Below are 72,089 nucleotides of genomic sequence, written 5' to 3' on the forward strand. Positions count from 1 at the left end.
GAGATACTTTGTTTCAGTTCACACACATAGGATTTCTGCTGACATAGTAGAGATGTATACAGGTTTTTGCAAGAAATGCAAATATTAGCATGAGAACTGAAACTGGAAAAATATCACTGAAGTGTTAAAATGGGAGCACTTCCCAGCTTTTGTTTCACTTGTGTAGCCATAGTGCCCTCTAGCAGCTGAAAGAGAAAATACAAGGCTTTACCTCGAGAAAAAAATCCAAAAAACCAAAAAACCCACACACGAAATCAGAAGTGATTTTGATTTTTTGGGGTTTTTATCTTTTTGGTTTTTTTTTTTAAGCAGAAAAAGGACAGTTTGCAAATGAGAGGAAGAACATTGCTTCATGTAAAACCAGGTACTTTAATGGAAAGGACATTTATCTTGGCTTCTATATAGCAGAGCTCTGCAGAACTCAGAAGCTCTATAAAAACGAAGCTCTATAAAAATGAAGGGTTTTACCCTAAAGGCATTTCTGTGCCTCAGTAGATCTCAGCTACACTACACAAGCACTAGCAACATGCAACTGACTTTAGCAAAAGGATAGAGATTCTTACCTGCATAGATCAACACACATTTTTGTGAAGTCTTTTTTTCTCTTTTGGCTCAAATATCTTTATTACACAAAATTTTGTGCAAGACAAAGAATAAATTATGACCTTTAAAAGCTAAAAAACTTTTGTCATTTCCCTAGAGAGCAAATTATTGCTTAGAGAAGAGCTCATAGGTCTTGGAGCTGGGACATATCCTGGCTGTAGACTATCACAAAAACATTTTTGAGAAGCTAGTGTTTCTGTTCCTTTTAAACTAGGTTTAAGAAACAGAAGCCATTCTTCAGCAACTAGGAAAAGAACATCTGCACTGTTGAAGTTTTCAGGCCTGTAAACAACATTTCTGATTTCTAGTAATCTTCTGAGCTTGTCAGATTACTTTCTCCTGGGAGAGAAAGTACTTTTCTCCCTTTTCTTTGCAGATAAAGAGTGTACATTAGATGGTATCAGAAGATCTGACTTTTTAAAGAAAATTTTTACCCATCAAATTACTACCAAAAAATTTATGTACATCTGCAACACAGAAAAAATAAAATCGTGTAAAAGAGTAAAAAGGCTATTCTACCCTCTCTGTTTCCCAGAGGTCAAAATTAAACAAATGGGTCTACTGTAGATGTTTTTCAGAAAAATGAATTTTGAAGAGTATATGTCTCAAACTTTTTTATTTGCTGATAAGAAAATACTAAAACCCAGTTCATCAACTAGACCAGACAGATTTGCTAAATGTGGTATTCCAGTCTTTGGCAGAGAGAGGTGAGAAACTGAATTAATCTGTTCTGCTAACAAAGCAAGAATAATATTGGAATTCAAGAATTAAAACTATAATATCAAAATTACTACACTATACCACAGGGTCAGATGAGATGATTTTCAAAGACATCAAGTGGTCTCAGGATTGATTACAAGCTTACTGCAAGAAGAAGAAAAAGATGTTAATCTTCACTCAAACCAAGAACAAAGAACAATCATTAAGTTTTAGCATTAACACATATAGAAGGATTTTAAAAATAATTATGTTAGGAAAAATAGATTGTATGGGTGGTATAGGTGGTATGTTCTTGAAATCCTTCTCATTAGAGTTCCTACTAGATCTCAACAGAATTCAAATAAAGATTGAAATCACAGAAGTCTATTTTTGTTGTATTTTTGATGTCCTCAGAGTAAAAATATGCGGAGGCATATTTAAATAAAAAAAACTTATAAGACTGCAGTATTTAGAAACCTGTGTAACAAGCACACTAGTGCATTTAAAAAGGTTTACATTGACCTCTTTACAGAGTCCACAAAAACTAAAGGTTCATCTTCCCCAAGGATAAGTTTACAGCTATATTGGCTCATTAGAGAAAGATGAAGCTTTCTTCTTTTATCTTGATCAAGAACTTTGTCTGACTTAACAAGTTCATTTGAAAGTAATCAAGTGTTGTAACACCAATACAGTAAGATACAGCTCCAGTCAGAACACTGTGATGAATAATAAAATTTTTTTCAAATTTCACTTGTTTTCCTAGAAACCCCTCAAATTTCTGTTATTTGTTCCGGTTGCTCTAAATTTAAATTTTTTCATTGTAACTTACTGTCTTTGTTGTAATAAAAGATAAGTAATACAGGATTAAATCTATTTCTTCATTAGTTGCAACATAAAATTAAAAACAAATTTGACTTAGTCAATGAAGTGTTTCATTGAAGGTCTCTACCCCTTTATATTACTTCGTGTGTTTGTATAACTGTAGTGTATGACTGGTCTTAAGAGAAGGAAAAATATGAACAGTTCTGGCCATAAACATTGTTTCAAAGATTTATTCTTGTTAATCTACTGTTTTGTAGAGATTGTAATATAGTCTGAATTACTAATTCTCTTTACTTCAAATGTTTTGTAGTTCAACCAAATCTAGTTTTAAACAATATTGCCACTAAACTGCATGTCAGCTCACATCTTACTCCAAGTCCTTTAGCATCCAAGTGGAAAATAACATACCTTCTTAAATGTTACCTTTTATTCCATGGAAATTTTGAAAAGCTGTATTGAGGAAAACCAAGCCAGCAGGATGTTTGGTTTGTTGACTGAAACAAGGATGCTGCTCCAGGTGACAAAAGATTTCACTGTAAGCTATGTTAATAAGGATCTGACTGAACTGAAGTGACAAGCATTGGCTAAGGTAGCAGCAAAAAGATGGAGAGAAGAGCAGGAAGACAGAGCAAGCCAACAAGAAATCAAATGAAGAAAATAATTTGACAATGACAGAAATCTGTATAGAATCCATTCAGACTGTAACTGGGACACTGTTTTCTTATACTGAATGACACACAGCCACAGATTGGTTTTTGACTGGAGTTGGTTTTAAAATGAGAATAAACCAAGCCATTCTGATCTAGGTGTTTTTCAACCATTCAGAATGTCACAAGGTAACAACAGGGAACAAAATACACACCAGTAGAAAGTTTGCAGAAGGAAGGTGATAAAAAGAATTTTAAAAGGTTTCCTCCTTTGCAGGGTGCAAAGTTTCAATGAAATGAATCTTGGATGGATATGCATTACCAGGTTGAATTCAAAACAAGCAGGCAAACTTGGAACCCAAGTTTTCGAATTATATAATACAGCAATTTCAGATGATTTGTAAGAAGCACCTGTATAATAAATACACTTATAGTTGGCGGTAGCTTGTGTTGAGTGACTGTAGTGAAAAGGGAGGTTTGAACAGCAAAGCATGCCACACAAACACTTTATGGAGCGTGGACAGTGTTTTACAGTGCTGTACCTGTTCTGTAAGACAACACACAAAAAAATCTCCACATCATGGATTGTCAATTTGGCACCCTTCAAATATACTAAATTAATTAAATAAGTAGGAAAACTTGCACTTAATTCAGTGAATTAGAACAGCTCATTGAGCACTGGATAAAAAGGTTCTTAAAATATTTTATTTTGCCTGAAATTCAGTGTAAAAGGAAATCAATATCCCAAATACAATTCCTTATGGCAAAATTTAGAACTTAGTGTAACAAGCACGGCAGTCAATTGTGACATTTCAATGTGAAACTAGGACTGTACAAAAATTTAAGTGCATGTTTTTTGCAACAAGATATGCATACACATCAGGACAGAGGGGAAAATCAAACAAAAAGCTCAAAAAAAAAAAAACAAAAAAACAAAACAGGATCCAGTTCTTGAAATCCCTTCAAATAACTGAAAAGCACAAACAAAAATTCTACAGCTGGAGCTCTTCTCTCTAGAATGCTACTACTTCTACTTTCCTCCATTCCTACTTTGGAATTGAAAAAAAAACAAAACAGGGACATGACTTATACCCGTTCTCCCCCTCTTTCCAGCAAAAGACAAAAACATGGACTAAAGAAAACACTTAACTGAAGTACTACCACAAAATCACAGAATATTCCAAGTTGGAAGGGATTCACAAGTATCATCGAGTCCAACACTTAAGTGAATGGTGGTACAGGTTCATATCCATCTATTTGATAAGTAAGACAGTGGTTTTATGATGCACTCGTTAATGAATTAATGGGGGGAAAATACTAAATCAAAACAACACCGCACCCACTCCCTTCAGAAAAAAACAAAACCCAGGAATTTAATACTTAACATGGATTTTCTTTTGAAACCAGTCCAGTAAAATGCCACTAAGTAGAAATAAAACCAAGTCCTTCTGAGAAGTCCTTCACTGCAAAAGAGCAGGCAGTTTCCCTTCCTAAGAAGCAATTTCAGACCTCATATACCAGAAAGACCAGCTAGAAAAAGCCAATGAAGACTTTCTGTAGAGTACACTAACATTTCACCTATTTTTGAATGGTGAATATGTGCTATAGTGTGAACACAGGATTTTCCAAGTGTTTCATTTGAAATGAAAAAAAGTAATCATAAAAACACAAGAATATAAAAAAATGCATTAGTTGTGTACTCAAATGTTTAGACTATTACCTACTAAGTAATTCTCCTCACATATTTTTTCTAAATTATATTTCAGTACTGCATGTAATTTTTGTGGCATCAAACTTTCTTCTAGAGTTGCCCAGAGCAAGATATATAAAAAAAATTCCTTATTGTTGAGAGTATTATTCTATTTAAGGTTTGACTTGCATCACTTCAAATTCAGAACATCCAGAAGTTTTTATGAAGAGTACACCATGTGTTAATGTAGATAAAACACGATTGAGATTGGTTTCATATATTCAGTATTATTTTAGTTTAAGTGATAGTGATTCAAGCTCCTTTTGTGAACATGGGGGTGGGGGTTGCCATCTGGAATGGTCTTTTCTCTTTTTTTTCTTTTTTTTTTTTTTTTTTTTTCATCATGAAGGACCATTGCCTTAGCTTTTTTGGTTATTGCTTTTTTTTTTTCTTTTTCTTTTTTTTTTAAGACCATTCCATTTCTTTATTTTTTTAACATCTTAAAGTCATAAGGACTTATATGCAAAGCAGTCATACACTTTATCATTAAAACCCATAGGTAAAATACGTACACAAATCCAACAAAAGGCTAGTACATAGTAAAGCCTAAGCATACTACTATGCAATATTATGAATACATAACTTTAGAGACTTCAGTTTAGTACTGTTATCTATTCATTTCTGAAAACATTCACAAAGATTTTAAATGCAAATTTTCATTCCGTATCTGGAATAGAACAAAAATTATCTATGTTATAACAACTTTTGGTCATTTGTGTTTGACCAATTCAGTAAATTACAAAGAACCCAAAGAATTCTGTAACTTTCTGTAGAACTATGTAATAAAAACATTGCATATGTTCCTAGTATGATGTCTTTAGCAATCATTTACTGAAATGTAACTCAAACATCAATCTCTCAAAATGTATAACCGACCAGCTGCTTTTTAATCTATATCTGAATCCAACTTCATCACAAAACCCCTTTTAATACAAAGATGCAGAAGTACATTAGGTAATACTAATGCAACACAGGTGCAGCTCTAGCATTGTCGTTGATCAGTTGAATCATCTTCTCCATGAACGAGATTCATTCTCCTCTTCCTCTTCATCATCATCTTGAAGCAGTGAGTCATCCACCAAAGATTCTTCCTGAAACTTCAAGAGAAAAATGTGATAATCTTAACATTATATCAAAAAACGTTAAAAATCAAAAGGCAAAATACAAATCTCTGGCACTTGCAGAGTGCTTTAATACAGAAGAAAATTTGGTTGTGAATAGGTAAACATTAATGCTTTCAATAAAGTACACTGGATATATATGTCTTATATAGATATATTACTAAATGGCAAATGAAACTTTTTTTCAATAGACTTCCAAATCACCATGACACATGAACCTCATCCTTAAACAGCTCTTCTGATTCTTCAGCATATCATTCATGCCCAAGCTGCTATATTCCCATGAAACTTAATATGCTATACTGAAAACTAATGTTTTTTTGCATGTTCACAGTATCTACATCTGTTTTCATCCTAGAGCTTAAATCCACATGTTCCACAATATCAAAAAGGCTGAATCTGGGATTTTTTGACTTTGACAGCTTAATCAAGATTGAAATCAATATAAAAATTTAAACTAGGCAGGGAGACAGGTATTTAGAGAAATTCAGACAAACTGTATTAGTATATTCTCAATTCTGTTCTGTAACATAGTAACTTGACAGAATTCAAAGCCATTGAATGTAAGTTGATTTAATTTCTATCTACATATAGACACAGAGGTGCATATAAACTAACCTATCTTGGAAATTTTTTGATGATCCCCCCTAACACAGCACTCTGCTATTGCTAAAGAAAGGAATAAAACACAAGGCTGTTTTTCCCTAGCAAAACTGCCCAGCTGTTAGATAGCTGCTGCGTTCTTATTTATTCTTTGTGTCTAAGGAATGGTAGGTTTTTTGCTACAGTATTTCCAAATTCAGCAAGAGGTGTGAAGGTTGATTTGCAAAATTATGAAGTCTTCTGAGAGAGAAACTACTATCTTCATTACTCTTGCATATGGAAAACACTGTTTCAAAAGGAGCTCTGTTGACATCTTACCTGTCTATCAATGTATGCCTGCATAGTCTGACCCTGACTAAAACACAGAAGCTTTCTGAGGACTTAAGATTCTTTCCCGGTATTCTCGGATGTTCAGTGCGCTAAAATACAACACTGCAACAGTCAAAGAGAAGTAGTCCTGGGCAGTGCACAGCGCAGAACTCTACAGAGCACAAGACTGAGTGGTAGTACAGATGATCAAAAAGCCAGGCTTCCATAGAGGGGAACAACTACAGGGAGATAAATAACTGAGGGGAACTATGACAGTGTCCCTGCACATTAAGTATCTTAAAGAAAGTGAAGAGAGAACATGGGGGTACACATAGTTGAACACTAGCATTCCTTGATATAGGACATTACAGATGATACTCAGATTCTAAAGAAACCAGCTAAATTAATACAATAAACACATGTCAAGGCCTTTTAACTAAAGACATCATATCTCTGACTCAAGAGGTCCCTCAACTGCAAACCCCTGATGATTAAAAGCTTATCTCTACTTACACTTTATACTCTTAGGGATCAACTGTTGACTCAGCAGAGTCAACTTTTGTGTTAGGCATCCAGGTGTAGAACATAAGGCATCTAGGAATACCAGACGCTTTTATAATTAGCTGCCTACTCACCAGGGATTTTCTAAAGTGCTCAAGTCCAAAAGACTTTCCTCTTATTCACATAATGGAATGGGAAACCTATTTCGTTATTAAGAATCTCACTCAGTTGAACTATATAGCTTTTTTCTTTTTTTGATACAAAGTATTCACTTTTATTCAAGTCTTAAGCCTGCTACCTTCTCTAGCATAGTACTCAGCTGAACTAACATGGCATTATAGATATGGAATATTGAAGAGAAACTTTTTATGTACTTACAACTGCTGCTATAAAACAAATTAAGTAAGGAGCAGAGCAGACAAAACCCATGAAGAGCTAAGGGTTTTGATCCAAGTTCAACTCCTAGGTATTTTCCACAAGAATAATTAGCTAAGGCAGTTAAAAGACAGATCTCTCTGTAGTTCACATACCAATGAATCTGTACATTCCTTGCTTTACTCTGCTGAAATGATTGCCTATCCCATCATGCCCTTCCTTCACTACACAAAAAGTCTCAGTGAAGTGGTTACTAAAAGAGACCTCTCAAAAATGGAGACTCCTTGCATCAACACACTGCTGTTGATCTTCCATGGCAGTACTTCCCTGAAGGAGATGTGACAAAATACCTACAATGCTCTGAAGATTCCATAATATAGTCTCTTGTTCACTCACAGCTCATGACCATCTGACAATGCTTGAGGTTTGTGTACATGAGGAAAGTAGCACTCAGTAAACTGGAATGCACAAATGTCTAATGTGAGAGGTACCTATCTTCAACTGGCACACAAAAAACAAATTGGCATTTTTGGAGACAGGAAGTCAGCAGACAAAGTGGCTTTCTTCGGGAAAAAAACAGAAAATGAACACCACCAATGTAAGAAAACTAACCAAATTTGGTTGCATCAAAGCAAACCTGTGAAGCTGCTTCTATGGTAGATCCACCAGAAGGCCACAGTAAAAAGATGCGGACAAAATATTGTCATCAAGTAAGTCAAGGTGTGCTTCTACTTCAACTTTTCTATGCCAATTATGTGGATACAGTTAACTGACAGTAAATAAATTTGGAAAAAGATTGCTTGACTTTATACCCAGGTGACATTTACTTTTCCGAATTCACAAACATAGGTATTTTGAGTGTAATGAGTTAGATTGCATCAATACATATTGCCCCACTATTCCTACATTACTCAATTAGGATTATTTGGAAAAGGCTTTATTGTCTCTTATGGACCATGATGAAGATGAACATTCAGCAAAGGTACTTAAGATCACTTTCAGTGAAGTCAGAAAATGCTCTGAATTACTCCTTCACCTGTATCCTCTGAGCCATATCCATAAAGTAAAATTCAAGTCCAAAATATGATCCTCTAAGAAATTAGTGCCAAAAGCAGATGGCACAAACCCATGTTTTGGACAAAATAATCAATCTCATATAAGTTCAAACCCGCGCCTTCCAATTTCTAGCTATATCCTCTAAAGTTTTTTGTTATGTAAGAAATGAAATATTTCTGCAAGCAAAAGCAAAGTATCTAGACTTCCAACACCCTAAACCCCAAGAAATATACAGAAATCTATTTTCAGATATCAAAATGTGAGTTAGATTAAAAAATACAATTATGAATCCACAGATAAATTTTCTTTTTGAAAAAGTTGTATTATTTCATCTTAAAAAAGAAAAATTAAAATTGAAAATAAAGAAAAAGCAAGCTTACTTCTTCTTCATCAGGTTCAGCTTCTTCTGTTTCAACAGCTGACATACTAGCAACAGGCTTGTTCCATGCCAACTTCAGCTCTTGTCCTTTGAAACGAGATCCATGAATTGCAGCCTAAAACAAGTTCAACTATCTTAGTTACAGGTGACTACAAAAGAAAGTCTAAGTTGCAATATGTTCATACTGAAGTACTGTTACTAGGTTAAATGAAACAACTTGATTCACTGCACATGCAATTCATACATCCTTTGAGGAAAATGATGAAAATACATTCAGAAGAAAATAAGCTTTGAAAACCATAAATCATTCCATAATGTGGGTAACATACTGAACCAACACCTTCCTGGTTTTCAAGTATTATTTTGCTGGGTTCCTCACCTTTCAAAGACAGACACAAAACTGTTAATGCATAATTTACTGGAAGAAGTAAGACATCCCTACAAATGATTTAACATATTTTTAAAAACCCAACAACCAAACAACTGAAAAAAAGCCCCTTTGTGATTACAATTTAATCTACTGGAAAACGTTCCACTTCCTGTAAAGCTGTTGTAATTTAAATGTAAAAATTTTTAACTTATGGGATATTCATGTCTTTCTAAGTACCAGCTGCATTAAGTGTCTGCTTTAGAAATAGTATGTTCAAATTAAAGTAACATGAATGAGCATAAATCAGTGTTAGCAACATTCCGAAATAACCGTCATGGTCACAAAAGATTTATAGTACAATCTGAAAGTACAGCATAATGTGAAATGTAGAAACAATTACATGTTCAATGACATCTGAACATGAATTGTGTGATATTAAAGTCCCCAGGTATAAATTTTAAATCTGTACATATAAATTTATGATAAATTTAAAAGATTCTATGCTTATTAAAATGCAGCTCAGGAGTTTTTTGTCCATGGTCTCATCACAATGTCACACAACTGGAATTTTTAGAAGTACTTATAAGTGACATTTAGGTCCAGAAATAACTTGTAATCTTTGCAAGAAATTACTACTACATAAAAATGCAATGTTTTACAACAGAGAATCTTCTTCTTCCTTCTAGGCTAGAACATACATGATCATAAAGTCTAGGTCTATTTTCATTTAAGAAGGTAAAACATTAGGTGCATTTACTTCACAATTTGCCTCAGCAGATGTTTTTAATGATTACCTTCTACAACTTCCCAAATTACCAGCCTAGATTTGATTGAATCCAGTTTTCATAAAATCTTCCTTTAAAAATGAAGGTGAAATTAGACACAAAGTCTAATCAAACACAAAGTTGACAGTTAAATGTTTTAATGCTCACTAAAACATGGAGATCTCAAACACTGATCATGAATCCTGATCCTGATCCTTGCACTGAATCATATTCCATCAGGGAGAAGTAAAGACTTTATTTGGATAGTCCACAAAAACAGATTATTGTTCTAGGTGACCTATTTTTATTTTCAGGGAAGCAGAACTTTCTCTCCACACTTAAAAGTATTTCTTATGTAAACTACAATGCCAAAGAATATGAAACTGCAAAAGGAAGTACCCAATACCAGGAAGCACCAGAACTAAAATCCCAAGTTTATTTCCATTAATTTATGAATATACTAATTACAGCAGCTTTTATCTTTGAACAGAACTTTTGTTCACTGTTGAACTGTGTTCCTACAATACAGCTGTGCAATACTAGCTTTCCACTATCAGTTAGTATCCACCATGTACCATTAATTTTACCTGCTTTTTTACAGAATAAATACTATCTCCATACAGTTAGTGCTCATCATTCCTATAGCTAAGAGTTTCACAAACAAAACTAACTCTGTGTTTTCTAAAACATCTTTGGCACATGGATATCAAAATTTCTAACCATAAATGATACTCTGAGTGTTCAAAGCTATTGTCCCCCGTGGTTAATGTGCATTGTAAATAGCAGTTTTTTCTGTCAATCACCTCACTGGTGTCTCAAGATGAAAAGAGAATAGTCTGGCCAGGTATGAAAACTGTGTTCAGGTAAACTCCACAAGATAAAATTTGTGCAAAATATAAAAATATACTGAAATCTTTTCATACAGCAATACTGCAAATATGAATCCACTCTTTCTGTAGTCCCTACTATTTTCAGGATTACTCCATCCCAACAGTGACACAAGGATTTTGAAGGAAAAAAAGCTTTTGTAGAACAACTAAGTTCATTAATTTGTTCAGGATCACATAATATGCCTATATTATATGCCTACACCATGGACCAAGTAAGGCAGGAGGCCTGCTGAGCCAAATGTATTAAGTTCTAATGATCCATATGTAATGATAGCAAATTATAATCTAAGTCAACTCTAGATTTTAGCTTCTAAAAGTTACTTCTGCAACTCTATGCTTCTGTAAGTCCATATATTTCTAAAAATACGCTAAAAGGGGGGAAAAAATATCAGTTCAAATCCCATTTACAGCACCAGAGGTTTTCAGACAAAGGTAAACCAAACTGATCCCCAAATAAATATATAGGTTGACTCTGCAGGATGTCAGTGAAAATTACAGGTAGACTATGAGGGTACCAAGTCTTCAGGTGAAAAAACCTGGCAATTAAATGAAGATAAACCAAGACATCTAAATATAAATTTCTAAGTGTTTCTCTTAATTTTCCTCTTACATCCTGCACCTCGCTTTGCTATAAATTAAATTTCTTAAGTACTTCAGTTCCATACAGTTCAGACATTTGTGTTTAATTTACATTTTTGTGTCAATAGTTTTAAAATAGTTAACAGCATTACATTTAATCAAATACAGAAATGTAACATAAACAGAAAGTATCTGAATGCTGCAGTGTATTATCAAGAAAGACTATACTCACAGCTTCAGCTTCTGCTCTTGTTTTAAAAGTAATCACCGCATGGAGAGAAGAGTCATCTATCTGGCAATCTTCAATTTCACCATATTGCTTTTGATAAATAAACAACAACAAAAAAAGTTTAGTAAAATAGTTCTCCCACCCCTAAAAATGCAGTCCTAAATAAAACATCATTAAAAAAAAAAGTAGAAAACTAGAACAGTGTATACTTCAGTCTAAATGCCAGAGTACTAGTCCTAGCCAGGAATACAGTTACTCATGCTTGCACTTCTAAACCATCAAATTGCTCTCGTCTCTGGATTTCCCAATTCCTATAGGTACGAGGTAAAAATATTATAGAAACAGGCTGCTCTCTGCTTCAGTATTTCTCTTCTGATTAGAAAGATGGGATCTTGAAAAGATTACATTAGTCTATTATGAAACTCTTCCACAGAAATATTTCTACAGGAGCCGCAGAAAAAGTTTGAAAACTTTACTGTATTTCAGCATCTTAATAACATGAGTTAGCTATTAAAGCAAAAAACCACATCTGTGCAGATGGACTGCACTGCTGATGTGCAGAGGACTGTGGTATCACATCACAAAACCAGCAATACAGCTCAGAGCATTTCCAATGGAATTTGAAGCAAGTTTAAAACATCAAACTTGCAACCTGCAAAATTGAATAATAATTTTTTTTCTCAGTTATCCTACTAACACTGTGAATGGATTTGTCTTTGTTCATGTTACTAAGATTCTTTTTGATTAACATTTTTGCTTGTTAAAGATAGTCAGTTTCCTATACAAAGAGAGACAGGTCCTTGTTTGATTTTTTTTTTAAAGCTTCTTGCATGACTGCCTGACAAGAAATATTAAGTACACTGACTGGAGTAGAATTTAGTGGACGAACTGGCTCCTAGACTTCTCCCTTCAGAAAGGACCACTGCAACTGAATGCTGGGGAAAAAACCCCAAACAAATAAAGAGGGTTGCACAGATGGAGATTCACATTATATTCTTAGCATTTATTCCACAAAATAAACAAATTTGCTTTTATTGTACTCTTTTTTTTTTTAATTGGAGGATAAGTGGTTTTATAAATTTATGTTGATTGTTCACTATTACATTTGCAAACAAAAATTTGCTAAAAATTATGTATGTCATTTTATCATTTTTTAGACTGAAAATAGAAAAAAAAAAGTAGGAAAATATCTGAATTCTTAAGCTCAAGTATATGATTAGACAGAAATGTTTGGATGCCTTTTCAAGATGTACACAATTTTTACTCTGACTCTTAAATTCAGAAAGTTGGGCAAAAGCATGGAAAATGTTTGAAGAAAATTTCCATTAAGCACCCATTAAGGTACTTCAACAAAGACAGACTGACTTCAGGTACTGAAAGTTTGGCAATAAATCTTTGTTCTCACCATCCCTTCAATTATTTTATCTTTTTGTACCTAAAAAAATATAAAAAATTTGTCTTGAGCAAATAAATATTACAAGCCGTTTGTCTTTGTAGGAAAAAAAAAAGCCTTGTAAATGCTATGTGATTAGAGCTATAACTAGTTGAAGCAATAGTCTATTACCTGTTTTACCTTCTCCTACTGCTTCCTCTGCATATCATGCTAAAGATTCATTCCTAGACAATATTTCCAGATGAACTGAATTCGGTGAAAATAAGTGATTCAATGGAAAGATGTTATCCAAAGGAAAAAAAAAAGAGCGCAATTATGACATACCGCAAAATGCGGCAGAAGATCTTCTCTGTCGCTCTCAGTGAAGGCGGAGATCTCCAGCGCCCTGGGCCGATGATCCACCACGGCGTGCACAGGAACTCCTCTGCCTCTGCCCCGGCCCCGGATCCCTCTGCCTCTGCTGCGCGCTGCGCCCCGGCCCCTGGCGTGAACACCTCTGCCGCGCACCGAAGAGAGAATCCCCCGCTTGGCAGCCTACGATGTTTACACGTAACAATTGATAGGTTAAAATTCACAGTCTACACGTTTAGATAGAATTAACAAACACATATACTGATGTTTTCTGAAAACACATCCCTAAGAAAGCCCCAGAAAGAACAGTTTGCAGGTCTTAAAATAACAGAAGGTGAACATTTAACTAACATTCAAAAGCTAATTATCTAAAGGTCAATTATTACCAGACCAATAATAGGATAGAAATAGGAAACAAGAACCAAGTATCAAAAGAGCCCTTATCTGTGAAGATTAACTCCTCACAGGAAAAAACACCTGCTGTATAACTGAAATTTCATTATCAAAATTTCTTGATATGGTGTCTAACTACTAAATTAGTCTCTTTACTTATGCATTTGTCTCTGAAGTTTAGGCAGGACCTTTATTCTGACCAGAATTATTTTGCCCACAGAATTTTGAGATACAAAACAAAGGCTTCTAAAGGAGCACCTCCAAGGACAAAGTATCCAATGAACACTTGGCTCTAGGTACTCAAAAATTTCCATTTCCACAGTACCTGTGTACCCCTTCTAAAGAACTAGCATATGCTCTTCAAGAACTATAAAAAAGGCCAATGACAGGGACAGTCATTAAAAAATAATTTCAAAAAGTTACTTTAAGCTTTGAAAGACCACTTTCAGGTATCTAATTTCAATGTTTACAGGAAGAAAATACACCTTTTTGAACCCAAATACATCTGCCATAGGACTCAAATGTTAAATGAAATCATCACACTTTTAATAAATCCTACAGTGTTTACAAACTCAAGCAGTGATGGCACTACTTTAATCCATGTCAGTGATGCCACCCATGAGGAGATAATTTTCTTATGGCTTTATTCATTAAATTATTCAGATAATTTTATAATAGTATATAGTTTGCTTTTTAGTTTTTTATAAACATAATCCTGAGGCGTTTGGGTTTTTTCAGTTTTGTTCTTTGTTTGGGGTTTTTTAAGCACTTTAAAATGTTTAAGTGAGTAATTCAGGGCATGCTGACTCAACAAACAAGCTGTAAACTACTTGGATTTTCTTTCAGTAAAGTCAGGGTCACCTGGAACAGAAAAACAGGTTATGAGTCAAAGAAAAAACACATTAAATATTGTGGGAGTCAAAGCCACAAGCACAATGTGTAAATAAAAGTTTTTAGAAGAATTTTTAAGAATACTGAAGAATCAAACAAACATCAAGGGAAAAAAACCTCATATGCCTCTTGTAATCTGGGCAAGGGATATATTTCATGCTGTTCCCTGAAACATAAGTGTGCATTACTGATGACCCTGTTTTTCTCCATCTACTTCTGCTGGTATTTGCTAAAGGCTTCAGAAAATTCATTTAAATATTACTTTCCTGAAAGAGCTCTTTTTTACCTAAATTAAAATACAAACAGACTTAGAGATGGAGTAGGAATAGTGCACTCAGCTATGATGCAACTTTATCTTAAATGTGCACCTACTTTTCCTATTTTACATGTCACTTATACATGTCACATTTTACAATTCACTTGTTTTATGAGATGCAGAATTTATATACAAGCTTTCAGTACACTTAGACAGTACTACTCACCATCAGAAAATATACTGTTAACATAAGCTTTTGTATCATCTCTATTCAATTGGCTTGATCTATTAGCAAAACTATTTTCACAATTACCAAAGCTGCACAACTTAGTTTTAAAGTAAGGATTTAATGCAACTTGGCCACATGTATGTGCACTGTATTTGTGTGCAGTTATACATAAGACATGACTAAACTTCACTAAGGCAAGAGCGATTTAAGTGACACAGCAGCCCTGCTTAACAGTAAAAAAAATAAGATTATCAAGTGATTCAAGAATATATTGCAAGAAAGTGCAATGTAACACAGAATAACATTCACAGTATTCATAGTTTCTCAAAACTAGACACACATATGAAGAATTTTGTACAGCCATCTCAATTTTTTTTCAAATTAAATACTTGAAGAAAAAATTGTGTGTTTACACATGGAATGCTTCTGTTAAGTTCTCCTCTTGAAACCAACACTGTAATAACATTACTTTTGGCATCTCAGGCTTTTTGGTAATCTCATTAAAAGGATGTTAACACTTAGGAACAAAAGATTAGGCACTATTTCTTAACTTGTCTGGGTCAAACACAAAAAAACCTTCAGGCAACAAGGTCATTTGTTAAACGTCAATTTAAAAACACTCCACATTCTCAAGAAAGCATTAATACCCACAAATCTATAAAATATCATGTCATCTAAATAGTTACAGAATTTAAACAGATCAGCAATTGCAATTAGAGACAATACTATTTCTCAATTCCACTGCAATAAAGTGTTTTTTTAAAACATTATTGCTAAATGTCTCCATCTACAGGCAACTTAATAGTGCACTCTGGATAAAAGAGTTCATAATACGATATGCAAGCTAATAAACATCAAGGAAAATATTTGATTAAAAGTTAATTGCTACAAAAGAAACACAAACGTACTTCCAGCTGCAGCTCTGTATATTTTCGTCGTAATTCAGTAACTTCCTCCCCAGCTTGCATCTTCTTGTATAAATCCAGTTCAGTATCTAGTAACTCCTTCTGCATCTAAGAAATTGTTATGGTAAATTATTAGCTCACAGTTCACATTCTGTACTAAGGTAACAATTGTTCAGTAAAAAGCTGTAACTTTGCAGGTATACTGCTTATTACACTGAGTTGCCACCTCCAAAAACAAACAAAGCACAAGCTTAGGAGCCTTCATGGCAAGGTAAAACTTCATCTGAGCTTTGTGATGTCAAACCTTTTAGACTACCAAGCAAAGTCAAAGCTAATGGAATTTTTTCTAAAGATACATACAATAAAAATTCAAGATGTTATGGTGATGAGATGAACTAAAAAAAGCTGAGGGAAAAGTACTTCTCACAGGTAAAATCTAAATATGGGCATCTAGATCAAAGGAAAATTGAGCAGTATAATCTTTAATCTTAAAATATTACCATATTAACGAATTTCCGTGACACAAAGAGTCACAGGAAATTACATACCAGTAGTTTGTTTTGTGTATAAAGCCTGACCAGAGGATATTTGTGCTGCCTAACTATACTATGCTCCTTTGATAAGAAGGCATAATAAACCTCACTTCAAAGAGGACCTAAAAACTAAACCAGTTTGGGTTTTAAAAACTGCTGATGGGACTACTTAGTTTTATTCTTCTGAAACAAACATGTGAATTCGTCTATTGAAAAGCTGACCAAAACTTGAGTACCTGAGTTTTAGTTTTCATGCTTTTTAAAGGAGTCCCTCCTCCTGGTGATACACCTTTTAATTCATCCTTTAACTTGGTAATGCTATTAGTCAAAATTTCCAGTGTTTTCATTATTTCTGCCTTGTCTTCTGACTTCATGGCTTTATTCTTCTCCAGCTTTGAAATCAGCATCTGTCCAGTTCAGAAAAAAAAAAAAGTCTTTTTACGCAGCAACTACTAATACAGACTTGTTTTCCAGTGGTAATTATAACTAATGGAAAAAACAAATACTGCATTTCTTTTGCTTTGACCTACAAATCAACACATAGTACCTTTAACAGTTTGTATAAATGAAAATCTTTGTCTGAATCTCTGATTCATTTCCAAATGAACATCTGATATTTCCAATTCACTTGGACAGATTTGCTTCACTTAACACTTGAATTATTTCAAAATTTTATTCAACTTAAATGACACTTTGGCTTTTTTTCTCTTCCTAAGCCTAAGTGCAGTCATGCATCATTTTCTACGTCATTCTCTCCCGCTCTTGTTGAACAGAACTTAGGCTTTCCCTTCTCCCAAACATATACATGTTGCTCCCAAATTAGGCAATATCAATTAAATTTGACATAAAATTGAATGAGCTTATAGGGTTTTATTTCAGTGAACTAATAGGACAAGTTAGATTAAAACTATAAACTTGAAATATTACGATAATGCCATTCTAAGAGAATGCTTATTTTATAGACTTTTTTTTTGTTCATTCTTACAAATCCTGAAATATTTTAAACTGAAATGAGATTTTGTAACTGAATTGGTGACTGTGTTTAATACCAGTATTTTACCTTCTGTGTTTCAATGTGCTTCTCCAAGATTTCTTGCTTCTTTTTCCTCACATCTTGTTGAAGTCGCAGTGCTTCCTAGAAGCATAAAAAGATTACAGAAAGTTTCTAGACTTTGAAGCATTAATGCCAGAATAATATACTATGACTGACAACTATACAGTAGTAACTTACAATAACAGGGGAAAAAATAGTAACAGGAAATGCAAGGTACTGATAATTCCAACTATGTTTTAGAATATAACACATCACCAAATTAAAGAAAGATCTAATTATCTTTTTTAGTTAGATCTGTGCTGGGAAGACTTTTATTATTGCTCACATATAAAGTAACACTTTACATAACTCCACTGAAAGCTGAAAGGCAACATATTACACTACCTCAAGAGGTACAGCATGCAAGTTTTAAATGCATGAGCACAATTATTTTGAAAGCAACTGTAAATCAAGCCCATCAATTAAAACACGGTGTCCAGAACTTTTACAAGTAAAAAAACCCCCTTTTTTTTCCCCTAAACATGAAGCGTCACCCAAGGAAAAGCACCTCTTGTGTATGAGCACTCTAACTGGGAACCAACAGTACAGCTACTCCATCTGCCAACAACAGAACCTTGACCAGGCAATGGGCAAATCAAAATGAACTGAAACGGATCAGTAAGTGACAACACTGCACTCCAAATGAGAAGCAGGATGAGATGCCACCCCTGCCATGCTAATGGTGCTTGTAAGAAAGCTGTTGCTTCTTGTTCTCAGATACAGAAGCCCTAGACAGCAGAAAACCCTTAAGAGCTTTGATATCAACATATTTCATGGAGTAGTAGAGGAGAGGCAGAAGATGATCAACTGAGATCAATTGCAAGTGGAATATCTTATACAAAGATTGTAAATCCACAGCAGCCATAGAAAAATAAATAGCAGTCAAGTTTCTGTATGTCTTCCCAAATACTGACAAATTCTGCTGCATGAAATGTTTGTTTTTCAATACAGTGTGCAATCATTTTTCTGAAGGGAAAGGGAAGGTAAGATAATGGGATGAATGTGAAAAAAAGCTAGGGAGACAGGAGGAAAAGAAGGGAGTCAGTCCCACAAAATAATGTTTTTCCACAAGTACTGGTATATTGTAACAGAAATCTCTGAAGGCAGGAAGGAGCACAAGATCACATGAAAAAGGAGCCAATCGCTTAGGCACAACTTCATTGTCTTCTCTCAAAAAACCCTCTACAACTGTTATGATGAGTCAAAAATTTTATTACAAGTTTTTTGCCATTTTACAGGCATTTAGCATCTTAACTTGAAAAGTAAAGGCTCTAATTCTAAAAACATGTGTTAGGGGACAAACATTAAATGAAATCTCAAAATCAGAACTGCTTTCTATAAATTCTGGACCAGTGGCAAAATTCACGTGCAGCTACAAACTGCTAGTTCAAATGACATTAGACATAAATTACAGAAATTTAGCAAAATTTTACTTGACCAAAATCTTTAACAATTATACTGATTTCAACGTTTACGTTTGGATGTAACCTTAGTATTGTAACTCGTAATTTGTGGTTAAAAAACAGTAAGGCAAACAATGTCCTGTATTCAGTTTCTCTAAATGATAAGAATAAACCTGAAGAAGGAGCTTTGCTGTGCTCTCCTGAAAATTATAAGCAAGCTAAACTATAACTGACTTATTAAGTCCAAATACATTTTTATTGCATTTCCCTTCTAACATATATAAAAAAGAGAAAGCCTAGCACTATGTAAAAATAAAAGTGGGTGCAGAAGAACTATAGCTTAGAAACAACAAAATGCAGTCATAAAATTCTCAGTTCTCTTGAAGAAACCATTTTGGTCACACGTACAAAATGCACTGATAATAGAGGCCAGCTCCAGAATAGTTTAAGAGAGAAGAACAGTGACTATACTATACTCCCTTTCACTCACAACAGACAATTCATACCTCAACGTGTAGATTCTGATTCCAGGAAAAAGTGTTTCACATTTTGAATTTCTACAGTTTTAAACCTGCTTACACTGCCTGAACATACACTGAAAAATAACAAAACAATGCTGAATTTTCTTGTAATATGTGAGGGGGGGGAAAAAACATTATAGTGAATTTAATCTTGCAACAAGTTTCATCTACGTTCTTGAGATGAATATACATAGTGCTCTATCTCTAGGCCACAAGTTCCCAACCTAGGTCCATTTTAAAAAGAAGCATATTTAATTTACCTGTTTTTTCTTCTGTGCTTCATTAGAGTCTAGCACGGAAGTGGAAACAACAGGCAAAGATTTCTGTGCTGCCTTCAAAGCAGCAGGGTTGTACACAGTTTTTGTCAAGCCAGTAGAAGTAGATAAAACCTATAGGAGGAAATCATTTTATTTTTTTGCCAGTGAATTTCAATCTTTTAAAAAACCCGCATGAGTGCTTAAAAATATATAAGCGTATTTTCTTTTGTCTCCTTTGATGATATGGAATCTAAAAATTTGGTGGAGCTATTATATTTGGAGTTGTTGAAGTTAAACAATTTCTGAAGAGGCAGCACTACATCAGATATGTAAGCTATCAACATCAGCTTATAAATCCTCTCCACTGAGATTTCGTATGCACTTCCAAGTTTCAAATACATAAATATTATGTATTTGAGCATAACTAAGGAAACAGAAGATTGAGATTTTTGCAAGAGTAACTGTTGCTTTTGTGTTTTGAAGTCTAAAATACAGTATTTCATGGCTGCATGAATTTTCCAAACAAAAGTTCAACATAATTTTAGAGACTAAGGCCCAACATTGAGACAACAGTTTCTTTTCATATGCAGTTGGTGCAAAGTAGAGCTTGCACAATCAGCAAGAAGTAACTCAAGAACAAGGAAGTCTTCAACATTATACAGCACAGGAAGACTCCTGTGTTCTCTTTCCTACATTTGTAATGAGGTATGAAATTTCTCCATGACTTACTGAGAACACTGAGAACTGCTTTACAATCTCCCTAAAACATACTATGCATTTCTCCACAATATCTGAAGATTTGAACTGTTTTCTGAGCCTGTTCCTTAAAGAGTGTTTTTGGCATGCTACTATTGAAAAATACACAGCTAAGTCATTGAGATAATATAGGTAATATGATCTTGTCCACCTTGTTAGAAAATAGAAAAATTTCTGTAATCAGTATGATTTCCAGGAGTTTAAAAATACTTTCTATCTATGTGGAAAATTAAAAGATGCATGCAGATTCTATTAGTCACCATGCACTCCATAAAATAGCAAAATGCCCACCAACAGGAAGGGGAGAAAAAAGAGATAGACAAGAAACAGAAAGGAAGAAAAGACCAAGAGCTCAGAAGAATTCACAACAGGAACAGTTCATATAAACCCTTTGCACTTCAGTGTGATATTATATTATTTCTTCCCACAGTAAAGTGTTTTCAAGAGTACACAGTGCACAGAAAACAACAGCAAAAAGAAACCAACACATGTTATGAGCTACTACAGAAGGTGGTACAAAATGCTCTAAGCAGGCCATTACAAAGATGAAGGATTTTTTTATAAATCTATTAAAGAACATTTAAGTATGCATATGTGAATCATACAGTTTCTATTACAAAGTAGCTTTAGGACAGGCTACAAGACAAACAAACAGAGGATCAAGCAAAGACAAAAATATTGACACATTCCTCTAGGCCTGAACTGTCTTCAGGGCAGAGTGAACTACATCTCCTCATCTCTTTTATGTAGGAGATGTAAGGAAAGAAGCCACAGCACCAACACAGACAAGTCAAATGCAACACTAAGGTCTTCTAAATCGCTTAATACTATTCAAGAGAAGCAATAGTGTGAATAGCGTGCATCTCTTCACAAGTCCACAAGTTATAAGTCCCTATACAGATCCTGCAAAGTCTCACAATGACTGTTTCAGCACCTTTTCTTCCTGCTCTTTGGGAAGAACAGCCACCTCTTCTCTCATTGTAAAGTTCTTGTCAAACTGTGCACTCCATCAGGCACAAAAAAAATCATCTACAACATGACACCTCTATTTTTTGACAGCTGTCAATAATTTTATCTCTAATGGTTATAGAATACAATGACTACAAACAAGGAAGGTATTTCTTTGTAAAGAGGCAGTAGTAGGTAAAAATAAGTCAAATCAGGTTCTAGAATCCTACTAAAAATGTCAAAGGAAACTGCTGTTTCACAACACATCCAGTGAACAGCCGCTCAGCAAAATCACATCTGTGCTATAAGACAACAGAACAGAAAAACATTCTAGCATAAAATTTACTCTTTGTAGAAAAGTGTTTCAGGATAATTCAATTCTTAAACAATAAGGAAAAGTATTTCCATTCAAGCTGCAAGATTGAAGCAGACTTCCTATTTATAAAGTAACCATGTACTATGTATGTAAAATGTAGAGCAGGAATATACAGCAAGGTATTTATCTGCAACTAATTTAGAGTACCAAGAATGGAACTAATCAAACTAACAACAAAATACAGGCAAGAAGCCTAGATCCATGCATTTAGAAGGACTGCTTGGCTTGAAATGAATCAAAGACACATTCTCTAATATGACAACTAATATTATCAACTTCAAGTATTGTTGCCTTTCTATGTTAAGTATCACTCTATGTAAGTGAATTTTACCTGTTAGGTGCCACTTAATCCATCAACTGCCATACTGAAAAGGGGTGGGAGGGGATGTGTGTGGGGAAATATAGTGGATGCTTCATTTATTTCAGGTCAAGCTAACTCCCAATAGAAAAGACAGATACCTAGACAGAGGAATCCTGTTACGAGGTAAAACTTTCTGTGTTTCTACTACAAGTTTTCTCAAATCAATGTTAAGAACATTGGGGAAGCCTATCCCCTGAAGTGCTAAATAGATCTGGAAACATGCATTACAAACTTTGCTACTATAGTAAACACATCAACCACTTTGTATTCTGAAAATTGGAAACACTGGCCAAAATACATAGCTCATAACCACAATTCAGATGCACCTTTCCCCCCTTACCTTCGTCCTTTCTATACTGATTAATTTCCACCTTTATCTTTTCACAAGTACTGCAAATTGTAAAACCAAATAAAACGGTAAATGTTTACAGCATCATCTTTTAAAGGTCACAGAAGACCAGAAACATTTTATAGAACTGTGTTCTACAGTGTCATATGTAATGTCAAAAATCTATTTATTTTTTAATTTTTTTTGTAGACTTCTAAACAAGTCAGGATTATGAAACATATCCAGTTCTTTGTATGACTGAATAAAAGGAACCTGATAGATTAAACAAAATCCACAAAATAGCAGCTTTTGTCCTACTTATAATCATTCAGCCATCTGCTGAGTTTTGACTTATTATACTTCCTAATACTAATCCTTCACAAATTGTTTTATTCATAGTTATGAAACAATATTGACACAAGGGGTTTGATAAAAAAATTAATTCTACGGAAAATAAATATGAGAGAATATGAAACATTTTCTTACCTTTTCAGTTGTTGGAGTAACTGGCTTTGACACAAAACCCAGTCTATCCTTCACAGATAATTTAGTCACATTCTAAGAAAACAAAGCATAATTATAGTTCAAATGTACACTACAAGCACTAGCAATTTAGAAAAAATATTTAATAAAATCATAACTTTTAAGCAACAGTAGAAGAAAAATATTCAAACAATAAAATTCATTTTAGATATTTGATTTTTCAGTTAATATAAGTCTATAATTGGGTAAGACAAATACAAAGCCAATTTGGAATCAAAGATTATCCTACATATTTTTTGCAAGAAGTTCCAGACATGCTATCTGGCAGAGGATTATCTGCACAGGCCCTTTAAATACACTACAGCTCTTGTGCTCTGTAATCTGCTATTTGCAGATTACATCTGTATCAAATGCAGAAAGTTGCTTGAATTTAAATTACAAATGTGTTCTGATTTGTGCCGGTCTTCCTTTCCAAAGGTAAAACCAAAGCAGTGGCATAATGCTAATAAGGAAATGTTGCAAATATAATAAAACATTAAAGACTATTTCTAATGGGAGTAACACACCAGATTCTGTCATTATTCACACTGGTACTGTGGTTACATTCTTCCTTTTATTAGGGGAGAGGAACAAATTCTAAAAACTCTTCTAGATACAGAGCTTCATTCTCTAATGGTTTTAGGTGTTTAACAGATAAAATACAAATATAAAGAAAAAAATTAGCTTTTAGTTCTTTGGATAGAGATTCACTTTATTTTGAAATCTGACACCAGCAATATAACACAACAATCCTGAAAGAGTCTGAAAGCCTTTCAGTTTTTCTTTTTGAACTATGTAAAAAGCTACAATACTAAAAAATTAAGTACCAGGCTCAGGTAAAAAAGCCAAATATCATTGCACTGAGGAAAACTTTAATAGGAAAACACCACTAACAATGTAAGCAGAAGCACTTTGAAGTAGTAAATGTGTACTTGCACCACAGAACTAACTGGTACATTCATACACTACTTCAGAAAGAACAGGCAACTGAATTCCTCACTAGGATACAAACCTGAGCGACTTCTGCGTTGGCACCCTGTGCTTCTGCAGGTTCAATAGTGCTCGCAGGTACCGGGCCGAGCCGCTCCTTCACCGACTGCTTCACTACAGGCAACGTGGGCTGCTGCACTAAGGGCTGGATCACCTGCAACACCGCCCCAGCCCCCAAAAGGCACAGCACAAGATTAACAACAGAAGGCTGCTACACGTGTCATTCAGTTAGTACACAATGAAATTACAATGGAATTTATGTTTACACTTCTTCCCTTCTACCATTCATCTGACGGGATAAACAAGCACTTCATGAAATTTATTATGTTATACTGAATATCTGTGTAGCGTGAGTTGTAATAACATTCATTCTACACTTACAACTTAGAGAAGAGACCAAACAACTGATTTATTTCTATTATTTACATTTAATAGAATTTAATAGAATACATTTAACTTAAATTCTACCTGTTAGAACAAAATAAAATGTAATAAAGAGGTCTTCTGATTCCTCTCACAACTCTTTCACCATCAACTATTTAGTTACGAAAAAACAGAATACAAACTTGTATCACAAAGACTCTCACTTTTTACAGTGATAGGTCACACTTTTCATCTCCTCTCTGTTTAACTTGGAGAAAATAGAAAAAAAAGAAACATGCAGTCATGGGACTGAAGAATAAGAAAAGAGAGCAGATAATCTGTGAATCTACAATGGATATACCCTGACAAGCTAACACCTTTCCTTTTTTATTCTTCGACAAAAACATTCAATGGTTAAGACCAAAAAATATGCTTCCAAGCAAGCTTACTGTCATATTTATAGCTCTCAGAAGGTCACCTAATCCATTTCTCTCCACTGCAGGGCAAAGTCAGTTTTGCCATTACTGACAGTATCTATCTATCTCGTTCTTACAAATTTCAGATGAAACAGGTCCTGTCACCTCTCTAAGCAGAAGTGCTTCAGGATACTTTGGCATTAGAAAATGTTTTTTTAATATTTAACCTAAATCTCTTTGTGCTGCCTTTTAGGCCTAGAACTTCCTGTTTTATCTGCCTCAGATGTGGAAAGCATATTATTTTCTGCTTCTTGGCAGAAGCCTTTTATTTGATGATTTATTATACTTGACTCCCACCATCATTACTTAAGTACTTCCACCTCTCTCGAAATTCTACAGCAAAGAATTTCCAAAGTAATCTTGCTGATAAAATAGCAATGGTTAAGCAATTGTGCTGGACCACATATTACTGAAGGGACAATTTAAAAGTCAACTGACTTTACACTGAACAAAATTCAAAAGCCTGTCTTGGTGCCTGATAGACAAAACCTGGTTGGAAGCCATTATAAATACAGGTGAAATTAATTAACCCATAATTAATTAATGTAACAGAAATCTTGACAAAAATATAAGTATTTATAGTATATGAAGAAGTATAAAGCTTCCATACTACTCACAGATATGATACCAAATATTAATTTCAACAAAAAGAGAAGTAAATATTCATGCTCCTGAAATACTTATGAACAAAAAACACGTGTTTACTGACTCAATAATTTGTTAGATGTTATATCTTGGAGTAGAAGAACATAGAAGCGTTGTACTTAAAATTTTAATTTTCTGTTAAAAGTTTTTCTTGTTACTGTGTGCCTTCTGTTGCTGATAACAGACTTCAAAATGCAGTCTGCTGACATGTGCTAAATGGCTGTTCTGGGTGAGGCAGGAACATCTAATACTGTCCCCAGGACTAAGGGGAATTCATTCTCAAACCAGCAAAGTTAACTTGCTAAAGGTGGTGTGATTGGAAGCTGTTAACACTACTAAAAATTATGGGACTACTACAAATAAGACCTATATAGATTGAATGCTTGTTTGGAAATATAGAGTTAATACTCCAATAATACTCTGAACAGCATAATCAGCAAATAAGCTGATAGCATAGTCCAAGCTATCCTTTGAGTAAGAGGGAATGTCTACAGGAATGCAAATGACGTACTCCACTGCCCTCTTCTGGCTGAGAGGAAAATCAGACTTAGAAAATAAATACCCTTTTTGAGCAGCACTACTTTAGACAAAGTATTAAAGATACTGATAAAATCTAAAGGATAATAACAGGGAAGACAGTGAGATAGATGTCATTTAAAACCGAATTTTGAAGATAAAAATCAGGGCGTTTCTTACAAAGAAGGAGGGAAAGAAAACTGCTAAAATGCTGTACAGCAGGATTGCCATGGAAAATCAGGTCACTGATTCTAAATGATGATGACACGCACCATCAAGAGGAAGTAGGAATTCTCAACTCAGAGCAGCAACTGAAAGAATCCCCTAAATAAAGTCATTCACATATCAGATCAGCATATATAATTAAGTGACCATTTCTTCTACAGAGCCTGTCTCGTATTTTTGAAGTGCAGAATGTGCTGCTCCACACTGATGGCAAATCCAATAGAGCAGGATACACAGATATTTTGAAGGACTTGTTACACCAGCCGCTAACTGAGAAGACTCAACTCAATAACCCAGAGAGCCATGGCAAACCCAAGGTTCCTCTTCTGCTTGAGAACAGCCACTGCTGTACTGCTGACAAGTCTGATTTGGCCTGACACAGGTTACAAATCTACCCTTCACAACAGTAATTGCTGTTTTATTGTTTTTAATGTTGCCAATGCTGCTACGAACATGACAACTTCCAAAGGTGTCTCTGCAATTCAATAAAAAAATGTAGATCAGAGTATTTCAGTTGTAAGGGACCTGCAACAATCATCTAGTCCAACTGTCTGGTCAGGACTGACCAAAAGTTCAGGGTTGACCAGAAGTTTAAAGCACATTGTTAAGGATTCTGTCCAAATACCTCTTAAAAAGAGTGACAGGCTTGGGGCCATCAGCCACCCCTCTAGAAAACTGGTTTCATTGTCTGACCACTCTCTCAGCAAAGAAATGCTTCATGCCCACTCTGGACCTCTTGTGATACACCTCCAATCCATTCCCAGACATTCTATCCCTGGATATCATAGAGATCATCAACTACCTCCCTACTTAAAAACATCCCTGATACCTTCCTAGAAAATCAGTCTCTGTAATGCAGTTCTTTTCCACTGCTGTTTGCAAGTCCTCAGATCTATGTGTGTATACACAGAGACACCTATGTGTAAACCAAATTCTTCTGTTACTTTGTACAACAATACGCATGCTCAACAGGAAGGGAAAGACCAGAGTCTAATGGAAGAAAATGGAGATCATCTTTCATGAAAAGAAATATAGCTCTGCTGCCTTTCTTATCCTCACCAAAAAAAAATCAAAAAGCCTATATTAATTAAAGCAAAATAGACGTTATTCAGCAGAGAGCTTCATCAAATCTTGCTTGACATGATAACAGAGTAGAATACACGGAAAGTCACAGAAGAGCTTTCCTTAAATAACTTCAGTCTCATCTTGCTAATCAACTGCTGAATGTTGCATATCAGGTCAAATAATTTACAACTGAAGAGTGACTTTGGAAATTAATTACATGAAGTAGTCATTATTTCAAAAGGACTTAGTTTACTTGATATAAACAGTCTCTTAAAAATGTTTTGAAGATTCTTTTTTACATAATATGCTAAAACAGACTTAGATCCTCTACCTTCTGTGTGGTAGTCTGGATTTGTGGTGCGCTGCCTTCTCGATGCCAATAAACTTTAATAAAACGATTATTTAATACTGCTTCTGTACTTGATATAGCTTTCTTTGCTTCCTCATGGGTGGCAAACTGAATAAGGGCACCTTCTGGATCACCCTGATATGCAACCTAAGATTTAAAACAGAAGAACAAAACTTACCACACAGAGGATTCTCATTTGTGTCTAAATTATCATTAAATCATTAGCTTTTAGGCTTAGAAGCTCACAATTTACACCCAAATCCCAATACGTGTCATTAGATAAATACTTCCCATTCATGAGCCCGTTTGAAAGGCCTGGTGTCAAAATCAACCTTGAGTTTATGCTAATAAACTTTAAGAATAGTTTAAAAAACCTCAAACTAACAAAGTAAAGCAAAACCCCCAGTCAACCAGTATTTCTGTTTGCAAATATGAGCAGTTGTTTGAAAGACAAAAGGAAGCATCAGCAAAGTAAAGAAAATTACTATGAAAAATGCAGGGGTCAGATAGTAAATGTCCTATCTAATATTAGAGCTAGACAGCAAAGTTCATGTTGATTTCCCTCCTTTGAGCATTAACACATCATTTTAGCTTCCAAAGCCAAGATTTTATTCTGCAAGAAGAGCATCGCTTGCAATCTCCATATACATACCTGTCTCTCCATACACATCCATGTTTTACTTGCCTTAATGAATAATATTGCCTGCTAATACACCATATTCTTAGGTAAACTACAGAAAAGCTTAAGAAATATTTAATAGCAATTAAGAGAGATTTAAAATCCCTCCAGTGTTCAGACAGGCACAGAGTGTTTATCCTGTACTGTATCGGTATGTACAAAAATATTGCTGCACTTCTTCATTCCAGCCCTCAGTACAAACAAGAAAGGGCTTAGAAAAATGCATGGTAGCACCTGAAACTTGTTGATAATGAAGCACAGTGAAAGGTCACACTGAGTAGCTCAGAGACTGGGTATGAAATATTGACATTACACATGCAGCCTGCAATATATATGTAACATCAGCCTAAGTCAGGCCCTAGTTCTTTCACTGCTTTCCTCTCTCTTCAATTGCTTATTGGGTGACTCCAATAAATCACAAAGTAATTTTAAGGGACAAACCGTCATTACCATGGAAAGCAATTATGTCACAGGGATTGCCTTCTGGATGAGAAATGCAGGTTTTCTGTATTTACAATTTATCTCTGAATATACAGTGTTTATGAGAGCATAGCCAAACTTGATAAAATGTGTGAGAAAAACCCACGTGCAATCAATTTTCAATGTTTTAAACAATATCTCTTAAAAGTCTTATCTCTGAGGAACAAATTTGTTAAAAATCTAAAAGATTACTAGAACATTTTATTTCTGCTTCTTCAATGGCAATATCATTAAAACCAATGAGATCTTGTTTAAGAAACAAGTTAGGAAAATAATTAAGGGTTTCAGGGAACCAGGAAAAAAAATGGTATTCTTCTTTCAGCAACTACCACTACCTTTACATCAAAATGTATTGCTTTCTCTTTGTTGACTCTTACCTGCAAGTTGACTAAGTTTCCAAACTTACTGAAGTGCTCATTAAGTTTGCTGATGTTGTTAAGTTCTGGTGGAACTTTTCTCAATTCAAGTTTTGTATTTTCATTTCCAAACTGCACTTTCTTCTGGAAACCTGGACTATTTGTTCTGTTAAAATTTTGCCTGCAACAAATAAAAAATCAAGCCAGAAATCCATAGCAAACTAGCAAACACAATGTTAAATTCTATATGCTTACACAGAAGCATGTGTGTATGAGACACAAAGATCTGCAGACTTAAAAAATAATGCAATTTTAGAAGAGTGAAGGAGAGTACAGCACACACACCATACAACTGCTATTTTCCCCACTGATATTCTCAGCACACCTCAGCACATAAATCTGTGAAATAATTCATATTTATTTTCTCATGTCAGTGTAATTCCTGACTTTTACATTGCTTCTTTCCAAAAACTATTTCTTAGTTATTCCATGAAACTTTCCCACTACTGTTTCAAATAACTATTACTTCAAGGCTTTCCTCACTCCCAGCAATCTCTTAAAATCCCTTCCAACCTTGCACCCTCTATTTTTTTCTCAGTAACATACCTGGCAACTCAAATCAAAATAGCAGTGATAAAATTCACATTTCATAACTAAAATCAGTCATCTCTAACAACCATCACACTGCAGCTTCCCTGTTTCTTATATTGCGCCAACTTTCAAGGAACAGATCTTAGTATCATGCAAAGAAACTTCATCTATCTGTATACTACCTTTGATAGAAGACAGTCAAATAAATACAGCTCACACTATAGTATGACTTACTTTAGTACCACCAGTGTACTCAGTTTCACTTGCTTGCAATTTAAATATATACATATATACATGTTTCAGATTTCAGTAAAGCAGTTAATGAAATTCCAGCTCTTAAGCCAACACTGTGTTAACAGTCACTCACTTGTCAAACCAAGTCTTCTTTGTAGGAACTCCACCATCCCCTGCACCAATTGTTCTTTTCCTGGATTCAGCATCTACCACTATTCTCATACTACTTTTATTAGGAGGTTTTTCTGTAAATAGATGAGAAGATTTTACTTTTTTATAATTTATTTTCTGTGCATTTGATTGTAAAAAAATATTCTGCTCACATTGAATTTGCACTGAAAAGCACAATTGTTTATTTTGAAATTACTATGATTATTGTTCTGACTGAATCAAACCTTGGTCACAGACTTCTTAACTATCAACAGATGTTGTGACAGATCAAAATAGCTAATAGCACTCATTTTGTCACAGTAACATCACACATACAGAAAACAAAAGAGGTGTGACAGAAGGCATCTGCCTCGAGATGACTGTGCTCTGATTCACAATGATTCACAATGTCCCATGCAATACTCTGAGGCTCACACCACTCCAGCTAACACCTCCATTCTACTATTAGATGGCACACACAAAAATGGTCATGATAGGAAATGCACATTACTCCAGGGCAATAGCACCTAGGAGCAAGATTTATGGATGGACTGGGAAAGGAGTCACTTTTGCTGAAGAACAGGAATCACACTGGGGGACTCCTCACTGAAAATACACCAACAGAAACATAGTAAGATTAAATAGAAATACATACAAGTGCAAATAAAAACCACATTAAAAATGGTTTTATCCCTCTTCCATTCTTATTTTGTGTGCTGCTGCTTCTTCTCAGGACCACAGGAACTGTGATGTTAAGATTATTCATGCATAAAACTGCTACCAGATAAAAATGACTCCCTCCTCTATAAGCAAAAATCATCCTGAGATTCTACTACAGAAACATTAACATTTTTCTGTACAAAAGATATACAAAGTGACCAGTTACTACAGCTAAACTGCAATACTCTAGCAAGAGATTTCATTCTACCTGTAAAAATGCACAAAGCAATTATAGACATAGTTTCCTATTCAACTAAACATCTCTTAATTCCAGAAGATTTTAGGAAAATGCTGTATTTTCCAGTATTCTCTGCCAAGTTCCTCAACCTGCATTAATGTAAAAAAATCAGCTAAACTAAGTATAGCTTTGAGAGCATACCTCTGGGTGGTAGATCCATATCACCTGATGTGAGTCCTATCAAATTTGGTCTTTGGGCATGTACTCTATGTCTATACATAGGTCTTGAAGTATTTGTTATACTTGGAGCTTCTGGATTATAGCCATCTGTGTCATACGTTTCTGGTAACAAAGAAATTGTCTAATTAAAATAAATTGCAGTTAAAACCCTTAAGCTTTCAGATATAATATTTAATTTAATTACAATATAGAGTTACAATAAAAGACTTGTATAACCACTATCATAAAAAACCATCATGCCAAGTTTTCTGCTTTAACACAATGAAAATATTACTCTCCAGTCAAAATTCACACTTTATAGGCAAATTTTACTTTACATCTTGAATTAAGTCTGAAAAGAAGAAAGTTAATTTACTGTCACAATCTATACGATACAAATTTATTCTCCCAAACTATGACATTATAATCTCTATAAAGTACAGTATAGTATGAATCAATGTTATTCTATTTAGCAAACCTTGTGGGCAAAGCCTCAGTACTACACCTGCTGTAAAAAGAGAGGGTGGAGCAGGAGGCGGCTGGTGATGAATACCCGTGGTAACAACAGTAGGAACTGAGCTGGTTGCTGAGTTTGGGGGGGCATCCATGCCAGCAGGCTGCAATGGTGGAAGGGGAGGGGGTGGTCCTGTAAAAAACAAAGGAAAATGCTGCATTCATTTATTATCCACTACACTTTCATTACACTCCCCTCATAAGGAAACTGATCTGAAATGCTTTTAAGGTTATTTAAGAAAAAAGGGGCTGAGAGGGCACATCTGTAGACTTGATGCTGTACCACAAATTCACATGAAACCACCCCCAACAGCAAATGACTCAGAACTTGGATTAGACAGAAAAGCATTTGAATCATTTAACATTTCTCCAAACACCTTCTTTCTACAAGTAAAATTTAATTGCTAGACCAGTATTCATCTTTACCAAATGAAGCATTTTAAAATGCTCAATAAAAGCTGATCAAAGAAACAAATTCTATTTTTGAAGTAAAAAAGTATTTTCTAATATTACAAAAATATGCCATGATGACAATAACTAACTTGACTGAAATTATTTTTCCAAACAATCAAGAAGAAACCTTCAACTCTAATGGAACTCTTCTTAAAATTGAGGGAGTTTTTTTGTTTGGTTGGTTTGACTTTTTTTAAAACAGGTAATGTGACTCCTTCAAAGCTAAGCAGTCAAGCCTGATCTTCAGTTTAATCATTGACAAGAGTAGGTTTTGGGAAAAGTTATAAAGTGATATATCTGAACTTGGGAACCAGATCTGAAAATAGCATGTAAGGCAGAACTGCCCAAACCAGAGGAAGTTACATTCTATATTAACTGAAATAAATACATTCATTCATATCTTTCTTAAATATACTATCAACAGGAAATTAAAACAGTTAAAGAAACCTCTAAACAATATCAAATATCAATTACTCCTGAATAATTTTAGGAAGTGGGACACACCCAAGTTAGGAAAAAAATAGAGAAAGGAATAATCACATAAAACTAACATAACAGCTTTTAAACCACACAAGGCAGCTGAGTACGAAACTTTAACTACTTTATAAATGACAGCCAAGCACATAAGTTTTCATGTAATTCTTAGTGCTTCAGCTGAAGTACTTTCCAGTGAAACAGTAAACAAAGCTGAGACTTTTTCTTAGTAACAAGTTTAGTTTTAAAATTAATCTCAAGTGGTATTTTCAGGTATAAATTTGATGTGGTGATGAATTATCTTTACTTCTATTACTGTGAATGAAACAGTAAGGATCAGTTGTTTCCAGGATTTTCACTTTGATCGTAGTCAATTTTGGACAACTTCTCCTATAATACTCAAGGAACTGAATTTTGCCATGTCATGCTTTTGCTTAAATACAATGAAAATATTATTCCATATTAAAGAGTAGTCATATTTAGCATGGAGCATTTTACAATAACCAACTCTGCAATCATTATCATCAGACAGAATAATTTTGAGGTAAGCTATGCCATAGCAGAGCACAGTTCAACTTTACATAATACAGCTGGGATTCTTCAAAACAGCTTTTTGCACTGCATACAATTCAAGTAAGATCCAGGCTTTCCTAAAAAAAACCCCTGGGTTTAATCTTTTGTAATTACCTGTTACAGGTGGAAGGCTAGGTGGTAAGGGGCCTGGTGGTGGTACTGGAGGTCTAAGGTTAACAGGAGGAGGACTGAGAATTGGTGGAGGGGGAGGAAGTCCAGGAGGAGGTGGTCCTTCGACAACAGGGGGTTGTGCTGGAAAAGGCAGAATGCCAGGAAGATTCACATCTTCTACCACTACTGGATCGCTTCCATGATCAAAAGGGCACATGTCTCCTCTCATACAGAAACCCTTCTCTGAAAGATCAAAAAGAACTGATGTTAGTATTCAGGTGTAGCTCGATTCAGGGTAGATACAAGACATTCAATGTGTAATGTGGCAGTTTGTAAATTAAGAGCTCCACATACCAGCAGAAGCTTAGATTAGAAAATGAAATTGTTTAACTTTATTCTAAACAGTCAGCACACACAGACATTGCAGAAACTTGCTAGGACAAAAGTGTTTTAATTTATTGTTAAAGAACTAATTCTGCACTGTATTATAACAAATGGTGAAAGCAAAGAATGAACTCTAGATGTCATCACATTAACAAAATCAATTTGTTTCTAAGCAAAAAGTGCAGATGCTAGGATTGAGAAACCCCAATTAAAAGTTAGAAGTTAGTATTATGAAATTCCAACATGAGCAAATTCACTCACTTTTTTCCTCTTTTGCAATTATTTCAGGAAACATTATAAACATTTGCCATAGTTCAATGTGGTTACATAAGAACAAAATTTGTTATTTACAAATAACATATGCATTTGTAAATATTAAATATACATAAATAAAAATGAATACACATTCACTTTTTTTTTACATACAAGTCAAACATAGAAGGAGGTCAGAGGAGGGCCACAAAAACTACCAAAAGCCTGAAGCACCTCTCTTATGAGGAAGGGCTGAGAGTTGGAGCTGTTCAGACTGGAGAAAAGAAGGCTCAGAGCAGCAAATTTAAGTACTCACTGCAGCCTTTATACTTCAAACTTTCTGGTGGGACATGAAGTGATAGGACCAGGGGTCACAGTTTTAAACTAAAAAATAGTAGATTCAAAGCAAATATAAGAAAAAGAAATTATTATAATGAGGGTGGTTAAACAGTGGAAGAGGTTGCCCAGAAAAGCGGTGGATGCCCCATCCCTGGAAACATTCAAGGTCATACTGGAGTGGGCTCTGAGCAACAAGATCTCATTGAAGATGACCTTGCCTACTGTAGGGATGCCAGACTAGATGACTTTAAAGGGCCTTTCTAGCCCAGACTCTTCTATTATTATCTGTTTAGCAACAGTGTTCACAGAAACAACACCAAAATACCAGTCAATGCAATACAGGGAAAAGGCTGAAACACCTTCTGGTAAATAGGAAGAAAGAGGAGTGCTCACTTCCTCAAAACATGATATGGGGAAGCAGTATGTATTACCTCATCTTCAAGAAGAGTTATAGAGCACATTAAATTGAAACGTTGAACAAAACCAGAATTTCAGCAGAGGGTAAAGTTGAAAATTTGCAAGTGCAAATAGGAAGAACTGTATGATGGAAACATGTAGCCACTGAAGATAGAAAACTTCAAAACGAAATGACACATTCACAATTCCACTTGTTCCATATCGCTGTGATGTACACTGGCAAAGCTATTCTTTGTCAGTACAACTCTGCCAACACTTGAAAGCTCAGTTTCCCTTTGTTTTTACTTAAAAAAAAAATCTAATCAGAGTTCTGAATGTAAACTGGCCTAGAACTTAAACTTCTCATTGTGGTATGCAATAAAACAACAACAAAATCCATCAGAAACAACTTTACAGGAAGATTTCAACTGTCCTGAGTTCACAGGTTGACGGGTTGAGTTTAGTTAAGGCACTGCCAGCTGCAGCAGCCTCTTGTGTGTATTTTGGCACAAGACATTTAAAATGAAAGCTTAAGACAGAGATAAGTGAAAACCTAGCCAGTTTTAAGAAACACCTACACAGAAAGAAATGAGCTTGGGAAGTTTCAGCTCTAGACCTTTCTAGTTAAAAACTGTCTGTTAGTTAGGATAGAATGAAATAGGATGAGACCAGTAAGGTGCCAACCATTGTCAAAACCACCACACACAGAATTTGATTGGAACATGACCTAAGACAGAAAGCCTGGGTAAAAATGGATTTTTTTAATATACTCTTTCTAATTTATACAAAATAGTCTTAGCAAGTAAAAAAATAGACAAACACTAAAAGAGCAAGGTGTCTGAAGTCAGTAAGAAGTGGTAACATGGTAAAATTTGCAATCAGGAAGTGTGCAATAGAAAAACCCCACTATACTAGAGAAGATCAGAAAAAGAAGGGTGAATTACCTCAATCTTTTCATAAAGGGGACAATCATAGCTGCAGGAAGCAATTAAAAAATTAAAATGTACTTACCATCATAATCTCTACAGCGTTTCTTTGGCAGCGGAGGTCTTCCATAGGAGTTGTGGTCCAGCTGCTCTTCATGGAACTCCGACCAACTTTCAGTAGTGTTATTTCCATGATGAGCAGGAGCAATAACAGTAATAGTACTGCTCAGTGTAGGGACAGGGTAGTGGCCAGATGAAATATTTGTCACAGAAGAAACTGGAGTATAATTGTTCTCTAATGGATCTGTTCTATCCATGTCATATTTTGGCTTTCCTAAATCCCTTTCTGTAACAAAAAAATAAAAATAAAAATTATACTGAGTAATTCCTTAGCCACCTTTTTACCAGAAGCAGCCACTACTCTCTAAGTATCTTTACTCCACATCAACTCAATACATATACACAATAATTGAAATGTTTTACAGGTTGCCCAAAGTGCCTGTTGAGTCTCCACCCTTGGAGTTATTTATAACCCAGTTGGTCCTAAGCAATCTGCTCCAGTTTATTTGTTTTGATAAAGGGTGTTAGACTACACCACCTTCAAAGGTCTCCCACTAACCTCAGCTATTCCATGATTCTACATTCCAAAGGTTTAATCAGAAAAATAATAATCTCTGAAGTACATAGTCAGTCCCTGGGCAATTTTAATAACAGATATAGCCACAGTAGAGCAGATATCCAATTTAACTTCGGGCAGAGCACATCTTCTTTAGTGACGGATGTAAGAACTTCAGATGTAAAATTTTTTTGAATAAAGGGAAGCAATGGCAACAAAAAGGTAACCACAGCTTGAAAATACTATAAAAGTTACAAATCTTTAATGTTTCAAGACAATGTTACTGTTGTGTCTTCATTTTGTTGATCTTCATTTTCTGTTGCACTCAAATGCATGTATTTATTGCATGCAAAGCTTTGCCTTAATAGGTGAAATGATAATGCTTGACAGGTGTGGAACACTCCTGGGCAGATAGAGCAAGTAAAATGACCTTTCATTCTGAATACATACAAACTATTCTCTTCATTTTCTAGTATTACCACCAAATAAAAAGTAAGTACCCCATTTAAGACAGACTAATTATGTCATGACATAAGTTAACAGACTTAAATAACTCCACATTAAAGGAACATTATGAAATGTCTTAAAGATGGCTCATCAGTGTGGGTAAAACAGGCTTTTCTTCATGTTCTAAGAAACAAAGCTTTCACTATAAAATATTATCCATAAGGTACTGTCATTTCAGTTTGTGTAAATAATCTTTAAATTAAGATTTAATCATGTTGTTATCTTTTAGTTAAACAGCTGCATGTCATTTAATTTGCTTGTTAATAAGTTGTCTGGAAAATATCTGCTCTCATATTTTCCAGAAATCTGCATTTCTAGTTTTAAGGCTGAGTTACCAAGGCCTGTTTTACAGAAAAAAAAAAAAAAACCCACCAAGGAGAGTTCTACCACACTGTTTTTTATCTGTACATTGTCAAAGACATGACAAAGATATAAAATTACTTTCACTTTTCAAGTACTTTGGTATTTTCCAATTTTCCATTCAAAACTATTGAGGGAAAAAACACTCTTTTCAGCTGAAAAAGTAGTCCCCTTTTCAAAGAAGTTTAATTCTACAAACTACTGTACTGAAGTCTTAAGTCTTATGGATATGTGCACAAATGCAAGTATTTATTGTAACAATTTCAGCCCTTCACCTATGACACTAAAGAGGGGACAAGATCAAAAGAACTGAGCTGTACTGTTCTGTTTGACAAGTCATTTACTGCTAAACAGGCAACTTCTCTGCCAGTTCCACCTTTATAAATCAATAATAATTTCTCTATCTCCCTAAACCAGATTCTGAGTTTCCTAAAACTTAATGAAATGGAAATAACTTGCATTTTTCTGCCTCTCGTGCAACAATGCTTAAAAGTGGCCAGCACAGCCACCTCAATACAAAGATATTAAAGAAGAACAGAGGGTAAGGGAGGAAAACAAGCATTGAGAACACAATCACAAAAGCCTCATTTCCACAGAAAACAAAGCTAAATCTGAATAAAGGAACAAGGACAAAACTAAAATCTGAATAAAAAAAGCCTCATTTCCACAGAAAACAAAGCTAAATCTGAATAAAGGAACAAGAACAATAGAGGAAACTCTAGTACATTTTGAACACAGTTTTCAAGTTTAGTTTCTAAATTTTGTAGAAAACATTCACCGTATTTTAGAGACCAACTGTTGGTACCTCTGCTTCGCGTTCTGCTCCGGCTTCTACTCCGGTCTCGATCACGGTCCCGCAATCTCTCTTTGCTCCAACTCCTACTTCGACTCCTGCTGTAGCTCCGACTCCTCCCTCTCCGTCTGTTGTATCGATCCCTGTAGGAATCTCTTCTGGGAGGATTTCGGTCATAATCCCTCTTCCGAGAACGTTCATCTTTTTTCCTTTCATCACGGCTTCTAAACATGAAATATTAGAGGCTAATTACAAGACTTACGAAGCCATAATTTGAAATCTTAACTACTTAAAAACTTTAAGAAATCTCAGTGGAAAACTAGAGAAGAGCTACAAATTGTATGGAACTTATGGCTACTCCTTTCTTCTCAGAAGGATTTTAAAATTAATTTTGCTTATTTGTTTTATTTTTACCATACTTAAGATTTTAAAACATATATTAATTTCTGTTTCTGTCCAGTACTGCATATTCCCCAAGTTGGAAACACCAAGACTTATTGAAGGGAACGCTTCTAAATCAAAATTCAAACTCAATATCAAGCAGAATAAATACTGCAATATAAACCACAAATCTAACACCAGAATTACTCCTAAAACTCCAAGGATAATAGCTGTGCACAACTCGAGACACAGGTTACACTGATATACACTCGCCACTTAACTACATATGCGTAAAAGCAATAGAAGCCTTCTTTTCAGGCTTATTGATGACAATAAAGAAACAAAGTATTTAATTCAGTAAAATTAATTTTACTGAATTAATTTTACTGATTCCTGATATAATACAAGGGGTTAAACAAAATTTTTTACCTGGTGTCTCTGTAGCGAGAACTTGACTGAGGAGGGCTGTGATTTAATCTTCTCGAGAACTTTTTCTCTCGCTCTTCCTCTTTAACGATCTGCATTCAAAGCACATATATAAGATCAAAATATGAGTACACTAAAATGCAGACTTCTGCATAACCAAATAAAAACCAAAAACTCTGAACACTGAACAATCAGCAGTAACACTGAAATTAAATATTTTAGTCTCTGACATAATAAGACAATCTTTGTAACATGCTTATTTCTATTTCTAGGAATATCCAAATCCCTGTTTGAGATGAAATAAAATAATCTTTATAGTGCTGCACTGAAAATACAGCTGCTTTTACTGTAGGTAGACAAAAAACCATATTAAGGCTTCGGGAAGATTTGAGAAAGCATGGATATTCAACAACCAACACCAAAGTCTTTCTTTCATCAGCAGCTTATCTAGTTCAGTTCACACTTAAAACACTTTCACAGAGGCAAACTTGGGCTGCTATTGAAAAGCAAAAACTTACTCTTCTGGCTCAATGAACAACATAAACACATGTGACAAAAGGATATTATCTGCATCAAGCAGCTGAAGGAATGGGAATTGCAATTTAGAATGGCAGCCTGAATTTACGGAGAATTAATGTGCAGCACAACTACAACAGCAATTTTAACCAGAGAACTAATGCAGGTTATACTACAGCTCCTACACTACTAAATAATCTCATTTACCTTTGCCTCAGCAAAACCACGTTGGTTTACATTTGAAACATCCACTTGTGTTAGAAAAATCATGCAGCAGTGCTCAGTGAGCCAAGAACAAATCTTCTGACTTATTTTAATACTGTCATGTAATTATTAATAATATGATTAATAAACATAAATTATTACTGATATGAACTATAATAAATTGCTAGTAACTATTACTAATAAACTCTATGAAGTTGAACGCATAAGCAAATTACATGAATGAGGAAAAAGATGCACATGTAAATAAATTAAAATCAATGCCCACCTCCTCCTTTTTTGTCTCCTTTTCTTGGTGCTGAAAAAATTCTACTTTCAGGCTTCCTGATGATGGCTGTTCTGGTGGAGGTAGGTAGCTTTTTGTATTCACAGCATCAAACAGTTTTTCCACAAATATCTGAGTTTCTAAAAGTAAGCAGTGTACAAATATCCATTATACAAAACCATGGTAAACATTTGCTTTAAAAATTAATAAATAAATAAACCCAAAAAACCCAGACAAGCCACCAACACCTACATTCAGCAAAAAAAACCAAAGAGTATTTTCTTTAAATATTGTGTCCCTAATTTATATTTTAAAAGGACATTTACAGAATCAAAAAACCTGTCAATAATGAAGAATGTTTCACAAAAGTTTTCAATTCTTCAATTATTTAATGTCTCTTAATAAAGCATCTGGAAAAATATTTCTGGCATATATATATATACAGAGGTTCAGTACTTGCCCAAAAGTTGTGGATGCCCCAACCCTGGAAGCATGCAAGACAAGGTCAGACCATGCCCTGATAAACCTGGTCTAGTGTGAGATGTCCCTGCCCAGGACAGGGGGCTGGAACTACAGGATCTTTATGGTCCCTTTCAATCCAAACTATTCTATGATTCTGGGCCTCTGTGAGTACTAACAAAACATATACCTAATATATGCGTGCTAACCTATACACCTGGGCTTTTTAAAATTACTTTATGAAAAATGAATTACATTCTACCAAGTAACAAAGCTAATAAAGAGATCAAAGCCCAAGTCTGTGGTAAATGATTGCTTGAATAAATTGAACAAGACAGAATTTTCACTCAATCTTAATTGTTATGACAAAGCCCATACCTTTCTGAAGAAATACATCCAGCTGATCAACACACAATGCCTTCAGTTCCTTTTCACTTTTGTCCTTCTTTACCAAAGCCAGAACATATTTAGCTAGGGCAGATGGATCTGCATCACATCTGCAAATAGATTAGTTAGGAAAAAAAAAGCAAATTAATTACAGAAATTAATGTCTGAAACTGGTATGACCAATACGTACATAGGACAAAATAATTTCCTACCAAAGCAATTGAAAAATACTCAGGTGTATTTTTCAAAACAGAGTCCAGATAGACAGCAGTTCTAAGTATCACTTTTCCTTTCAAGAGAACAATTGCCTAGAATATTTCCTAACTGCACAGAGAACATCAGAGCTAACTAGAACAGTTTCATAAGAAACAGTTTCAACTCCCTAACTGTTTTGTATTAAAAACAAAGACAATGAATACTTCCCTAACTTCCCAAAGATGGAGTCAATAATTCTGAATGCAACACTGAGTAACTGTTATCTGGAAAAAGTCAGTCTATCCAATTATAAAGTAATATAGTGATACAGTAGAAGTGATCTATGCTACAAAAAAAAAAAAAAGGTCAGACCCCTGAGTATTCTATTAAATACACTTTCGAACATTCTTATTACTAATTACATATGAACACCATGAAAACTGAAACTGATTTTTTCAGTTTTAAACGCCTAAATTCATATATTGTAACAGACACTTCTATAAGAGGTACACTGAAAATGGAGAGAAATTTAGGGGATCATTATCCATTTGGCATCTGAATTCAGAATTCAACCTACAATTAAATACAGAGCACCTCGATGTAGAAGCTGATGGTCTTATGCATATCTACATAGAACTCAGAATGAAGAAAGCCATGTATCCACATTCAGTAGACCATTATTTAATATAAGTGGCAGATTTTTTTACAATGTTTCACAAATAGCAATCTACAATGAACTTTGTGGTGGTGTTGTAAAGCCCGCCAAAGCAAGTGAGACTACTGCACAAAACCACTCATGTTTCAAAAAGAGTAACTAATGAAATAGTGAGACATTGGTCTTAAACAACTTAATCTCCTTATTTAGCATATACCAAAGAAGACTTCAGGCCCCACAAAACAATGCAAGATTGAATGGATGCATACCGGTCATGTGATACAGACAACTTATTTGGGTGGTCATCAAAGTTTGTACTAATGTTTTAAAGAATAACAACAAGAAAAAAAAAAACTGCACTGATGCATCCTGACTGTACATGCTTTCTAGCAAAAATAACCAGTAAGAAAAATTAATGGTCAGGGAGTTGCACTGAATATGAACATTACACAAATACTGCTCTAGCATAGAGGTCCAACAGTCATCTAAAGGAATAAGAAGTTTGAAATCCCTTCCACAATAAGTAAGATATAAATACTGGAGCTTAATTATTAATCTAAATGTTGATCATTGAAATGACATTATTTTGGACACTGGGCAAAAGAACCCAAATCCCTAAGCAAACATATCACACAACCTAATTTCTCTCACCAGAGAAACTTATCTCCTGCACAGCAAGCAACATCCCCCATGCAAACACATCTGCTAAGCAAAGGAAGCCAATCTGTCAGCATTACTTATGGACAGCCTGGGCCCAGCACAGAGAGCCCTGAAGTTAAAGGTCAGAGCTTCAGATGTAACCCAGCATCCTTTAGAAAGGAGGCAATACTAGAATTTCATGCTGAAAAAGCAACTCGGGCTGCTAGTGGATGTACCACTGTATTCCATGTTAGTCTGCATTATTTATAGATACAGGAAATGGGAGTTCATAATCATTGCAAAAGAACCCATGGACACTAAATGAACAAAATATATACTGCTAATCTAAAACCAGACTGTACACCAACTAAAAAGTCTTCAGAAATTTTTCAAATCTAGTTTGCCCCATTCAGATCTAACAATTCTTTATCCAGAAGAAAATACAGTCCAAGCACCAAGTCAATGCACAACCTGACACAACCTCCTCCTAGTAAGACTCTAACACTGCAAGCACCCGAGCACATCAGCCAAGCAAATTATCTGAAAGCCCAGTGTCAAACAGCATTCATCACAGTCTGTAACGATGGCTCTCTCTAAGCCTTCAGCAGGCACTAAGACCAGCATTTCATAACCTCAATCCTTGAATTTGAAAAGTTATTAACTTTTATTACTGTTTCTTCACACAACTTCAATGGCACTTCAGATTTTCAATACTTTCCCAGTTTCAAGCTCAATTGTGCAATGGAAAATTAATGTGCTGTTTTCATCACTATAGGTGGGGAGGGGAGCAGACAATTTTCACATGATTATCCTCAGTTTCCCTTTTTTAATTTCAATTTCCATAAATTTGGTTCTCATTCAATAATATGAACAGTCAGCTGTCATTCAAAATCCACTACAACTTACTTAAATGACATGTGCACACAAAATTTAGTGGGGGGGGGGGAACCCAAGTCAGTCTAGAAGGTAAAAATCTACTGCTATGAACTACTACAATGTGTTTTAATTCTCCAGCTCCTACAGCACTGACTATACAACAACCTCATATTCAGTTTAAAGCAATTCCCCTTTCATGAGCAGGATAAAAACCAGAAAATCTTCTGTGGAAAGCCACCTAGACCATAACAAAATAAACAAACCATAAATTATCCCCCAAAAAACAAACCAAAAAACCCACAAAACCACAGAAAACCAACAAACAAAACCCCAAAACCCAAACAAACAGATGATGTTTAAAAATAATGAACAGTTAACACTTCTATCCTCCCTGCAATGATGACTTTGAATATCTTAGCAATCCTGTCCACCCCAGGACTTGAAGTCATCCACCCAGATCCAAGATATGCTTATGGAAATATTCTCAATGAAAATGTACTTTTAATTTGCAAAACACAGGATCACTTTCTGCTATGCACTCATGCACATGTTTCAACATTTGTCACCCTGTACAGCCACATATAAACAAAATAAAACGATTGCACTGAATTCTACTATTATTATCATTCAGTGTGTACAGGGGAATTTCTACTACAATAAGAATTTACATGCTTTCAATTTTGGCTACTTAACAAATACTATTTTTTTTAAATACTAACAGGCAAATTATTTCAAATTGACACTAATTAAGCAATAATGAATACAGTGAGTTTTGTGGCAGAGTGAGATGAAGATGCTTTTACAAACCAGCACTAGGATTTTCTGTGCTTTCTTTTAATTTCTTAAAATGAAACTGCAAATGATCTCTACACAGATAGGGGCTGACATCCTTTTTTAGCTACTGCCTTGAAACACAAGTCTCCTCTGTATCTGTTCTTCAAAGCTTAAAAAAACCCCACAATTAATCTGTTTTCCCCACACTAGGGCAAAGACTGTTTCTCTAGATAGTATCTTAAATAAATCTGTCAAGTCTATAATATGATCTTATACGGCATTCAAACTCTTGCAATGCCTTTTTTTAAGATGATGCTAAAATTAAATTGCTAGCAACCTCAAGTGGTGGAAGAGAGGACTAATTGGTCTTACAAAGTAAAAAAAAAATTTAAGTTTACAAAACTGTGGATAAAGGAAGTCTGTCTGAAAATTTCTTTACAGCTATCAAGACTTCTAGACATAATCTTTAATAATTTTGTTTGGGGGGAACTTTTTTAAAAAGGAATTCCTTTCCATTTTTTCACTCAAACTTAATTCTGAAATGTTCTGTATAAATTCTCCATCCACTGGTTTAGTCAAAATCCGCTGGTTTGGATTATGGGGCCTTGAGTTTTTCTGATAAACAAGATCTTATGTTCTCTAGTTTAACAGTATTTTCTTAGAGAATAGCAGCCTTTGTGTGTGAATAATACGCAATATGCCTGCTCTGTTGTGCATACATGGATTTTTCACTGATTTTCAGCTAGCTTTGTCAGTTTTTCTAAACCTCTTTGTCTTGCATTTTATGCTCTTATAATCGACTTTGTTTTGTTAACAAGTAATGTGGGAATAAAGAAAACAGTAAAGGCATCCATGCTGATGGCAGCAAATATACAGTGTAGCACAAGGATTTGGCATACAATGTATGTATCATGCTATGTTCTTGCAGATTGAAAGATAACAAAGATCCTTAACTGGTATCTCAGAAAAATGAGAATACCACCAACACATTTCAAATACTCTTAAGTTGCTCTAAAAATGAACAAAAAGTTTGTAATTTGATTCTACTGCTCATTGAATGATAGACATTTTCAGTCATTAAATACAGGTTTGAATTTAATAAACTTGAATATAGTGTGGTACATCGGTCCTCACCATAAACACAATTTATGCATTACAAGTGTGACAGAACTTTATACATAACTTCATTCTTATAACACAAGGCTACTAGAAAAATGGTCACATTCATTGAAGCATGCAGAAAAACATTTCTCAACTCTGATTTCCCTAGCTTCATCCCCTCAACATACCGCAGCCATGCGCTGCAAGCACTAATACACATCTGTAATGACAAATTTCTCCTCCTGTTTTCACTTGTGTTTTCTTTAACAAACAAACAAGCACCAGCTGGCACAAGTAATCCAAATTCATTTCCACTGCAGCAAGTACATCCCAGTGTGTGCTACTATTAAATACCATAGCATGTCTTGTTACACCCAGTTTCTGAATATATATCATATACTCAGAAATATACATGCATCATTGTTCCTAGCAACGTTAAATGTTTTTACCTCTAGTAATACTTTTTTGCAGTCTGTGCTAAGTCAGAAAATACACAGTGCCTACTCCTCTCTCTTAAACAAGGGAGACTGCTCAAGTAATCCTGCTTTAATAAACAGTATTGGATATGCAGGTATAGATGAAGAATTCTCTTGCTAGATCTCTATATGTTCTTCAGAGAATTATACGGATACCTCCAATTGCTATGCAACAGATAGAAGCTTGAAAAAGGAAAGCAATTCCCAATCAAATATTTTGCTCAATCACAGAAGGAACAGTTCAATAAAGCTCACAGGAAAGTTCAAAAACTCATGTTTCTGACCTCATGTTGTTTTGCAGTCATTACTTGAAATTACTATTTCAAATAAAGATAAACCAGAAAAGATGAAACTGTCAGGGTAAATTTAAGTCCTATTTTTTTTGTTGCAAATAATATTTGAAAAAGGAAAAGTAATTTGGCTGAGTCACCTCTCAGTACAGTATTTACTTCTTATTTGAATACTCTGCAATTCATTAAACACTTTTTAACCTGTTTCCAATACTCACATTTTTTTAAATATAAAATATGTTCTGAGAACCCACTCTGACTTTTTAATCACCAGGCAACTACAGACTTTAGCATTAAGTGAGAAATGCAGCATATGTGGAAGAGATATAAAAGGTGTTAGCAAGAATACGTTAGTCGTGTAGCTGTACGTTCAAAAGCCCTTATTAACGCATAGCTTACGCTGTATGCACACACTACTTTTTTAAGATGTAAAGGAACTAACCAAGGGGATTTTTTCTTCAGTTTTAAAATTAATGTACAAACCAAAAAGATGCTGCAAATCCTGACACTAGTTCCCTGACAAATTTGAACTACCACAACACAGTGAAACCTCAGAAGCATGTCTGTAGTCCTCCAGGCAACAAATGGTGCTGCTGTAGAGGAAATGACATGTAGGTGCATGCTATTTGCCATGCTCCAATCCTGTGTTAATAACCTAAATTTCAGAGTCTAGTTTTGTTGCCTGAAGACTGCTAAAATACTGCTAAAATACTGCTCAGTTCTTGACATTAACCAAGGTGGACATGGCTGTGTTTGAAGGCAGAGAGAAATGCTTTCTACTTGCAGGGCCGAGTGGGTGCAGAAATATGTACATGGCCTGCTGGGCAGTGCAGCCAGCTTAATTCAGGCAGTTGCACCACTCTGTTGTTACTAAAAAAAAATCTATAAAAAGCTATGATGTAAAGTAATATGGTGCAAACTTACTTCAGTAAGTAAAATGAATTACAAACTCATTCAGCAAGATCCAACTTTTATCCTGAGACACTAGTGTGGCTAAGGAGGACTACTCTTATGATCCTCACTTTAATTACCTCTCTAACAGTACTTAAAGCAATAGAAACACATCGAGGAATGCTGCAGCCTCCAAAGCTGCTATTCAAGCTAATGATGCCATTAAATCAGTTCTAAATTATTCTGATACCCAGATCTGACATGTTCATACAGCTGCAACCAGTAATTGGCAGCCTAGAATACCACCCCTAGATTCAAGACAGCTCTCATGAGGCAGAACAGCTGTCAGCTTGCTGGCTCTCCAACACCCATTCAATGCAGAAAGCAAAACTCATCACAGTGTCTCACATTGAGACACATGCAATGCAGTCAAAGGGGTTTCACTTCACTGCTGATATTCACTGCAAGAACAAAAAAGGTTTCCTGTAACAAGAGTAATTTTCTCCTTTTTATTTGCTGCTTTCAACTATACCTAATAGTGCCAATTTTTTAATACTAATATAATATTTTTACTCAGAAGCTTAGCAGTATCAGCACCCTAAGCTAGGAACCTTGATTTCTCAAACACAGTAGCTCTCTGTGAGTCAGGTGAAAATTATCAAGTTTCATAGCAGATGTAGAAAAATAACTAGTGCTAAAAACTACATACCACTGACGTGCATTTGTGATTTGTCTTAGTTACAAAGAGCTTCACACGAGGTGTTAACAAAATTAAGTGAAATAAAGAGAAATGCTTATTGCCTCTGAACTTAGGAAGTTTCATGGAAAATCAGAGAAATCTCATGGTGGCCCAATAAGTGTTATTGGTAGGACATGCTTTCAATGTCCTGGCTTATTAGCATATTCCTTACAACACTGTTAAACCTTTTTTATTTGCTACCTTTTCTCAGTAACCTGTGAAGCCAAAAAAAAGGGCTGGAAAGCCTGACAAACAAAGAATAGCGAGAGCATAACACCAGAGGACACAGATCACTGGCCAAAAAATATTCCAATGATAAATATACTCAAAATATTCTTTAAACAATTTTCATTTTATTCCATCTGATGAAAGTCATTACAACACCCCATTCACTTACAGAATTCACCAATGAAAAATACCTTTCCATTTAAATGAGGTACGCCTAAATAGTGCATAATGTTGTTGTAGGCATTGCATCTTTTTTTCAAGTTTGATTTAGCACAGGAACAAACCTTCACAAAAATGTAAATACAGTGAAATGGAGAAAAATTAGATATGAGAGCCTTAATCAAATTGAAAGTAAAATTCAGCAGGCCACAAATATTTCAATTTAATTTATTTTACACAAAGTAATTAAAACCAAGGAAACTTTCCAGTGTAGAGAATTAGGGCAAGGGGGAGAATATTACAATGTCTTAAAAGCGAAATTGTGAGTGTAGCATTAGTACAAAAAGTTTTTTTTTTTTTCACAAGTAGAGATTCAAACAAATTCAAGAAAAAAAAAATTAAGGAAATCCCTACTTGGAACTTTGCCAAGCCAGATCCTAATATTCCAGCAAGTACTATGTACAGTTTACAGAGTATCTGGAACAGACTTGCAGGAAAGCAACTCATCACAATTGACAGGCTCAGTGAGTGCCTTGTTAGTATAGAAATCAGAAATGACAGGCAGACGGTTATACTCCAAGTTTAACATTTTCCACCACTTGATAGAAACCATGCCACGAACAAGAAAGCGTGTAACACCAGAAACTTAGCTCGTTGCTGTTCGCAAGCAACGAGGATGACTGGTAACAAATGCCTTCTTTACAGAGCTGACAGGAGTTGAATATACAAGATAATTCTAGCCAAACGCACAGTAGCCACAGCACAAAAAGCCTCTTGCCAGTTTATTTGTACTGGTACTACATTTACATGGCCGTGTCTGCAATGATTCTGAGCGTATATTTAGCAATTCTGCACAAAGAGTTACTTCCAAAATGACAAAAGCAGCCTCTTCTTGAAGAGCTGTAGAAAGCTCCTACAGACCTATTACCCCTAAACCGAGATGGACTTGCAAAGGCTCCAGCATGGCAGCATTTGCAATTTCTGCCTCACTGCAACAAGACAAAACTCACATAAGGCCTTTTTGTATGGATGATCACCAAGGCTTTGCCAAAGGCATTAGAGTAGTCCAAAACAAACAAACAAACCCAACAACCTACCACTAACAAAATTCCAAATCTTAAATCCTCCACCATCTCTCCCCTTCAAACATTCTTGTCTATGAACACTGTTTCCCAGAGACTCCATGTGAAAGCAGTCCAACAACCAAATCTTGTCCAGTCTATATAATTACATAACGCACTTGTTTCTTTATATTAGGAAGTCAGCATTTTTAGAACTGTTTAAAGATTAAATGAGACAATTTTTGTGGCTATTGCGATATTTTAATTCTGAAACATTATGTTTTAGAAGTACATGCATTATGGCCTTTGGAACAAGTTATACATCCTGATTAAAAAAGGCTAGCTCCTTGGAAAAGGCAACTTGGAAAGTGCAGCATGTTCTAACTATTCAGCTCTAGGTAACTAGCCCATAAATATAGATCTAGACATGTTTGTATAAAATTTATTCATGCTTCTTCTTAAATGCACTTCTCCCCTTGAAACCACCAAGACACCACCTCCATAATGACCTAATACAGTGGTGTCTTTCTTAGTGCAGTCAGGAGGTTAAGCCATGTATCTTGCAGCTAAAGGTTTCTGAAAGAGCCACTACACAACATTTGGCACTTTTGTTTCATTAACAGGAAAAGACAAGTCAAAAATCATTTCTGGGCTACAGCAACACCTTCAGAGGATCAGCAGTTAGCACCTCACTGTACTAGTGGTGCAACAGTTACTTCTTTAGAAGTAGCTGCACACTGAAATTTTCATACAGCCAGAAGCTACGGCCGTAGTCACACACTTCAGATAGCTGACACCAAAAGCACCTCCAGGAGTATCCGACTGCCCGGAAAGGGCAATACATCTCCGCCAATTCTAATATCTATTCAACAATGCAGTTACACAGGACACTGCAGAAAACTGAATGACAGTCACTGCTGGTTTGTTTTCTCCCAAAGCTAAAAATGCAGAGAACTCACCATCCTCCAGACCAGCATCTCCCTAGCTCTCCACAATTTTCCAAAACACATTTGATCTGCTCACACACCACATTTAATCTTACAGATACATGCTGGTCTTCTAAGTGGAAAAAGGCAGAAAATTGCACAGATAATGAAAGCTGAAAATCTCAATTTTACCCTTGTAACTGGTGACTATTGCTAACAGAGCTCATGGTTTAATATTCAAACAAAGAAACATGGACCAACCTGCATCTGTTCTAAGCCTTTTAACCAGCACATTCTAAAATACTGGCATCAAACTCCTGATTGCCTTTAACAAAATATTCATACAAGAAAGTACCCAGAAACTAATAGTGAGCATTATGCAGCAGAGGACTAGAGAAGTCTATTACCCCAGAACACAACATATTGCATTATACCAACCCAAGATAAAAAGTAATTCACCTTTCCCAAACTACAGCTTTACAAGATTATGCCCTTTTTTCCCCCCCAAAATAAAAATCTTAAACGTCAAACCTTTTGTAACAAAGACACTCAGTGTAATTTTGTTGCAAGCCTAATTCAAAGACCACTGAAAGTAAACTCAGTTCATCTATTTTAGTGTGGTCTGGATTAGACCCTATGCAATAAAGGAGAACCACTACCTCCTCCCCACCACCTCAAAAAAAAGCCACAAACAAACAAAAGAACCACCCAAGTTCTCCTAAAAATGTCCTAGTATCTTACAACTTTTTCAAGTTATTACAGCATAAGCCCTACAAACTGTATCTGTACATACAAATAACTAATGGTTATGGAAGCAATAAAGAAAATTTTGCTCGCCCATCTGAGCTCGTCAAGAGTAAAAGCTACAGTGGGCAAACATCTCAGCACAAAAGTTAAGACCAGACTGAATTCAGGAGTTCTAGTTCATTTAACTCAAATCAAACTCCAGCAAATTTAATTCAGACATGTTAAAATAGTGGTCCAGAATGACAAAAAAAAGTGCATGCTTTTATCTGTAGACACCATACTTCCAGAATATACACCTTTAAAACTAAGTTCACGCTTCAGTTCCACTCAAATACCACTCAGAGAAGGAAGATGTATTTACAGAAGAGCCCCACTTACTCACACGAATGTTATCCTTAGAGGGCACGCACGTATTCACAAACAGGCAAATTATTCTCTGGGGCTCCTACTCCCAAGGCCTCTACTGATGCAATTTTTATTTGGGGGAAGGGAAACCAGAGAGCGTCAAACACTCCAAATAACCAAGAATGATGTGCGACGAGTCTGCAGGGAAGATCCCAGGATCCCGCTGGACGTCCCAGCGGCACCTGAGCTCTCTCGGAGAAGGTCCCCGCACAGGGCGGCGGGCCGTGCTCATTACCGCGGCCTCTCCGGGGGCTGAGCGCGGGGCACGGCGAGCTGCACACGCACACACAGCGGCTCCCGCTCTCCCTGGGCTACAAAGGGAGGAGGAACGCGGTCGCTAGGGGGGGAAGCTGCATCCTCTGGAAGGAGATGGTCCTACCTCCCGGCCGAGGACGGCGACGGGAGAGCGGGAGAGCGCAAGAAGGACGCAGCCCCTCACACACGGCGGCCGGGGAAGAAGGGTGCTGAGAGGGCATCTCCCGGGATGCCCTCCCGGGACTCGCCGGCACCACGTTTCCCGCCCCTGCGGATCCCCATCTTCTACAAGAGGAAGGTTTATTTCGAGGGGGCGAGAGGGCGAGGAAGGGTCGCGGTTACTCACATGGGCTCCAAGGTTTTGCTGAGCCAGGATTTCAGCGCCTCGAAGTTTTCTATGATCATTTTAACCACCATCCAGAGCGGCCCGGGCCCCCCGCCTCCCCACCAGCAGCAACAGCAGCAGCAGCAGCCCCGGCGGCGGGGTCCGCGCCGCCCGCCGGCCGGCCGGCACCCCGGCTCCCGCCGCGCCTCCCCGCACTCTCCGCCGCCTCCCGGTTGAGCAGAAGCCGCCCGGCAGGGGCCGGAGGCCCAGCGACACGGAGGGGGCGGAACCAGCCGAGCAGCGGCTGCTTTCCGCGGGCCCCGCTCTCGCCGCTCCTCTGCCGGGGAGCGCGTCCCGGGCGCAGCGCGGGTCCCCCCCGCCGGAGGGCGGCGCGGCCGAGTGTGGCGGCGGAGCGGAGCGGGACGGGCGGTGCGGTGCGGAGCGGGACGGGACGGGCGGCCCCTCCGCCGCTCTGAGCCGCAGCGCCCGACACAGCGAGCGCCCGAGCGAGCGGGTAAGATGGCGGCGCCCCGCTGTCGCGAGAGCCCAGAGTCTCGCGAGGCAGGGCGGCGCGCGGGGGCTGCCGGGAGGCGGGGCCGGGTGGGGATCGCGCTGCGGGGGCAGAGGGCGGTCTGAGGGGTCGGGGACTCTTCAGAGCCCGCAGGCGTGAGGGTGCCCTGGCTGGGCGGAATAGTGCTCTAGGGGCAAAAGAAATACCATTGTGTATTCCTGACTGGTGTTTGAAATGCGCATTGTTTTCTTTCTTGGAAACGCTGATGGCCTTACCTAATATGATCACAGAACGGGAGAGGTTGGAAAGGACAACATCGGGTCACCTGGCCCAGCCTCCCTGCGCTGGCAGGGTCATCCTAGAACACATTCAACAGGCTTCCTTCCAGATCGTTCTCGAATAACTCCTTTGAGGAACACAACCTCTCTGGACAATCTGTTCGTGTGCAGGGTCACCTGCACAGTCAAGAAGTTCTTCCTCAGATTCTGGTGGAACTTCCTGTGCAGCAGTTTCTGCCCATTGCCTGTTGTGCTATTGCTCAGCGCCACTGAACAGAGCCTGGCTCCATGCTCTTGGCACCCTCCCTTCAGATAATTATTGATGAGAGATCCCCTCTCAGTTGTGTCTTTTCTTGAGGTTGAACAGGCCCAGCTCCCTTAGCCTTTCCTTGTAAGAGAAATGCCCCAGTCCCTTACTCCACAGCATCTGGATCTGCTAAGGGAGCTCCACGTCTGTCCTCTACTGGGGAGTCCAGAACTGGACACAGCACTTCAGATTTGGCCTCACCAGGCCTGAGCAGAAGGGCAGAATCATCTCCCACAGCCTACTGGCAATGCTTTTCCTGATGCACCCCAGGATACCATTGGCCTTCCTGGCCACCAGGGCACACTGCTGGCCCATGGAAAACTTGTTGTCCATCAGGAACCCCAGGTCTTCCTCAGCAGAGCCTCTTTCCAGCAGGTCACCCTCAATCTGTACTGGTGCTTGGGGTTATTCCTTGTAATAAGCCACAAGGTGGACACAATTGCTGCTCTGGGGTTCAGCAGAGAGCAGCCCCCCAGTCTCCTGGGCAGCCGGGAGTTTCTGTAATAAGGAACCACACCCTGGACAAGCAGGAAGGGAGGCACAGCCTGTACTCCCTCGGCTTCCCACGTGCAAATTCCCATAAATGTTTGGAACTGACAGGAATAGGAAAAACATTCAAATTTTTTTTTACCTTTTTTTTTTTTTTTAAAAAGAAGATGTAGGACCACAATAAAAGTGTTTGAAAACATGCTAGTTGGCAGCAAAGCTCCGTGTCTTCCTGACATGGGGGGGGGGGGGGGGGGGTCCCAGCTCATCAGGGTGCACCTGGCAAGAGCCCAGCCCACGCTGCTGCTCTGACCTCCATGGACAGCGGCAGTGGGAGAATGTAGGACGGCTCCCTGCACACCTTGGCCACCAGTGTGGCACCTTCCCGTGGAAAGTTATGTATGTGCTGCTTTCTCTGGTACCTGGGGTTAACCCAGCACTGAAAGAAAATGTTCCCGCTTGATGTCCCTCAGTCAGGTTGATCTGTGCTTTCCCAAGATCTGCATCCCACCTGAGCTCCAGAGCCAGGCGTTCCGCACAGGCAGCACACAAAGGCAAGTGTTTCATGGAAATCATTCACTCTGCCTTTCTTGGGGTGACTCCTGAGCTGCCTGCCTGGCATTCTCAGAGGGAGAGGAACTTCAGGTAATTCACTGTCACCAAGACAGCTAAATGAAAACTGGAGGCTAAGGATGCCTGCACACAATTATTTGTGACGTGATTATCATCTTTGAAAGTTTGTTGAAGACTGGAGATCATGGCAAGTCAACCAAACAAGCTGCCAGCTTAGTAGGTACTTTGGTGAGGATCTCCTAATTACAAGATACACTTCAGTTTTTCTGCATAGTGGAGAATGAACAGTACATCCTGTCAGTAGACAGAAAAATCACCAGAGCCTGAAATTTCCTGGAGACTGTTCTATAAACATGTAAAAAGTCCTCAACTCACAGTCACTGACTTGTAGGTTTAGTTCCCGTGAACATGTAAAAAGGGTCAATAACCTTGGGATTCTGATGAGTCTCTGAAGGGACAGGCACATAGAGATTAGACATTGTGATAAGAACCTTAATTTGGTTTTGGATCTGTCCCCTCAATCCTTTGCAAAAGCCAGTGTCTAGTGAAAATAATTTAGACAAGCACTGCATTCAGACAAGCACTGCAACTACCTTTGATCCTTGGATATACAGCAGCCAGCAAAAAAAACAGACACTCTAAGGCTTCCCCACATAAATGTATGGATATAATCACAGTAGCAACTTTCCTGATATTTAATTTTCTAAACTGCTTTTTCAGCCATTTGGGAGCACAATGCTGTAAAAGTAAATTAAATTAGTGATCACAAAAAGGTTTTCACAAATACATTTTATGCACTTCTGCAAGGATAAGTCTTGTCTGTATATGGTAGTTTTTGAACATTTCTGTGTTTATAGAAATGTGCTGTTGTCACACTTCTGCAGTAATATTCAGAGTAACTGTAATAAATAAATGCTGACATTCTCAGTTCTAGAGTTTGCAGACTTAAAATCTCAAAAGCCTTATAAATATTTACAGCCCACCTCTTCAGAAGTGACTGCAATGTTTTGTAGCATCTTTTGGGCAATGATCATTTCATTTCACAGCTGGAATTACAAGAACACAAAATTATTTAATAGATCTGAGGAAATAATTTTCTCTGAAATATAAAGTGTCTATATGTAAGGTTGCTACTATTTAAGATAGAAATACCTTTATGTTCTTAATAATATTTAAAGCACACAAAAAAGGACTAGTTTTTACCTGACTTAAACTTTATTCATGTGTGAAATCAGTACTTTAACTAAAACAAAAATCATAAAGATCATGTTTCATTTAAGGCAACATAAGAATCTGTACAAAGGGTCAAAGTAATAATTAACTTCTACAGTGTCATAATTCTGTAAGACAAATAAGTTTTTATTTCTCCTGCTGCTGTTCAATATAAAATTCACAAACTGTTAAAGGGAAAAAAAGACCATAACCTAAATTTCATCCCTACCTGTACAAAAAAAAGCCCTGAAGGGGGTAAGAAGGAAAAGAGAACAAGCTGAACAGCTATCCTTAGATTTCAACAATTTAATGCTTTCATTTAAGAAATCAGTTACAGTTGATACATGATAGTGACATCATATATGGGTACCAAACATTTATTAGGAACTAAATAACTACCTAATAATTTCAAATCTTTGAAAATTAATATATACTGTGGATTAATATAAATGTTACATTTTAACATCAATAAACCCAAAATACAAATAAACTGTTATGAAAATAAAGTAATACAAGCCTAATTCTCTTAATTCATGCATCATAGACTCCTAACAGCCCTTTTGGCTTATGAAAACTCTGTTAAGTTCTTCAGAGTAGTATTGATGCTTTCATGTGTAATAACTCCCCAAGTTCATAGGTTTAGTGTGCACTTAGATTGAAATAATCTTATCTAACTCAAGTGGTGACCTTTGATGTCTAAAAACAATGGGTTGTATTTATTCACATTTTTATTGGATCACCTGCTAACATGAGAGCTGAATAAGGCCAGTGAAGTTAAGAGAGATCGATCCTTCCTGACATTTCTTGAGATTTTTTTTTTTCACTGACTCCTCTCCAAAGCCATTGAACTTTTACCCATAAGCAATCTTTGTCAATGTGTAAAGCTGCAATTTTTAAGTGTTAAAGATTTTTATTTGAAAGGTGAAATTTTCGTAACTTTCCATAGATGTCTTTTTAACCCAGATTTGTCCCTCTTTTTTTTAAATACAAAAAGCAGCTGTAGAAGAGAATAACTTTCAGGCACATCATCCAACTTTTTGCCAAACCTATACTGCCTTCATTAATCCCTATTTCTGCCATACAGGGAAAAAAAAGGTTAATTCTTCTTTTTCATTTGTTTCTCTATTGTTTGATTGGTTTGGTTTGGGTTTTTCTTTATTGAGTTTAATTTTCTTTTGAAGACAAGCCAGACTGGTCTACGTTACTAAAAAAATTCTTCATTCTATGCTTCTAACACTTCACCTTTTTATTTAGGAAAATGCAATTGCATTTAAACATTCATCTCTGACTGGAGGTTTTCTTCTAGTGTTAAACATGATTCTGGTTTTGTGTAGTGAGTATAACACACTAGACTCGGGGCTCCTAGTGTCTGTGTTCTCCCAGAAAGAGTATTTCTATGAGAAGACAGGGGCTCCTGTTTTCTCCCAGAAAAAGCATTTCGGTATTATAGACCTCAGGTGTATCAGACCTGTTATCAAGGGTTCCTTGTCCCTGAAATTTATCACAAGCCCCAGCATCAACACACAGGCTAAAAAGCAGGGCTGCTGAAACTGGCCAGCATCAAGATGGGACAATGAGCTAAACCATTTTGTATGTAGCTCAGATTTTTAGTTTGTATTGTCATTGAGTGTTGGGGCTTGCCATTGGTTGCTATCTAGACAAATATCTGTACATGCACTGCCTTTACTCCCTGTAAAAGGATCAAATGATATTTCTCCTTATGCTCCTTGTCTATGGTAAGTTTCATTTCTGGAGGTGTCAATATGAGTTTTGAGAATCATTTCACAGAAGTGATCCAGACCTGAAGACTGCCCCTTCCATCCTTCACAAACAGAAAATGTTTATCAGTTCTTGAGCATCTGAAAGCTGAGGCACTGTTGCCTTTCTCCATGAATACACCTACTAGTGCTTCCAGAGGTATAACAATTCCACAGGTATAACAAAGCAGGTCAGCTTTGTAATACTTTCACTTGATTGTGGTTCAAAAAGATCAATGTTCATAGGAATGTTTAGTCCTTTGCTTTTTTACTATTGACTCTTAAATAGTGAATTTAACCAAATAGTACAATTGCTACTTAAAAAGCAGGGTCTGTAGAAACTCACAGAACAGATGGTCTGTAAGATGTAAATGTCCTCCTCTAACCTTGAAACCAAAATTTTATTATTAAATAAGCTCTGGACATTAGACAACTTCCTTGTCCATAGTCTTTTCTATACAACAGCCCTAAACTTTGGGATTATATATCTCTCCAGCTTTCTCTCGCTACAGGAAGCGCATAGGTGACATTGCTGGAGAAAAGGGATCTACATGGCCCTGCTGAGCAGGGTAGGACTCCAGAGGTGCCTTGCAACGTAAACCACCCTACAATTCTAGGAAAGGCTTTGTGCAGGAGTGTCCCAAAGCCACAAGTGTTTGAAGTATTCATAGCTGGTGCATGTAGCATTTAGCTTGAGATTGCAAGTCATTGAATAAGCATTGCTTTTTTGAAATGACCTAACAGTTGTTTGACAGGTTTTCTTGAAAGCCAAGGTTGCAACAAATTGCTACTGTCAGAAGCCAAACCTACAAATTTTGTGGGTTTAATTATTGTTTAAATACAGAGACCAGAAGTGAGATATTTAGTTGATATTTAGCAGAATACATCACACTTCTATAGTCACACTATTCTAAGTGTGTATTGTATAACTCTAAACGTCTTTGTGCTTTGAAAAGTAGGAAGTGTTGGTTTTGTAAGTCAAGATACTGGTTTTTTAGAATCTCATCATGTTGTATTAATGCAGGGATAGCTTATTGTGGACTTGCTCATTCTGCCTCAGCACAGAGGCAGGATTGCTCCACTTTGCCAATGGCAGCAAAATTAACCTTAGCCCCTGCTTGTACCTATGGGGAAGGATGACTGAAAAAAGGGCCAGGGTGTAATTAATACCTCTTTCCTTTTCTTCCCAAGTTGCAGAGTAGCAGGAAAGGAAATACATAGCTCATAACTCTGCCCCTATGACACCAACCAGCAGAACAACTTCTGGAAACCTTAATAGAGTCTCAAGCTACTGTGTCATTCTGGTTTGCACGAGCAAATGATTACGGGGCAGAGCCACACCTGAATTGATGCCTGCATGTGGAGTAAGAGGCTGCCCACATTCCCCAATTCCCTTGGGCAAACATCTGTGAAGGAGGGGTTGAGGCTGGAGGCAACTGTGACGCTGTTGATGGTGCTATGGTTTCAGCTGTCATGTCATGGAGAACATATGCTGTGGTTGGGAGTTTCTGCTAGGGAAGAGAGGCTGCCTCCCTAGTAATTAACTTGGTCCATCCCAAATGTTATTTTCTAAGTCCTGTCTGCAGTGTGTCTTAGACACCATCTAATGTTCTGCCCCAGTTTTTGGTCACACGACACAGTATGTGGACAGTTGTTTCCTGGAGTGGCAGATATTTGCTTAGGTCTGTCTAGTGTATTTTTCTTCCCAAATCTCATAAAAAAAACAAGTATCTTTTCCATTTCAGATGTTAATAACACAAAAAATGTAGGAGGAGGAAAGCAGGATCTTTATTTTGCCCTTCCTGCTACCCCTCATGCCCAGCTCACCTCCCCATTAAATTGAACAAAAGGGGTGTTATCATCTTATTGCAAAGTTCCATACCTTCTTGGTGATGTCTCATGGGCAGCTCCTTGCAGCACTGACTCCTTCTTCCCAGTACAGCCAACAAACTCCATCTCTCTCCTCACCCAGCTAACCCACTCTTTTGTAGCACTCTTCTTATTATTGGACACAGCTGTGGCCTATTAAGGGCAGGGCTGTTCCTAATCTTTGGTGATTAGCACAGCTGCAACTCCTCAGGGGTGAGATTGCCTTCTACACTATTCTCTTACATTCTATCCCTCCACAGAGGAGAGGAAAATTGTTTTTCCTAGTTTTTGTTTAGGGTATACCACACTAGAGAGAAGGCCTTCCTGAGTCATAGTATGAACCTTATTGCCTCTGAGATGCCTCAGCTATCTAAGAGCATAATAAAATTGTAATGAATGAAAAAGAAATCTCAAGTGCCAGAATGTACTTTATCCATTTATTGTGAAACCGCTAATTTATTTTTAATTATAAATGAATATATTTTCTTAGTTAAGACTGAAATAACCAGCCATTATTAAAGGCTGCTGAGAAGACACATGACTAATCTAGCAAGGATGGCTTTATCCTACAGATGAAAGAGCTCTGTGTTGAATGTAGTAGAACCACTCCAAAGAATTTTAAAGGATACCTTCTGTCATATTTGAGGTAGAAGTTGTATTGTTCGCACCACCTGTTCTTCTTCATAGTAGACTATACATAATCATGTATGGTGATGCAATAAGGTGTTGGTCCTATGAGTTCTCTCTATAGAAATAAATTGCACCTGAGAGGATGAAGCTGTCTTCTTTTTATTTCTGGTACTGTTTGGTTCTGGGGAGCTACTGGGTTTACAATAACACAATGAAAAAGGATCTAATTTTAGCATTAAAAAGGTTATTTAAATCTTCTTTGTGAACAATTTATTAGATAAACTATTATTTAAATATATTGCCCACCATGGAGGTCAGGATATCTGTAACTAACTATTCTTAAAAATTACCTGCAGTATTACAAACTGAAAAAACTGCTGTTGTCCCTTGTTCAAGGCATTTTTATATTTTTTAATTGTCAGATATTGGGGAAAACTTTCAAGAAGCTCGAAAATATTTAAAAATAATTTTAGTTTCCATTTGAAGCAACTTCTGTTTTTCTCATCGAGGAAGCTGAAACAGTGCAGTGCTTCACATTTTTGTTCTTTCTGTTGTGCACAGGCTTCAGCCCTGATATTATCCTGGTTAGTATTTGCCCAGGTCAATGTTGCTGCAGAGCCAGGAGAGGGAGCACAGACATTGCCGCTTCTTGGTAATGCTTTTAGAGGTAATTTGGATTATTTCCAGAGGAAAATCACTAAACTTAAGAGGAGGCATTGTGGAATCCTCTTTTTATACTCTTTTTCCTCCCAAGTTTTTGAATAATATTTAATTAGGGGAAATTAAAAACCCCTGCAATTTTTATGAATGGCTGGTATAGTATTTTAACATTTTAGAAACTTTAAGGGGTATTTTTGCATTTTATTCTGTAGACACTGAGGAAGGTGAAGTTTACGAGTATCCAAATATAGGAGAAAAACTTGATTCACTGCAGTCTAACGTTAGAAAGTGTCTTTCAGTGTGTTTTCGTAGTTTTAGCCTAACTTCAGATTATATGTAAACTCAGTAATTTTCAGGTATTAAAAAGATTATTTTAAAGACACAAAGGGTACATAAATTCTTTCCAACTTTTTAATAGCAATTCTTAGAATTTCCTATATCTCACTTCTGTTATAATTTCCTCAATTTCTCAGTTACAATTTCTCATACCACTTAGATATTCCTGACTTTAGAGACAAAACCGTCCAAAAGTGCCTTGTTTCACCCTGATAATAATTTCTACTACTTAATCAATTGATATAGGAGGCTTGCACTGCTTTCCTGTAGCAGAACTTGGGTGAAGCTTTTGTAAGAATTCCCTAAATAAAATAAAAATGTACAATCTGTGAGATGGCTTTGTAATACTGAAATAATATTCACTCATGTCTTTGGTTTGAGATCTGTGTCCAAAAAGCATTGACAGCATTACAAGGATGACATCTTGCAAGTCAGGCAATGCCCGAGTGAAGGCTGCCAGTTGTCCCGATGGTCAGCTCTGGCATTCAGGGCCACAAACTCTCTATCCCAGAGCCAGCCAGGTGCTCAGGGAGCAGGAGGCTGGCTTCTCCCTCAGAGACGTGAGGCAATATGTCAGGTCACTTCATAGCTCTGTGTGTCTTCCCATGGTTGCTTAAATACTCAGCAGATAAGACCTTATCACCTCTTATCTGTGTGTAGAGGACTCCTAGGAGAAGTGATGATAGGTGTAGTAACACAAATTATAATCTGGCCACACTGATCACGAAATGGTAGAGTTTAAAATTTGCAGTGTAATGAGAGAAAAGGTCAGTGAAGTCACTACCCTGGACTAGAAGAGAGCAAGCCTTTAGTTGCTGAGGGAGCCAGTTTACAGGGCCCTGCCTTTTGAAGATGCAGGGCTTTCTGTGAGAGCAGGTTGATTTTGAAGAACTGCCTTCTGCAAGCCCAGAGCAGGTAATGCCATGGAATTGTAAGTCAAACAAGTGGGACAGAGGACCATTTTAGCTGAACTGGGAACTCCTTTTGCCACTTGGGTGGAAGAAGAAAAATTGTATGTTCTCTGGAAGCAAGGTCAGGCTTTGCAGGAGGATCATAGAGCTGTAGTTCTCATGGGTAGGGAGAAAACACTAAAGGCTAAGAGTTGAAATTGGTCAGTGTTGTGTCAAGACAATAAAAATGGCTTCTTAAAGTATGTTCATAGCAAGAAGAGGTTTAAGGAAAATACTGAACCAAAACCTGATGAAGCTGGGCACCTGACAAATGGTGATGAAGAAAAGGCAGAGGCATTGAATGCTTTTTTTTGTGTCAGTCTTTAGTATTACTGGTAAGCCTTGGGGTGCTGAGTCACTGAGTCACAGGGCTGCAGGAACAGTGGTTCTCCATTTGTGGACACCAGAATTTTAAGGGACCAGCTGTATCAGCAGAGTGTTCACAAGTCCATGGGACCTGATGGGATTCTCAAGGTGCCGGTGGATATTATGGCAGGTGGATGTTATGGCAGGACCTCTCTTGACCATCTACCAAAGGCCTTGGATGTCTGGGGGGGTCCCTACTGACTGGAAATTGGCCAGTGTTATTCTCATTCATAAATATATATATATAAAGGCTCCCAGCCTTTAGTTGCTAAGGGAGCCAGTTTACTCTGGGATGGGATGGGAGCAAGGGAAGATAGAGACATTTTATTCTACCCTCAATTTCTGTAAAAAACACTGTAGAAGATTATACTGGGTACTACTGAAAGGCATTTAAAGAATAATGTAATCATCAGTCACAATCTACATGGGCTCACAAGGAGAAATTCCTATTTAACTATAATTTGATACTGTTCTATGACAAGGTCATCACCTCATGGACGAAGAGAATGCAGTGGATGTAGAGTTCTGCATTTTAGTAAGGCTTTGGATACCGTCCTACAGCAACATTCTGGAAAGGTTCTGCAATTGTGGGATGAGCAGTACATGGTGCACTGGGTCAAGAACTGCCTAAATGACAGGGCTCAAAGTATTGTAGTGAATAGGAGGTATAGCAACACAAAGTAAATGAAGGTTTCCCATTCTTAACAATTTTCCAGAGTATGTTTACATTTTCTTCTGCAGCCTCTGAGGAAGGTAAAGCTTATCAAAACGGATGAAGATTATCAAAATTGATGAATCACAGTGGATGAAGGGAAGATAGTTATGTTAAATGCTGATATAAGAACACAGAATTTTCTCAGGAGCTAATCTAAGAGTGGACTACTTCCTAGAATAATCAGTAAGTATATAAGGATTTTCTACCTGCTGTTTATGCAAAGTTCTGAAGGATTTTCAGATATATTTTTATATAAAAGATGCAGCACTTTTGATACAAGGAAACTAGTTTTGTATGGAGTTTTTTGTTGATTTTGTTCGGGTTTTTTTTCCCCTTAGGAAAGGTGGAAGATGACAATCACTATTTATACAGTCCTTTTTTTATTTATAAAACACTCTGATCTGGTCCACAATGGTTTGTTTCCTGCATCCAACTTCTGATTCTTAGCTTAATGCCTTTTTTTCTTACCTTTTCCCAAATTGCAAAATCGACCAATCGTGTATATCTCCTGTTTGTGTCATGTGGTGTGACAGAAAAACACCCCTTCCAAAAACTCTCCTCTTTTCCCGCTAGAGGGAGGGCTCTCCCAAAATACTCATGGGAGACCGTTCCACTGACTCTTCTACTCTAAACAAACGTTTTTAGGAATATTTACGTCTAATCGTAAGGTCTACCCTGCAATGAAATGATATGTAATGAAATGTAAAGAAATGAAATTTCTGTCAGGTTTTTTTGGGGAAAAAAAGAACTGGGTAATGGTATTTGCTCTTCTTTTTCTTTTTCTTTTTCTTTTTTTCTGTTATGTAGGTATGGATTTTCTGGGGTTTAATTTAAAGAAAATAAAAAACAACAATCCTATGCACATTCTGAGAAGTGATGCTGGCAGAATTTTAGATATATAATTCTTGTAAATGTAAGAATAAACAGAATTTGTACAAAAGTATTTGTGTCTTCATTATCAGCCATATTAATATGTGCACAAAATTCTTGGCTCAATAAACCTTGACTGTGTTACAAATCTGAAGCCAAGCACTTGTACCAGCACTAAGTAAATATGTTGTTCAACTAAAAATAGAAATTACTGTCACTGGCAAAGGGTATTCACGAGGGAATGACATATACTATAAATATACTAAGATACATGTGCATTGGTTTAATCTAATGAAGTGTATGTAAACAAACCAACGGAGAGCTTCCTTTGAATGGAGGAAGTAGGATGAAAAGAAAAGGAAGTTCAAGGGAAACTGCTAGATAAACTCCTTAATATTATGCCTTAATTAAAAACAAAAAAGCAACAAAAAAGTTTCTTGTAGGTTGTGCAACTATTACATTAAGAACTTTTACATGACTGTCCCTACGTAAGTCAATCAATTTTAGGAAGAATTTGAACAGTAATGGGATTTCTTCTATATTTATCTTACATCTACAAATATCAGCCTGTGGTTTCAAGTATTTAAATTTTCCAACTGAAATACTTGAAAATGGAGAGATATTCAGAGGGTGATTGCTTAGTTTTCTAAACTTGGCATTTTATCTAAACCAGGCATATTTATAATTCAGGTGAGGTTCCCAAAAACCCATGCAAAATAATTGATGGCATTTTAAAATTTGGGCCATGAAGTTAGAGATATGAGAGCATTTTAAAAAGAATAATTTATTTCTTTTCTATATTCTTTTTATGTTTCCATGTTGATCTGTAATCAGGAAATCATGGTTAGAAATCACTTTGATATTCACGGTGAGGAATACACTCGGTGCCGGTAGGTCAGGGTGCAGCTGCAGTTCGAGGTGCAGGCTGAGCTCTGGGTGTTGCATCCCCAGCCAAGAGGCTGTGAACTGCTGACCCTTTGCAGAACAAGGGACACAGGGGCCTGTGGCCCAGCCAGGTGACCCAGGTCCCTCCAGCTGAGGGACACTCAGCTGGAAGACCCCAGACTTTACCATGCACCAATTGTGAGGGTATGAAAGCCCAGGAGTCCTTTGGTCAGGGTCTGTCCTCAGAGGCACCAGCTTGGCCTGCTATTCTGTGATTGCACCATGATTAAATTATTTTAGGGATCCAGATGTCTGAGATTCTGCTGTGGAAATCCAAGGGTTGGGCCAGTATGGAAACCTGATCTGAGTGTGTGAGAGTGGGGTGTGTAGGATGTCAAGACAGCTCCAACAGCTGTCAGCTCTCTGAAGCTGCCCACTGTGAAGGGACCTCCGTCCCAGCAGTGACAGTCTCAGGTGGTGGGAATGTGACAGCCAGAGTGACTCCTAGATGGTCAGACAGAGAAGTTTCCTAAATTCTCAAAGAGCTTTGGCAAAACTCAAACATAAAATTCTATGAGAATTTTTTAAAATATTGATAATAACGCAGTCACAGGCTACAACAGGACTTCTACAGAAATAATTCCTTTAAATTTATTTGCAATGAAACATAGACACAGACACACAGAAAGGGATATCTTTCAGCTCCAGAATCTGACTCCTGTCTACATTTGTTACAATCTTTTTGGTTTAAAAAACAGTGCTCCTCACTATTTATTCAAGAGGTTGTTGAAAGCCTGTGGGTAGATACCATGTCAAATTAGGAGAAAGTAAGAGGAAGACCCAGCTCTGCTGACTGAGGAGGGCTCAGCTAAGCCATGCGAGGAAAATACCAGCTGACTTTGAAGTCCAGCCAGATTTAAGTGGGTTAAATTAATTCGTGTAAGTCCCTATTAAAGTCAATTTTTATATGGAGTCAATGGGCAGTTTCAGCTAAATGCATCAAATGACTTTAGAAGTGATAATCTCATTTTTCTTTGGCAAAAGTTATAAAGTTAATAAATTTTAACTTAAGTGGGGTATAATTAATCTCCCCACACATACACACACAAAAACTATTTTAATAAGTGAAATTAAACAAGTAACATTTTAGCATTAAAAAAAAGCTGCAGACATTTTCTATTGATTTTCTCAAGGTTATAGCCCAAGATTATTTGGGCTATATACAGACCAACATCTATGTGACCAAAATAATCCAATATATACTGGATGATTGTTCTACTACAGGATAATGAACAGGAAGAATGACAAAGGACTTTCATATAGTTAGACAATAAAAAAGTTGTTGGCCAGATAAACTGTCTATACTTGGCCTTTTTACACTGTAGTTCTGGCATCTTCTACAGGTAGAGGTAGAGGTCATATTTCTCTTTTATTTATTGATCCTCAAATGCATGTTTGTGTTTGTGCAAATACATAGAAAGTAGCTGTGTTCATGTCTAAACATTATCCAAAACATTAGCTACTGATACCTTGAGGCATACACAAAGCAGTGAAGTACAAGGCCGTCATGGGGGAAGAGAGACGGTGTTGTAAGGAGAGAGTTGGATGAGGAAGAAGGGTTATTTGGTTCATAACATTGCAAGCACTTCCATGAATATCATAGTACAACCTATAATAAAATTATCCATCTGCATCTCCTGGTGCTCAATCCACAGCTGTGTGTGCTGCCTGCTTTACAGCTAGGCTCTGTCGGGAAGCAGCAGCCCTGGGATACTCTACAATGCCAGTGGGGTGGCAGCAGGGAGGGATGGAGGGGCTGGTAGGACAGCAATTTCCATCACCCAGACAAGGGGAAAAGGGGAGAGGTGGTGATGGGAACCAGGTCAGCCAGCAATCCAGACAACTAGACATGTCCATGGGGATGAAGCAGGGGTCTGGGAAATCAAGAGAAGTGCATGGGGATCGTGTCTGTGACAAACTATTAAGGTCAGCTACCACCTAGTGATCTCCAGGCAAGCCTATAGTGGTGAGGAAAATCCAAGGTCATGGTTCTGGTATAATGGACAAGTGGATCAGAAAAGGATTCTTGCAACCTTTCAAAATAATTATAAATGGTTGTTTTTTTGCTTTAGTCAGCATTTCATCTTGCCTACTGAAACACTGTTGTTGCCAGCAACATGGCAAAATGCTACGTTGCTGTTTTTCTATTTGACTGTTCCTATTTTTTGAAATACCTACAAGTCACAGCTGATGCTGAGAAGTCAGAATGTCAATGCTTAGTAAAAGATTGTCGTAGAAAAGTTCAAAAGCTGAACAGAAAATAGCAATATTAGCCCTATTTTCCAAGTGAGAAGAAGCACTCACCCAAAATTATGCAAGAAGACCTAAACTTTTGTTTCACAATTTCTGTGCAAGACAATTCTTCTGTCCATCATTTGGCTGATGAGTGGTCCAGGTTCCCTGGTTGTGAGTAGCAGTTGTATATTCCTGGAACATACAAGTGGAAGTGGCCATGACACAGACCTGGAGTCAGTACTAGGGGATTTCTTTTCTCTGACCAAACTGGGTGAACCATTTTCACTGCTTGAGCATTGTGTGATCACAAGAATAATGTTTGCATTATCAAACCCAGGAATATTTTCATATTTCTAAGGGAAGATGCACAGCCAGCTACAAGGCACAGGCAGATCGTGGCATCAATTTCTTATTCATTTGTGAGGGAAAGAAAGAGGTACTGAGACTAGACAAAAACCTGAGCCCACATGCCTCCATGTCTGTTCTGTTGCATTCAAGACTGCACAGCATGGCTCCAGCAGGTCAGACAGACCAGACGTAGACACAGAGACTTAACATGACTCTTTAGATCTTATCCTAAGCAGAAAAACTTTTTGATTTGAGGTTTTTCCTGCCACCATTTACTCCTGAAGTCCCTAGTTTTAGCCTGTGTTTAGCCCCTTCCTTCTGCACACACTTATTGGTGGGCTACACAGAAAATTTATGATGCTTCATCCCCAGAAGAGTTCAAAGCCAGGCTTGATGGGGCTTTGAGCAACATGATCAGTGAAAGGTGTTCCTGCCCACAGCAGGGGGTGTTGATCCAGATGGTCTTTAAAGATCCCTTCCAACTCAAAACATTCAATGGTTTTGAAAGAACTGCATTCAGTTTTGGACTCTCTGGTACAGGAAATTGAAGTGAGTTCAGTGGAAAACCATCAGTGTTTGGGGCCTGTGAAAAGATGCTGCGGACAAGAGCTTGTTCAGCCTGAAGAAATCATGGGTTTGGGGGCATCTAGTAGAAGCCCTCACCTAACAGTGCCAGGGAAGAGGTGAGCATGGAGTTGAAGCCTTGTTCTTCCCAGTGGTGCATGGTGACAAGAGATGACAAGCACAAAGTGAGACAGACTGGGCATAAGAAAGAATTTTTTCCACACGAGGAAAGTCAGGTAGGGAAGCAGGCTGTCCAGCGAGGCTTTTCCATCTCTGGCCTTGAAGGTGGTCAAGACTTGACTGGACACCCACTGAGCAGCCTGGTCTGGCTTCAGTGAGCAGGAGGTTGGTCTGGAGACTTATTGAAGTCCTTTACAGCATGAACTAACCCTGTGTCTCTGTTAGTCACCTTGGTCTCGCTTTATAATTAACAACATTTCTAGGAAATTATTACTTGGACCTATTTATTATGGGTATTTATTTTAACTGAGAGGAATGGTGCTATACAACTGTTTCTTCACCATGAAAACAGCACAGACAGCTAACTCAGATCTAATTATCAAGATGTTAAGTGTCCAAAAGTAGGTCAGGTGGATCCCATCTGGGTGTATGTGCTCCCTGAAGGGCCCAATTAGATTCCAGGGAGGGAAGGAAGGAGTTATTTCTGTACAGCCTTAGAGCAGTTGAAACACTTCCTCCAAGAGAAAGATATCTGAAATCTGGAATGCATTCCTCAAATCCTTATATTTTGATACCAAACTAATAAATGTGTAGAGCATGGAATTTTCCATCTCTGTTAATTCTGTCTGATTTTTTTCCCTTTTCCATCTCTGGCCCCTTACACCTTGCACAAGGCCATACTCTCTTTCCCTCTCTTCCATGGATGCATGGCTTCTTCCTGAACCAGCCACAGGGCCAGTTCTGTTGCTCAGGAAATGCTATGGCTGCTGCTAAAACTAGCTTCTGTTGGCACCAGAAAAATTATAAATAGCTGATTTAGCTACTTCTGCTGGGACTTTGATTTATGGCAAAGGGACACAATATGATTTTTAAATTGAATTCTTTAAAAATATCTTTCTTCATGTAATTTGTCAATAGGCTAGAGAAATAACATCCATGCTACCACAGCATCTTGTCCTTTTTACCAGTCCTTTTAACTCAGCATGAACTCTTTAATATATTTTGTAGCTCTATATATAGACATAAAAACAGTGACATGTTTATTTATGTTGCTAATAATGTGTTGGCAACAAACAATACAATTTAGTACATCAATAAATTATCATAAGGATAATACTGTTGATTTTTCCCCTGAAAACTCTATTCAGGTTATTTGTATGAAAAAGATTAGTAGTTTTCCATCCATTTCAATGTATGGATCTACTACACAGGAGAAAAATATCCCAAAGATAAGCTTGCTAGAAGTGCCCCTGCCATTCTTGCCTGTTTTTATTACAGAGTCCATAATTCCACGGAGTGTCAATTCCACTTTGATTTCTAGGCTTCTCAAAACCATGCCTTTAGCTTAATAATACTCATGGTTTTTCATGCCTTCTTAGTGTTCAGTGCTTTATGACCTTTGTTTTCATATGTATTCATTATACCAAGGCACTTTGTGTTGCTTTTCTTCTATCACTTAGCATGTTATTACCGTTTTCTTTTGTGATCCGAGCAACATCATCTCTGCTCAGAATAATTCAAAGCAAGAATGTGATCCTGCATTTGAAAATTTCCATCTTCCTAACACAACTCCTCCTTCTATGCGGTATATTTCGGTATATTTCATCTTCAAACATTAGCACCCTGAGGCACATGTGTGACTGAACCTTGGGAATGTGTACTTCCTTTTGAACTTCGTTTGCATTGCTAATTCACAACAGGGTGCAAGTCAGGATTCCTGAGCACAGAAATGAGGACTGGCTACCGTTCTTTTATTTTGGCGTCTCACTCACAGACATGTACGTTTTCTCCTGTAATTATTGCAGACTGTAGACTTCAGATATATTGATAGATTTATTTTGTACTAGTCTATTACAGAAAACTCTAACTTAACCTAATCTTTTTTATTGTTGTCACTTGACAACATAAATGCTGTTGCAAGGTCTTCATTGGAACATCTGCTGTACACAGGAATCTTTCTTTGCTAACATGCTTCAGTTATTTGCCTGAAGGCCACTGCAGAAGAGTCACATTTTCTCTTTGGGAACTGCAGTTTACTGAGTTTAGGAACTCAGTAAAATTAATTACCATTATGTCCTCAGAATTTTTCTTTCAAATATTGGCTCTTGACCATAAGTGGCCTAGGACAGATCTTACTGGCCTAGGTTTACTTTTTCAGGCTAGTGTTGTTATCATTATCTATTTAGGATTAAAAGACTTCTCTTTCTCCTTTGTATTTTTCTTGCAGCTGTGATAGGTAAAATTACTGAATGTATTTCCAATAGAAATTTGCAGAAAAAAGAGTCAAGACTTACATGTCAGCCTTCTGTTGTCTTTATTCATGATTTTTACTGAACTCAGTCCAATTATTTCGTTTGAGCAGTCTCTAGATATGGAACTCTGCAGTTTCTCTTTCCATTAAATTGAACCAGCCAGTACTTTTTTGTTAATATATGCCAAACAACCTCCTACTTTAATGGCAGAAATTAAAATAAATGCTATTAAAATGTGCTTTCATCCAAGCTTTCTATGTTTTTCATTAAAGGCCTGATTGTTAAAACTGATATTCATGTCTATTTATTAAAGAAGGTGTTGCTCAAATATGCAAGCAACTATGCCTATGCCTCACACATAAAAAATATGCTGTGGTAAAATAGAAAGTGTCCTTTGATTAAGGCACTCTCACTTGAATGCCTGTGACTATTTCAGAGAGAAAAGATGTTTAGAAACACAGATTTCAGACTTGATAAAGACTTGATAAACAGTAAGCTGGAGTAATTAGCTAGATTTTTTTGTGTGTCCATGAAAAATGAAAACCCCATCCTAGATTCTTGCTTGTTTCATTTTTTAGAAAAACAAATGTTAGTGACTGGGTTTGCCACTTAATTTTCCATTTAGACTCATCAGAACACAAACATTTTGTGTTCTGATGAGTCTAAATAAAAACATATTATGGTTATATGAGAATATGTAACCATTTTACGCCCTATTTGTAATAATGCCTTTCTACTTTGCTAGGTGTTACTCTTTTTGTAATTATGCTACTGCTGTCAGTAACAGTAATATGGATTTTGAGTATTACATAATATTTCAAATGGAATTTGGAGTCTCAAAATCCATGTACAGTCCTTTGCACAGTCTGAACATGAAAGTGAAAAAATGAGAATCAGGATTTCTGTAGTTCTCATTTCATGAAGTATCTTCATTAGTCTGATTGATCACAGTATAACCTATAAGGAAGTTTTCAATATTATAAATGTAAATTATAAAACATATTCAAATTAGATTTTTATATTTTCTTTGGGAAAAATAATCTCTGGTTCAGTTCTGCTTATTTCACTGGCATAATGAAAGGATGAATTTTACCCTGCATGTCATTTCAGAGCAAAAAAAAAAAAAAAAAAAGAAAAAGAAAAGAGAAAAAGAAAAGAAAAGAAAAGGACCAAAAACTTCTCTGAAGAATGGAGAAAAATACAGTAAATATTTTCCAGTTCCTTTTCCATCTGTGTTTGTACAGCTGATGTATTGAGGCCTCTCAATTGGAGACATGAGCACAATAGGCAGCCACTCTAATAATTGTACCAGATGCTTAAAAGCTTCTCCTCAAAGTTCTGTTAAGAATTTTTTTTTCTTTCTCTGAGAGATCCTAAGGCTTTCTCAATAGGAAGCAGTGCCTTTTTGCTTACTTATGGAGGAAATTGAAGCCTTAATCTTAGCTTTTGTTACTATTTAGCTGCTCTCTTTTACAGTAGAACCCAAAAACATTGGTTCAACATCTCATGTGTAGATAATTATCTCCTCAAATCATACCAGAAGTAAACATTTTAGACAAAATACATTGTTTTTAATAGCAAACCAGGAGGAATAGCAGCTCCTTTTATGATTCCTTGTAGTTTTCATCCAAACAGAAGATCAGAAATCTCCTTAATTAAATTTTGATTTAAAATTATTTAATTCAGTTTGAATCAATTTTCAGATTATAGTTGTCAGCTATCACATAATTAGACTTATGTAAGGTAGACTTATGTAAGACCACTGTTCTCTTTCTCAGGCTTTCTAGATATTGAATAGAAGGAATCTCAAAGCAATCTGAGGTCTGAGAGAATATTGTTTTCTTAAAACGTGTCATTAGACTCTGATACAACTCTTTAATGCCCACTGGATAATGGAATTTTCCTGTCTCTAAGTTTCCTTTCATGTAATCCTGATCGTAGTTCCTTTCTGATTAGTCCATCTGTCCTTCCATGACACAGCCCCATCAGTACATCTCACACCACTCACTTGTGCTGGGCAGTGCCTGGAGGTATTTGAGGAACTAAGGACATATTTCCGCTTAACAGCAAAACAGAGCAATTCACAAAGGTAACTTTGTAAGAGTTGTCTTTGAAAAATTCATTATGTTTTGCCTTTCAAACCAAATAACTATTTTTTTTTTGCTAAAGCTTAAACAAGCATGAAGAGATGCAAATAGTTGTCTAATCTTTCTTCCTTTTAAAATAGCTTTGGTCTTACCATGAACATTTTAAACTTTTTACTTTTAAACCAGCATCACAATCTGTTTTTCCTTTTCTTTATTGATTTATTACCTTGTGAAATGCCCAAGTTTCAACTACTGTGTGACAGAGATCAGAAAAAAAAATCACAAATTCATGGAAAATTAAGTGAGGATTGACTCCCAAGAACTACATATACCATTTTTTTACCACTGTGTTTTTTACCATTGTGATTTATTTCCAGCAGAGGTAATCACACTGGTGCCAGTGGACTACTCAGA

The 72,089-nt window shown here is 36.7% G+C and overlaps 1 protein-coding gene across 3 annotated transcripts; it reads right to left on the reverse strand.

Annotated features, from left to right (window-relative positions):
• Window positions 1–3,454: 3,454 nt before the first annotated feature.
• On the reverse strand, window positions 3,455–51,677 carry RBM26 (RNA binding motif protein 26). 3 transcript variants are annotated; one of them, XM_066545094.1, is made up of 22 exons: window positions 51,566–51,677; window positions 40,794–40,912; window positions 39,960–40,096; window positions 38,957–39,045; window positions 38,159–38,370; window positions 35,956–36,216; window positions 33,577–33,816; window positions 31,955–32,095; window positions 31,432–31,572; window positions 30,316–30,427; window positions 29,379–29,538; window positions 27,825–27,989; window positions 24,226–24,357; window positions 23,178–23,249; window positions 19,926–20,054; window positions 17,709–17,783; window positions 16,885–17,055; window positions 16,119–16,223; window positions 13,415–13,624; window positions 11,701–11,787; window positions 8,867–8,980; window positions 3,455–5,618 (listed from the first exon to the last, which is right to left on the reverse strand). In XM_066545094.1, exons 1-22 carry the CDS (start codon window positions 51,634–51,636, stop codon window positions 5,529–5,531), a joined length of 3,033 nt encoding a protein of 1,010 aa, XP_066401191.1. In that variant the 5' UTR covers window positions 51,637–51,677; the 3' UTR covers window positions 3,455–5,528. The 3 variants fall into 3 exon arrangements, with proteins under 3 accessions (XP_066401191.1, XP_066401190.1, XP_066401192.1); XM_066545093.1 differs by having other exon boundaries at window positions 31,928–32,095; XM_066545095.1 differs by lacking the exon at window positions 19,926–20,054 and having other exon boundaries at window positions 31,928–32,095.
• Window positions 51,678–72,089: the final 20,412 nt, after the last annotated feature.

Source organism: Molothrus aeneus, chromosome 2, assembly GCF_037042795.1.
Source record: "Molothrus aeneus isolate 106 chromosome 2, BPBGC_Maene_1.0, whole genome shotgun sequence".
Lineage (NCBI taxonomy): Eukaryota > Metazoa > Chordata > Aves > Passeriformes > Icteridae > Molothrus > Molothrus aeneus.

Excerpts from the sequence above, each read along its gene's own strand:
- RBM26 (XM_066545093.1), bottom strand. The coding sequence starts at position 51,636 with ATGGTGGTTAAAATGATCATAGAAAACTTCGAGGCGCTGAAATCCTGG. Across the intron at positions 31,573-31,927 it reads ACTGAGGCTTTGCCCACAAG|AAACGTATGACACAGATGGC; the intron begins GTTTGCTAAATA and ends CTTTGTTACCAG. Across the intron at positions 30,428-31,431 it reads TATGGATCTACCACCCAGAG|AAAAACCTCCTAATAAAAGT; the intron begins GTATGCTCTCAA and ends ATCTATTTACAG.